Source organism: Nerophis lumbriciformis, linkage group LG04, assembly GCF_033978685.3.
Source record: "Nerophis lumbriciformis linkage group LG04, RoL_Nlum_v2.1, whole genome shotgun sequence".
Taxonomy (NCBI): domain Eukaryota; kingdom Metazoa; phylum Chordata; class Actinopteri; order Syngnathiformes; family Syngnathidae; genus Nerophis; species Nerophis lumbriciformis.
Window position 1 is genome coordinate 54,794,075 of NC_084551.2, and position 70,926 is coordinate 54,865,000.

At 39.4% G+C, this 70,926-nt stretch overlaps 3 protein-coding genes across 6 annotated transcripts in view; 2 read left to right on the top strand and 1 right to left on the bottom strand.

Moving 5' to 3' along the window:
* The window catches only part of aicda (activation-induced cytidine deaminase), an 11,577-nt gene extending 3,377 nt beyond the window's left edge, over nt 1-8,200 (top strand). Inside the window, exons 2-5 of one of the 2 annotated variants that reach the window (XM_061957390.2) lie at nt 862-1,027; nt 1,093-1,375; nt 2,921-3,036; nt 7,998-8,200. In XM_061957390.2, coding sequence (XP_061813374.1) covers nt 862-1,027; nt 1,093-1,375; nt 2,921-3,036; nt 7,998-8,048 — 616 coding nt within the window. In that variant the 3' untranslated portion in view covers nt 8,049-8,200. The remainder of the gene's footprint in view (nt 1-861; nt 1,028-1,092; nt 1,376-2,920; nt 3,037-7,997) is intronic. The other variant, XM_061957393.2, reaches the window with a different exon arrangement.
* Nucleotides 8,201-12,258: 4,058 nt separating this feature from the next.
* On the top strand, nt 12,259-37,241 carry necap1 (NECAP endocytosis associated 1). 3 transcript variants are annotated; one of them, XM_061957371.1, is made up of 8 exons: nt 12,259-12,382; nt 23,225-23,325; nt 26,694-26,798; nt 26,866-26,947; nt 27,039-27,147; nt 30,859-31,012; nt 34,125-34,243; nt 37,086-37,241. In XM_061957371.1, exons 1-7 carry the CDS (start codon nt 12,282-12,284, stop codon nt 34,235-34,237), a joined length of 765 nt encoding a protein of 254 aa, XP_061813355.1. In that variant the 5' UTR covers nt 12,259-12,281; the 3' UTR covers nt 34,238-34,243; nt 37,086-37,241. The 3 variants fall into 3 exon arrangements, with proteins under 3 accessions (XP_061813355.1, XP_072769163.1, XP_072769164.1); XM_072913062.1 differs by having other exon boundaries at nt 34,125-37,241; XM_072913063.1 differs by having other exon boundaries at nt 34,128-37,241.
* On the bottom strand, nt 37,240-51,566 carry mfap5 (microfibril associated protein 5). The gene is made up of 7 exons (XM_061957394.2): nt 51,431-51,566; nt 45,009-45,068; nt 44,915-44,938; nt 43,376-43,411; nt 43,158-43,245; nt 37,991-38,064; nt 37,240-37,916 (listed from the first exon to the last, which is right to left on the bottom strand). The coding sequence occupies exons 1-7, from the start codon at nt 51,549-51,551 to the stop codon at nt 37,804-37,806; spliced, it is 516 nt and encodes a 171-aa protein (XP_061813378.1). The 5' UTR covers nt 51,552-51,566; the 3' UTR covers nt 37,240-37,803.
* Between the last annotated feature and the right edge of the window lie 19,360 nt (nt 51,567-70,926).

A 70,926-nucleotide genomic window follows, 5' to 3' on the forward strand; every position in this document is an offset into this window, starting at 1 on the left:
TGATAGCTTTTTGAGCTAAATTTGCAATCATTTACTCAAGAGTCATATAACTTGGTACGTGACACTTGTTTATTGTTAGCATGCTAGCGAGCTAATATTAGCATTCTAACTTTTTTTTGCTTATTTTTCACTTTTTTCTCTACATACACCTGACAGACGTGTTACTTGATATGTGAGACATGCTCACTGTTAGCATGCCATCGTTAGCACACATGCTAAGTGTTAGCAGTTTAATGCGCGCATGCTAATGTTACCATGCTAGCATACTATCATGAACATGCTAACTTTTTAGCTAACTTTAAGTTTTTTTCCTCTAATTCCGCTGCCATACACCTTACAGTCATATAACTTGGTACGCTAACTGATAGCATGCTTACTTTACTTTGTTAGCTTACTGACATTAGCATGATAGCTTTTTGAGCTAAATTTGCAACCGTTTACTCCGGATTCATATAATTTTGTACGTGACACTTGTTTACTGTTAGCATGCTAGTGCGCTAATATTAGCATGCTAACTTTTTTCCCCCTTATTTTTCACTTTTTTCTCTACATACACCTGACAGACGTGTTACTTGATATGTGAGACATGCTAACTGTTAGCATGCCATCGTTAGCACACATGCTAAGTGTTAGCATTTTAATGTGCGCATGCTAATGTTTTAAGCTAGTTCTGTAGCTCTTTTTGTACAGTTGCACCTAAAACTCACGGATTCGGACACTTGGCACCAGCTTAAAAGTACGACGGCTTCCGGCAACCCCCGGCCAGAGGTCCGGGGCACAGATAGCAGGCCTATCAAAATGTTCTAGTTTGAAATGTTATCTTTGAAATGGACTTATATCTCCAACTTCCATTGCTTGAAGCGTGCTTTTGCCGGCCAACAAGTTCATCTACCACTACAAGAACATGCGCTGGGCAAAGGGCCGCAATGAAACCTACTTGTGCTTCGTGGTCAAGAGGCGAGTTGGGCCTGACTCGCTGTCCTTTGACTTCGGACACCTGCGCAACCGCAGCGGCTGCCATGTGGAGGTGAGGCGGGGGATCTGGCAACACGGGAGCACACCGTTTGATATTGGGTGGTCCTTGTTTTTCAGCTTCTGTTCATGCGCTACCTGGGGACCCTGTGCCCGGGCCTGTGGGGGAGCGGCGCCACAGGCGGAAGGAGGCGGAGCTACTCCATTACTTGGTTCTGCTCCTGGTCTCCGTGCGTGAACTGCGCCGTGGCTCTGTCGCGGTTCCTGGGCCGGATGCCCAACCTGCGCCTCAGGATCTTCGTGTCCCGCCTTTACTTCTGCGACCTGGAGGACAGCCGGGAGAGGGACGGCCTGCGGTTGCTGCGGAAAAACGGGGTCCAGATCACGGTCATGAGTTACAAAGGTAGTTCCACTTTCAACCGATACGGTACCATTTCCCCAATAACTAGGAATCGATAAATCGATAACATAAATACAGTCTATTATACAGCATTATTCACATGTGAATAATATAAATACAGTCTATTATACAACATTATTCACATGTTAATAATATAAATACAGTCTATTATACAGCATTATTCACATGTGAATAACATAAATACAGTCTATTATACAGCATTATTCACATGTGAATAACAAATACAGTATTATACAGCATTATTCACGTGTGAATAATATACATGCAGTTTATTATACAGCATTATTCACATGTGAATAATATAAATTTGATATTGTTGAACATTGTTGAACATTGTTGAACATTGTTGACATTTTTTAACATTGTTGAACATTGTTGAAAAGTGTTTAATATTGTTTAATATTTTTGAACATTGTTTAATATTGTTGAACATTGTTTAACATTGTTGAATATTATTGAACATTGTTTAATATTGTTGAACATTGTTGAACATTGTTGAATATTGTTGAACATTGTTGAACATTGTTGAATATTGTTTAATATTGTTGAACATTGTTGAACATTGTTGAACATTGTTTAATATTGTTGAACATTTTTTAACATTGTTGAACATTGTTGAACATTGTTTAATATTGTCGAACATTGTTGAACATTGTTGAACATTGTTTAATCTTGTTGAACGTTGTTGAACATTGTTTAAACATTTTTAAGATTGTCGAACATTGTTGAACATTGTTTAACATTGTTTAACATTGTTGAACGTTGTTGAACATTGTTTAACATTGTTGAAAATGGTTTAATATTGTTGAACATTGTTTAATATTGTTAAACATTGTTGAACATTGTTGAACATTGTTGAATATTGTTGAACATTGTTGAATATCGTTGAATATTGTTGAACATTGCTTACAATTGTTAAACGTTGTTTAATGTTTTTGAACATTGTTGAACATTGTTGAACATTGTTAAACATTGTTAAACGTTGTTAAACGTTGTTGAACGTTGTTGAATATTGTTAAACGTTGTTAAACGTTGATAAACGTTGTTGACTATTGTTGAACGTTGTTGAACGTTTTAGAACGTTGTTAAACGTTGTTAAACGTTGTTGAATGTTGTTGAACATTGTTAAACGTTGTTAAACGTTGTTGAACGTTGTTTAACGTTGTTAAACGTTGTTAAACGTTGTTGAACATTGTTGAACGTTGTTGAACGTTGTTAAACGTTGTTAAACGGTGTTGAACGTTGTTGAACATTGTTAAACGTTGTTAAACGTTGTTGGACGTTGTTGAATATTGTTGAACATTGTTTAACATTGTTAAACGTTGTTTAATGTTGTTGAACATTGTTAAACATTGTTAAACATTGTTAAACATTGTTAAACATTGTTAAACGTTGTTAAACGTTGAATGTTGTTAAACGTTATTAAACGTTGTTGAAAGTTGTTGAAAGTTGTTGAACGTGACAGAAGTGTAAAAAAAAAAAGTCACAGAAGAACATTCCCTCTCTACGCTGTGAATTTGTCCTCAGACTTCTTCTACTGCTGGCAGACCTTTGTGGATCACAAGCAGATCTCCTTCAAGGCCTGGGACAGTCTGCAGCAGAACTCTCTCCGACTGGCCAGGAAACTCAAACGCATCTTTCAGGTACTGCAGCTAACTGACCGCTACAGAACCCCCGAGTTAGTTTGTGCCTCATTCTTGTGAGAACCCTGCGTGCCACTGGAGCGTTAGGGCAGGGGTGTCCAATTGTTTTTTAATGAAGGTCGTACGCTGAAAGATCAAAACATGCGAGGCCATTTTGATGTTTTATTTTCCAGACTAATATATAGTTTTTACCTCGAGGGATCCCCTCAAGTTTACGAAGACCGGGAAGGGTCTCAGTCATAAAAATGATTTTTTTTTAAAGGTCATAGACTGTATATATATTTTTATTATTTTTTTTAAATTAATTAATGTATTTATTATTTTTATTCATTCAACGCTTAAATCTCTAGATCAACTTCAGATCTATCTGTTGATATACTTCTTTTGTTTTCTTTTTTATGTTTGTTTTTACAGCAAAAACACAAAATATGTAATATTTTCCCCAAAATATTTTCAAAATATTGGTAATTGGAGCCTTAAATCGATTAATTAATCATGACAACATTGATTATTTATTTATTGATTTTTACTTTTTTTTTAGATAAAAAAATAGATAATTATGAGATACAAAGTCATATTTGTGAGATTAAAATGTTAAAGAATGAGATTCAAAAAGTCATATTTGTGAGTTAAAAATGCATAATTCTGAGATTTAAAAAGTCATGTTTGTGAGGTAAAAATACATAATTATGAGATACAAAGTCGTATTTGTGAGATAAAAATGCACAAGTATGAGATAAAAAGTCATATTTGTGAGATAAAAATACATAACTATGAGATACAAAGTCATATTTGTGAGATAAAAAATACATGATTATGAGATACAAAGTCATGTTTGTGAGATAAAAATGCACAAGTATGAGATTAAAAAAGTCATATTTGTGAGATAAAAATACATAATTATGAGATTAAAAATAATATTTTCAAAGTGGAATATTGGTAAATGTAGCCTTAAATTGATCAATAAATCATGACAATATAGATGTTTTTGATTGATTTTTTTTAAGCGATACAATTGATAAACATTTTTTTATAAGAAGTCCTACTAAAATTCGTGGGGATCCAAAAAGGTCCCACTAATAAAAGTGCTAAAAATAAGTCATACTTTTTTTACCCCCCTTTTCATTTTAACACTTAAATCTTTAGATCAACTTATCAACTATATTGATATTATTTAATATTTTCATGCTTTTTTTGTTTGTTTTATGGCCTTTTTGTGGGGAAAAAAAAAAGTTGTTTTTTTATGGCAAAAACAAAAAAATATGCAATATTTTCACTTCAACATTTTCAAAGTGGAATATTTATGAGAAGTAATTTGAGGCTTAAATGGGTCAATAATTCATAACATCATTGATTTCAAATATTATTTTTTTAGCAATAAAATTAAAACAAAAAATGGGTAAAAATAGTGTATACATTTTTTATTTATTTTATTTTTAACGTTGAAGTCTTTAGATCAACTTCAGATCCATCTGTTGATTATAAGTTTTTGTTTTGTTTTTTTTAATTTACTTTTGTTTGTTTCATGGCCTTTTTGTAAAAAATAAATAAATGAATAAATACATTTTAAAAATTGTTTTTGGGGGGCAAAAACACAAAATGTGCAATATTTTCACTCCATTTGACTTTTAACATTTAAGTCTTTAGATCAACTTTAGATCCATCCATTGATGATACGTTTTTGTTTTCTTTTTCATTTACTTTTGTTTGTTTTATGCCCTTTTTGTAAAAAAAATAACAATAATAATACATTTAAAAAAAATGTTTTTATGGCAAAAACACAAAATATGCAATATTTTCAAAGTGGAATATTTATGAGTAGTAATTCGAGCCTTAAATGGGTCACTAATTCATAACATCATTGATTTCAAAATTTTTTTTTTGAGCAATAAAATTGAAAAACAATTACAGAAAATTCAAAAAAAAAAGTATCTGGACATAAATGTGTTAAAAAATAATGTGTACATTTTTTTTATTTTACTTTTAACATGTAAGACCTTTAGATTTATCAATTTTTTAGTTTTTTTTTTATGTCCTTTTTGTAAAAAAAATAAATACAATTGTTTTTTTGGGGCGAAAACACAAAATGTGCAATATTTTCACTCCAACATTTTCAAAGTGGAATATTTATGAGAAGTAATTAAATCCTTAAATGGGTCAATAATTCATAACATCATTGATTTTACATATTATTTTTTGAGCAATAAAGTTTAAAAACAATTACAGAAAATTCCTTTAAAATTAATAAATAAATGTGGATAAAAATAATGTATACCTTTTTTTTTTTTTTTTGACTTTAAACATTTAAGTCTTTAGACCAACTTTAGATCCATCCGTTGATTATACATTTTTGTTTTCTTTTTCATTTACTTTTGTTTGTTTCATGCCCTTTTTGTAAAAATAATAATAATAATACATTTAAAAAAAAAAGTTTTTTATGGCAAAAACCCAAAATTTGCAATATTTTCAATCCAACATTTTCAAAGTGGAATATTTATGAGAAGTAATTCCAGCCTTAAATGGGTCATTAATTCATAACATCATTGATATTACATTTCATTTTTTGAGCAATTCAAATTTAAAAACAATTACAGAAAATTCCTCAAAAAATTATCTAGACATAAATGTGTTAAAAAATAATGTGTTCTTTTTTCTTCTTTTTTTATACTTTTAACATGTAAGTCCTTTAGATCTATCCATTTTTTAGGGTTTTGTATGCCCTTTTTGTAAAAAAATAAAAATAAAAAAAATAAAAAAATACAATTATTTGTTTTTACATGGCAAACATACAAAATATGCAATGTTTTACCGAAAAAAAGATTAATATTTCATAACAACATTGATTTAGATTCATTATTATTTTTGAGTATTGACAGTTTAAAAGAAAAAAACAGCCTTCATGGCAGCTTTGTGTTATTACAGCCAACATTGCAACTATTCCCCGTCACATTTTACCCATTTGCTCTTTTATTACACTTTTTAATGTTTTGTTTTTTTTCAATAGTAATTTTAAAATGTGCCGCAGGCTGTTAAAAAATAAATGGCCCTCGGGCCGCACTTTGGACACACCTGTGTTAGGGACTTGGAATTGGTTAATTTATCCAGGACTAGCGGCAGTGTGCACGAACAACCACTAGATGGCATGTGTGAGCAGATAATACTGTCTCCTTGTCAGATCTCATTTGGTCAGTCGTGAGTTCGTCACGAACGAGGCAAAAACTAAGCCGGAGCGACTGTATCTGCATGCATATATATATATATATATATATATATATATATATATATATATATATATATATATATATATATATATACGATGACATCATCATAATCATGACTGTATCTGCTTGCATATATATATATATATATATATATATATATATATATATAAACGATGACGTCATCATAATCATGACTGTATCTGCATGCATATATGTATATATGATGACATCATCATAATCATGACTGTATCTGCATATATATATATATATATATATATATATATATACATATATATATATATATATATATATATATATATATATATATATATATATATATATATATATATACATATATATATATATATATATATATATATATATATATATATATATATATATACGATGACATCATCATAATCATAACTGTATCTGCTTGCATATATATATATATATATATATATATATATATATATATATATATATATACGATGACATCATCATAATCAGGACTGTATCTGCATATACAGGTAAAAGCCAGTAAATTAGAATATTTTGAAAAACTTGATTTATTTCAGTAATTGCATTCAAAAGGTGTAACTTGTACATTATATTTATTCATTGCACACAGACTGATGCATTCAAATGTTTATTTCATTTAATTTTGATGATTTGAAGTGGCAACAAATGAAAATCCAAAATTCTGTGTGTCACAAAATTAGAATATTACTTAAGGCTAATACAAAAAAGGGATTTTTAGAAATGTTGGCCAACTGAAAAGTATGAAAATGAAAAATATGAGCATGTACAATACTCAATACTTGGTTGGAGCTCCTTTTGCCTCAATTACTGCGTTAATGCGGCGTGGCATGGAGTCGATGAGTTTCTGGCACTGCTCAGGTGTTATGAGAGCCCAGGTTGCTCTGATAGTGGCCTTCAACTCTTCTGCGTTTTTGGGTCTGGCATTCTGCATCTTCCTTTTCACAATACCCCACAGATTTTCTATGGGCCTAAGGTCAGGGGAGTTGGCGGGCCAATTTAGAACAGAAATACCATGGTCCGTAAACCAGGCACGGGTAGATTTTGCGCTGTGTGCAGGCGCCAAGTCCTGTTGGAACTTGAAATCTCCATCTCCATAGAGCAGGTCAGCAGCAGGAAGCATGAAGTGCTCTAAAACTTGCTGGTAGACGGCTGCGTTGACCCTGGATCTCAGGAAACAGAGTGGACCGACACCAGCAGATGACATGGCACCCCAAACCATCACCCAACCATGCAAATTTTGCATTTCCTTTGGAAATCGAGGTCCCAGAGTCTGGAGGAAGACAGGAGAGGCACAGGATCCACGTTGCCTGAAGTCTAGTGTAAAGTTTCCACCATCAGTGATGGTTTGGGGTGCCATGTCATCTGCTGGTGTCGGTCTGAAAATAAATTACTGAATTAAATCAAGTTTTTCAAAATATTCTAATTTACTGGCTTTTACCTGTGTGTATATATATATATATATATATATATATATATATATATATATATATATATATATATATATATATATATATATACGATGACATCATCATAATCATGACTGTATCTGCATGCATATATATACAATGACATCATCATAATCCTGACTGTATCTGCATGCATATACAGTCCATACGATGACATCATCATAATCATGACTGTATCTGCATGCATTTGCAGTATATACGATGACATCATCATAATCCTGTCCTTTTTTAGGACGATGAGATGGAAGATTTAAGCGACGCCTTCAAGCTGCTTGGACTGTGAGACATTTTCATGGCTGGTACATGACGTCATCACTACAGCGGCTGACCTCAGAACAAAGAAACTGGTTTTAGTTTTTAAAAATGTGGTGCTACTAACACAAACAAGGGCCGAAAACGACCTTTTAAAAAAAAAATACTTTTAACTAGAGTCACGTCTTGTTATTATTATGAAATATCCAATAAATGCTTTCTTGTGCTATGGTTTTTCACTCTATTCAGACTTTTTAATAACACATCATTTTTTATTACACAGGCAAGTGATTTTTTTTTTTAACCAATTTAAAATAAAACTGGATGAGGAACATTTAAGTCGCCTATAAAATAGCACAAAAAATATTTTTGTAATATATGTAAAAATTGAATAAAATAAGTAATTATTTAATTTATCACTAATATTTAGGCCAATGAGTACCAAAAGAACAATAATTAGTGATTTGTACAACTTGGCTCTCCAAGTACCCCCATAATGACACACATTTAAATACAGTAGCATAGTAGGCCTAAGTAGTCATTAAGAACAACGCAGACCCAACAGGCACAAGACATTGATACAACGTTGATTATGCGCGGACCTCTTGCAGTTTTCTTACTGTGATTAAGAGCGCGGAGTCCGTCCTAGGCTGCCCACTAGTCAGCATTGAGGAGGTGGCTGACAGACGGATGTTGACTAACCCGACATCCGTTATGTTTTCTGTTTTCCAAGATGGCGGTGCTGTAGTGGCAGCTGATTGCAGAAACCTCTGTGCTCTTGTGTCATTTGTGTTCTTTTTGGTATTTTTATTTGTTTTAACTCAGTGTGCTAAAGCCCTTAAAAACCTTTTATTTAGAGGTATATAATAAAAATAACATAAACAAAAAAATAATAATAATAGGACATTTAATATATCAAGGGTAATTAAACGAAGCCACACTGTTGTAACACGTGGCTTGGCGTTGTCTTGCTGAAATAAGCAGGGGCGTCCATGATAACATTGCTTGGATGGCAACATATGTTGCTCCAAAACCTGTATGTACCTTTCAGCATTAATGGTGCCTTCACAGATGTGTAAGTTACCCATGTCTTGGGCAATAATACACCCCCATACCATCACACATGCTGGCTTTTCCACTTTGCGCCTAGAACAATCCGGATGGTTCTTTTCCTCTTTGGTCCGGAGGACACGACGTCCACAGTTTCCAAAAACAATTAGAAATGTGGACTCATCACACCACAGAACCCTTTTCCACTTTGCATCAGTCCATTTTAGATTAGCTCGGGCCTTTCTGGGTGTTGTTGATAAATGGCTTTGGCTTTGCATAGTACAGTTTTAACTTGCACTTACATATGTAGCGACCGACTGTAGTTACTGACAGTGGTTTTCTGAAGTGTTCCTGAGCCCATGTGGTGATATCCTTTACACACTGATGTGGCTTTTTGATACAGTACCGCCTGAGGGATCGAAGGTCACGGGCATTCAATGTTGGTTTTCAGCCTTGCTGCTTACGTGCAGTGATTTCTCCAGATTCTCTGAGCCTTTTGATGATATTACGGAGTGTAGATGGTGAAATCCCTAAATTCCTTGCAATAGCTGGTTAAGAAATGTTGTTCTTAAACAATTTGCACCCACCTGATCCCAATTAGCCTGTTCACCTGTGGGATGTTCCAAATAAGTGTTTGGTGAGCATTCCTCAACTTCCTCAGTCTTTTTTGCTACTTCTGCCAGCTTTTTTGAAACATGTTGCAGGCATCAAATTCCAAATGAGCTAATATTTGCAAAAAATAACAGAGTTTTTGCAGTGTGAACATGAAATATCTTGTCTTTGCAGTCTATTCAATTGAATATAAGTTGAAAAGGATTTGCAAATCATTGTATTCTCTTTTTATTTACCATTTACACAACGTGACAACTTCACTGCTTTTGGGGTTTTGTACAAAATGGACCCCTAGCTGGAAAATGTATCATTTTTAGTTTTTCATTACATTTTACTTTTGTTACCGTATGCAAAAATCGGCAATGCAACCACATAATTTCCTAATTGTGTGATAAATAAAAGGGTATCATGTTCTCTTAACTCTCTATGAATTCATTAAACCGTAATGACCAACTTAGAAAGGCACGTAAAATCTTTATGTTGAGGTATAGTACAAATGTCCCGGTAAAGATGTTGAATATGACCGTCAGACTGATGGTAAATTGTCATTACAGAAAATATTTCAACAAAATAAATACAAAAAAAATTTAATAAAAAAGTTGTTTTATGGCAAAAACAGAAAATATGCAATATTTTCACTCCAACATTTTCAAAGTGGAATATTTATGAGAAGTAATTAAATCCTTAAATGGGTCAATAATTCATAACATCATTGATTTTAAATATTATTTTTCGAGCAATAAAATTTAAAAACAATTACAGAAAATTCCTCAAATTATTCTGACATAAATGTGTTAAAAAATTATGTATACAATTTTTTTTATTGGACGTTTAACGTTTAAGTCTTTAGATCAACTTTAGATTATTCCGTTGATTATGTTTTTTTTTTCATTTACTTTTGTTTGTTTCATGCCGTTTTTGTAAAATAAATAAATAAATAAAATTGTTTTTTTATGATCATGTTCTCTTAAATCGCTATGAATTCATTAAACCGTAATGGCAAACGTAGAAAGGCACGTCAAATCTTTATGTTGAGGCATAGTACAAATGTCCCGGTAAAGATGTTGAATATGACCGTCAGACTGCTGGTAAATTATCATTACAGAAAATATTTCAACAAAATAAATAAAAAAATAAAAAAAATAAAAAAAAGTTGTTTTATGGCAAAAACAGAAAATATGCAATATTTTCACTCCAAAATTTTCAAAGTGGAATATTTATGAGAAGTAATTAAATCCTTAAATGGGTCAATAATTCATAACATAATTGATTTTAAATGTATTTTTTTAGCAATAAAATTTAAAAACAAATACAGAAAATTATTCTCAAATTATTTGGACACAAATGTGTTAAAAACAATGTATAATTTTTTTTTATTTTACTTTTAACATTTAAGTATTTTGGACCACTTTAGATCCATCCGTTGATTATATGTTTTTTTTTCATTTACTTTTGTTTTTTTATGCCCTTTTTGTAAAAAAAAAAAAAAAAGATAATAAAATAAAAAAATATATGTATTTATTTTTATGACAAAAACACAAAATATGCAATATTCTCACTCCAACATTTTCAAAGTGGAATATTTATGAGAAGTAATTGGAGCCTTTAATGGGTCAATAATTCATAACATCATTGATTTTAAATATTATTTTTTGAGCAATAACACTTAAAAACAATTACAGAAAATTCCTCTCAAATTATTTGGACATAAAAGTGTTCAAAATAATGTATACATTTTTTTAATTTTACTTTTAACTGTTAAGTCTTTAGATCATTTTTAGATCCATCCGTTGATTATAAGTTTAGTTGTTTTTTTTTTCATTTACTTTTGTTTGTTTCATGCCCTTTTTGTAAAAAAAAAATAATAATAATAATGAAAAAAAAAAAAAAAAAAAAAAGTATGGCAAAAACACTAAATATGCCATATTTTCACTCCAACATTTTCAAAGTGGAATATTTATGAGAAATAATTAAATCCTTAAATGGGTCAATAATTCATAACATCATTGATTTTAAATATTATTTTTTGAGCAATACAATTTAAAAACAATTACAGAAAATTCCTCAAATTATTCCGACATAAATGTATTAAAAAAAATTTATACTTTTTTTTAATTTATTTTACTTTCAACGTTTAAGTCTTTAGATCAACTTTAGATCCATCCGTTGATTATAAGTTTAGTTGGTTTTTTTCATTTACTTTTGTTTGTTTCATGCCCTTTTTGTCAAATAAATAGATAAATAAATAAAATTGTTTTTTTATGATCCATCCATCCATCAATTTCTACCGCTGGAGCCTATCTCAGCTGCATTCGGGCATGTCTCTTAGATCTCGACGCATTCATTAAACCGTAATGACAAACGTAGAAAGGCAGGCAAAATATTTATGTTGCTGTATAGTACAAATGTCGCGGTAAGGATGTTGACCATGACAGTCAGACTGAAGGTACATAATAATTACAGAACATATTTCAACAATTTATGCATTACTTTACCTTAAAGTAAGACAGTGAAATTGAAGTGCGCCATTACTTTGTACACTACGGCCCACCACATTTACCAATAACAGCGGCAAGCGACTGACCCGAATTTAAACGTCAAGATGGCGACGGAGGGTCAGTTCGAGTACGAGTCGGTCCTCTGTGTCAAACCTGAAGTCAACGTGTACCGGATCCCACCGAGAGCATCCAACCGGGCTATCAGGTGAGGACGCGGCGGCGGCGAGGGCGGGCGAGCGGTTCCGGCGGCGACCTGATTGATGTAGCATCATGCTAACCGCTAGCATGCTATTTGATGTAGCATCATGCTAACCGCTAGTATGATGTTTGTTGTCTGTGTGTGCACTACACTATTACACAAAACTACATTCACAATCATGGTTTATATTTAGGATTCGTCCAATATTTGTGTTTGTTGTGATTGGCAGTCCTGTATCCGCAGACATACACTATATTCATACTTGCCAACCCTCCCGAATTTTCCGGGAGACTCCCGAAATTCAGCGCCTCTCCCGAAAACCTCTCGGGACAAACATTCTCCCGAAAATCTCCCGATTTTCAGATGGAACTGGAGGCCACGCCCCCTCCAGCTCCATGCGGACCTGAGTGAGGACAGCCTTTTTTCAAGATGGGAAGACAACAGGGTGACAAGAACTAAATCATCCAGACTAGAGATAAATTGTATTATGTTTATCTTACCTAAAAATAAATATATTTATTAATTAAAAAAAAAAAAAACTAAATACGTTTTTACTATATTTTGCTAAAAACATCAACATTTATTGTATTTTTATTTGTATTTTTTCTGACTCCTTATTGCATCCAGCCATAGAATTATACATTAAAATAAACATATTTGAAATAATTAATTTTAAATTATCATAATTCATTTAAAATGACCATATTTAATTATTAAAATAATTGCTTGTTTATCAACAACTTTAGCATTTTATTCATTACATTTTGAAGCTCTCAGAAGCCAAGTTATGTTATATTCACTAAGATTTATTCATGCAAGTTTGAAGTATCAATTATCTAAACACAGTTTTGTTTGCATATTTTCAGGATGTAGATATATATATATGTATATATATATACATATATATATGAAATACTTGACTTGGTGAATTCTAGCTGTCAATATACTCCTCCCCTCTTAACCACGCCCCCAACCACGCCCCGCCCCACTCCGACCACGCCCCAGCCTCCCGAAATCGGAGGTCTCAAGGTTGGCAAGTATGACTATATTGCCAAAAGTATTTGGCCACCCATCCAAATGATGAGAATCAGGTGTCTTAACCACTTGGCCCAGTGTATCAAATCTAGCACTTAGGCATGGAGACTGTTTCTACAAACATTTGCAAAAGAATTGGCCGCTCTCAGTGATTTCAGAATCAGAATAGTTTTTATTGCCATTGAGAACGGGTTCACAAACTAGGAATTTTTCTTGGTGCAACATAAAACACATATAACACAGATTTGGTAATAACAAGAGCTGTAACTGAGCTATCAGATTTTGTTATAGACTTAGAAAGGAATTCAAAGGAGCTACTGTTAGGCGTTATTGTTCATGTGCCTGATGGCCGAGGGGAAAAAACTGTTCAGGTGGCGGGAGGTGTGGGTCTGGATTAGGGATGTCCCGATCCGATATTTGGATCGGATCGGCCGCCGATATTTGCCAAAAAATGCGTATCGGCAAGGCATGGGAAAATGCCGATCCAGATCCAGTTGAAAAAAAAACTCCGGTCCGTGTTTTCCAACGCACCGATTTAAATAATACATTCCACTTTTCTGCTGCTCCCTAATTTCCGTTCCGCATTTTCCAGCACACCTTCAACACATCCACAATTCTCACGCAGTTGCTTTTAGCTGCTGGCATTACAAGACAGGCTCTTCTCACTCTTTCCTGTGTCTCCCTCTCACAGACAGCGAGCGCACCTTCTTACACACGTCACATACTGTCACGTCATACGTCACATACGTATACGTCCTCCCCGAGCAGAGAGGTAGCAGCATGGCTAACGTTAGCTGTGATGCTAGCGCAGCCGCTAAGGTGCGCGCCTGCTCAGACGTCCTCTGTGCACGGCAAATCTATGCCACGCACAAAATCAAATAAAAAAATAAGCGCATAACAATTTTCGACACACGGACACGACAGAGAAAACCGTTTTCGTCATCATTGTTCAAATATTGTAATGTCTGTCGAGACGCTTATCTCCGTTCGGTGCCACACGTCCACACCATCAAAATGCTGAGGCAAAAATTTCCAGATCAACACAGTCTGAAAAAATTAGTGATCTATTTAGTTGTGATTTCCTTCTCTGCGTGAAAGTTTAAAAGTAGCATATATTAATGCAGTATGAAGAAGAATGTTTTAATGTAGACATGCAAGCCTTGAAAGAAAATTTTGAAAATCAAGACTACATTTCCTGCAAATGGGTGCATTTCTACCCTATATTTTAACTTTAGATTTATTCTTTTGGCTGTCTTTTTGACACTTACATCCGGCGCCCCCCTCCACACCCCGGATTATAAATAATGTAAATAATTCAATGTGATTATCTTGTGTGATGACTGTATTATGATGATAGTATATATCTGATAATATATATCTGTATCATGAATCAATTTAAGTGGACCCCGACTTAAACAAGTTGAAAAACTTATTGGGGTGTTACCATTTAGTGGTCAATTGTACGGAATATGTACTTCACTGTGCAACCTACTAATAAAAGTCTCAATCAATCAATCAAAACACATAGAATCATCATACTGCTGTGATTATATGCATCAAGTGTTCATTCAAGGCTGAGGCAAAATATCGAGATATATATCGTGTATCGGAATATGGCCTTAAAATATCGCAATATTAAAAAAAGGCGATATCGCCCAGCCCTAGTTTCAATGATGCCATTTCTGTTTGTCATGTATAATTTTGTCTATTTTGTGTTTATCCTTGAATAAACAGGTCAGTTTCTTGTTACCAACCATTGTGTATTATTCAAACTCCCCTAATTCAGCTGGCTAGTTGTTATCAAGAGTACTAAAACCCTTTTCAACATGATTCTGACAACTAAGTAGGCTAAATAACTTTAAACTTAAATACATGCTCGGATAGGCCAGTATCGATCAGTATCGGTATCGGTCAGTATCGGTATCGGATCGGAAATGCAAAAACAATATCGGTATCGGATCGGAAGTGCAAAAACCTGGATCGGGACATCCCTAGTCTAGATGGACCGTAGTCTCCTGCCTGAGGGGAGAGGGGAGAATAGTTTGTGTCCAGGGTGAGAAGAGTCAGCTGTGATCCCACCCACACGCCTCCTTGCTGGTATCAGACAAGGACAAGTAACAGGTGGAGAAAATCCTCAGTGCTGAACTCTGTAGAACTTACACCTGGCTCGCTGACAACAAGCTATCCATACACTTGGGTAAAACGGAATCCATCCTATTTGGGTCCCACATCAACCTTCAGAAAGTAAATGACTTCACTATAAAAGTGGGTGACATTGTTATCACCAGGAAAGATGAGGTCACCTACCTAGGTTCCATTCTAGTGGCTAATCTTTCCTGTGATAAAATGGCAACCAAGGTAATCAAAAAGGTCAACCAACGAACGAGATTTCTCTATAGAATCTCCTCTCTGGTCAACAAAAGCACCATGAGGATTCTGGCGGGAACTCTCGTTCAACCCTTTTTCGATTACGCATGCACCTCCTGGTACCCTAGCACCTCCAAAACCCTCAAATCTAAACTCCAAACATCCCAGAACAAGCTAGTCAGATTACTTCTAGACCTCCACCCCAGATCACACCTCACTCCTACCCACTTCTCCAAAGTGGGCTGGCTCAGGGTGGAGGACAGAGTAAAACAACTTGCACTGAGCCTAGTCTATAAAATCTGCTACACCTCCCTGATACCGAAGTACATGTCAAACTATTTCCTTAACGTAAATGACCGCCATAACCACAACACCAGGGGGAGCTCCACTAACCACGTTAAACCCAGATTCTGAACTAACAAAGGTCTTAACTCTTTCTCTTTCTATGCCACATCAATGTGGAATGCGCTCCCAACAGGAATAAAAGAAAGTGCATCTCTATCCTCCTTCAAAACCGCAATAAAAGTTCACCTCCAGGCAGCTACAACCCTAAACTAACACCCTCCCCAGATTGTTAATAATCAAATCTAAACAATCAAATGCAGATACTTTTTCTTATGTCTCTCTCTCTCTCTCTCTCTCTCTCTCTCTCTCTCTCTCTCTGCCCACTACTTGCTGTCCATATCGGATTGTAAATAATTCAATGTGATTATCTTGTGTGATGACTGTATTATGATGATAGTATATATCTGATAGTATATATCTGTATCATGAATCAATTTAGTGGACCCCGACTTAAACAAGTTGAAAAACTTATTCGGGTTTTACCATTTAGTGGTCAACTGTACGGAATATGTACTTCACTGTGCAACCTACTAATGAAAGTCTCAATCAACCAATCAATCCTGGTCCTGGAGGAGAACAAGTCCTGGAGGGATGGGAGCTTGCAACCAATCACCTTCTCAGCAGCACGTACCATGCGCTGCAGTCAATGCTTATCCTGGACTGTGGCGCCGGGGAACCACACGGTGATGGAGGAGGTCAGGATGGACTCGATGATGGCTGAGTAAAACTGTACCAGCATCTCGGTCGGCACCTTAAGTTTCCTCGGCTTCCGCAGGAACTACATCTTCTGCTGGGCCTTCTTGATGAGGGCTGATGGTTGGCTCCCACTTGAGGTCCTGGGTGATGGTGGTGCCCAAGAAACGGAAGGAGTCCACAATGGAGACGGGGGTGGGAGAGTCAATCAGGGTGAGGGGGGATGGTGGGGTTGTGACTTTCCTGAAGTCCATGATCATCTCCACTGTTTTCTGGGCGTTCAGCTCCAGGTTGTTGAGGCTGCACCAGGACGCCAGCCGGTCCACCTCTCTCTTGTAGGCAGTCTCATCGCCATCCGAGATGAGCCCGATGAGGGTAGTGTCGTCCGCAAACTTGAGCAGCTTTACGCACTGGTGCAGCAGTTTGTATACAGGGAGAAGAGCCAGGGGGAGAGTACACAGCCCTGAGGAGTACCAGTGTTCGTGGTTCGACTGTCCGAGACAATCTTCCCCAGCCGCACGTGCTGTCTTCGGTCTGTCAGGATGTCATTGATCCAACTGCAGAGGGAGTCGGGCACACTGAGCTGGTAAAGCTTGTCTCGTAGCAGTCGAGGGAGGATGGTGTTGAAGGCAGAGCTGAAGTCCACAAACAGGATGAAGTGGAGGGCCAGGTTCACTGCATCATCCACAGACCTGTTGGTTCTGTCGGCGAACTAAATCCAGTCGGGAAATTTCCTCGCTCCCAAATATTCCAAAGTCAACTTTATTATAAGAAAATGGAAGAGTTTGGGAACAACAGCAACCCAGCTGCCAAGCAGTAGGCCACGGGAACTGACAGAGAGGCGTCAGCAGATGCTGAATCGCATAGTGCAAAGACTTTCTGCACAGTCAGTTGCTACAGAGCTCCAAACTTCATGTGACCTTCCAATTAGCCCACGTACAGTACGCAGAGAGCTTCAGCTGCATCTAAGCCAAACATCACCAAGTCCAATGCAAAGCGTGGGATGCAGTGGTGTAAAGCACGTCTCTAGAGCAGTGGAGATGCCTTCTCTGGAGTGAAGACCCCCCCCCCGAGTGGTCCACCCTGGGTCCTGACTTTGGACAGCTAGTGCGTCATCTTATGTGGTCACCGAATAACATTTCTGGCCAGATTTTTACATATGGCTCCTTTTTAACTTGGATATTTAAAATGATACATTCCAAATGCAATCTTAAAATGTACAAGAAATTACAAGTTAGTTGCATTTGAAAGGGTATACCTGCATTATTATACGTATTGTCATTAGGCCTACACCAGTGGTTTAATTTGGTCTCCAAATACCATTGACAGTAATATCGTTTATCAGCTATTATTTGGAGGTCAATATATCGTTGAGCAAAATGAGTTGTCGGCCCAGGCCTAGATACGAGCAAAACATGTACCTATGCAATAGAATAGATCCCTATTCTTTATCAGAAAAATATTTGTCGAGTGATTTCAAGAATTATCTGTCGCCGGGGTTCCCAGATATCTTGAACTATCTGGCGCTCCAGACGTCATTCTACACGACAAAACGGACGCAGACTTGGAAAAGCGTGGAGGTCCACAACTTCTTTGTGTGTGGCGGGGTCAAGAAAATTGGTTTTAAGACTACGGGATAAATCGTACATTGGTTTTGCTCGTGTAAGGTTGCATTTCATGATTTTAACTTTGCATCTTGCGAGGCTGTGTTTTTGTAAACAAACTTTGAGTAGAACTCGATAGCCTTGATTCACTCTTGTACATTTTTCCATTAGGTTAACTACTCAGAGATCATCAGAGAAACCAAAAATTAAAATACAAATATCAAGATAATACTTTCATGGGACATACTAAACGTTAAAAGTATATATATATATATGAAGTGATCACTGCAAATTAATGTGTTCTTCGACGCTGCTCCTTTGGGACTGCAATGCTACCCTCTAAAGGCCTAGTGGCCACATGCGTGGACAGCACCTTTTTAGCTCTTATTTCCAAAATTGTGTACACTACTGAATTGGGGTCTTATGGCCACTTATGTGGACACTTACACTGCCATCTGGTGGTGTCAGAAGAGTATAACATACAATTGAATTTGGGGGGAAAAAAGTGTAAAAATAAGAATTAGGATGTCACTAAATATGAAGTACACGTTTTTGTACTTATGGACTAAGTACATCATATCAAAATATGATTCTGAGTTTTTATTCTAATTAGGGTCCAATAAGCCCAAATAGCAAAGTGAAATTAAAAAAGCATGTAAACAACGGGAAGAGCTGGACGAAGTGGCTGGGGAGAGGGAAGTCTGGGCTTCCCTGCTTAGGCTGCTGTTCCCGCGACCCGACCTCGAATAAGCGGAAGAAGATGGATGGATGTAAACAAACAGCTTGGGCCTTAAGAGGCTATTGTTTATATTCGACGGCCACTTTTTTTTTTGTCGTCGTTTCAAAGAATCTTGACAACTTTTCGCCCTGCTTGATTACCCCCGCAGAACCTTTAATCCTTTTGGCAATTCAGAATTTCTATGCGCAGTCAAGGCGTTGAGGGGATCTGGTTTGGTGGCTGCAGGATTAGGTCTCTGCTTTTTGCAGATGATGTGGTCCTGATGGCTTCATCTGGCCAGGATCTTCAGCTCTCGCTGGATCGGTTCGCAGCCGAGTGTGAAGCGACTGGGATGAGAATCAGCACCTCCAAGTCCGAGTCCATGGTTCTCGCCCGGAAAAGGGTGGAGTGCCATCTCCGGGTTGGGGAGGAGACCCTGCCCCAAGTGGAGGAGTTCAAGTACCTCGGAGTCTTGTTCACAAGTGAGAGAAGAGTGGATCGTGAGATCGACAGGCGGATCGGTGCGGCATCTTCAGTAATGCGGACGCTGTATCGATCCGTTGTGGTGAAGAAGGAGCTGAGCCGGAAGGCAAAGCTCTCAATTTACCGGTCGATCTACGTTCCCATCCTCACCTATGGTCATGAGCTTTGGGTTATGACCGAAAGGACAAAATCACGGGTACAAGCGGCCGAAATGAGTTTCCTCCGCCGGGTGGCAGGGCTCTCCCTTAGAGATAGGGTGAGAAGCTCTGTCATCCGCGGGGAGCTCAAAGTAAAGCCGCTGCTCCTCCACATCGAGAGGAGCCAGATGAGGTGGTTCGGGCATCTGGTCAGGATGCCACCCGATCGCCTCCCTCGGGAGGTGTTTAGGGCACGTCCGACCGGTAGGAGGCCACGGGGAAGACCCAGGACACGTTGGGAAGACTGTCTCCCGGCTGGCCTGGGAACGCCTCGGGATCCCCCGGGAAGAGCTGGACGAAGTGGCTGGGGAGAGGAAAGTCTGGGCTTCCCTGCTTAGGCTGCTGCCCCCGCGACCCGACCTCGGATAAGCGGAAGAAGATGGATGGATGGATGGATGGGCAATTCAACGGTTCCAACAGCCTAAAACAATGCGAGCATAGGACATTTTTCTTTGGGTAAGGGAAAATGACGCTCGGAACGCTTTGAAAACAGACGTTTGCTTGATGTCAGGTAAATAGAAATAATATTACATCTTTGATTCCTGTGTGTCAAGAAATTGTGAATTTTTGAGTGTGCTAAGGCAGCATTAAAATGTTTTATTTATTGGGCAGAATAATAATATTAGAAAAGAATAATAACTAAAATTCACTTATTCGCACAAGTTGAGCTGGACATTTTTATGTTTTTGTCAGAATAATTGTATATAAGTTATCACACAACTTGTTTGCTTGCAGTTCAGGTTGCCCTGCGGCCTGTAGTTACGATCCACTGGTGCTTACAAAGATGTCTGTGATCTTATCAAGCAAAGGGCGGACACCTTGTAAATATCCACTGTGTGCGATGGAATGCGCCGTAGAGGTGTCGGTTTCTCAGATCTGGACAGCCACGGGAAGGGCCTTATCAGGACCCCAAATCTACGAGCAGAGAGGGGGCAAACCTGACACCGCTCCAAGCACCTTCTGTATTAACTGTTTATGACCCAGTGCAGCTGCTGCATAATGAGACCCCTCCCCTTAGAAGCAGCTGCAGCTATGTAATCAGGGAATGCCCAAATAAATGGGGAGGCGTGGAACTTTTTCCTCAGACACTGTACGAGGGTGCAGGTCCACGCGCTCTCATGAGCTAAATTGAGTCCTGTCTCTGAATGATTCCTTGCTTCTTGTCCTGTTTAATAGATAGTTCGGTGTTGGAACCTGACAGTTTTTATCTGCTTGTTTTTTGACTTTTTTTAATGAATATTCCTTGTTTTATTGCTACTGCTTTTTCTTGTCAATTGTTTGGTTTGTTTAGCTGTGTATTGTCTGTACTTATTTTAGATTTTTTTATTTTTTTATTCATTTAAAAAAAGATGTGTACAGCACTTTGGGTCAGTAGTCGCTGTTTTTATGATGCTATATAAATAATTAAACCTTTACTTTGAAGAAATAAACTATTGAGGAGGTTAGAGCAGATATTACACTCATTTGTTTGGTTACTTATAACACAAAGCGAAATGTTCCCTATGTATTTTAGCATATATGATTGACCTATTAGTTTTAGTATATTCATCATAGGAAAAAAAGCCCCAACATCCTTCAATTTTTTTGTTCGCGGTAAAAAAAAGCTTGTTTTCTTTTTTTTCCTTCATTGGACAAAACATCAGCATAACAGAGTCCCACGAGGATCTCGATTAGTCCATCAGTTGCCGTATGCAAAGTGAGTAGGGCAGATGACGTAATCATTCGGCCTTAGGTTGCAGCGAGACGCACACTCTCCACGTGAGTCACGTTTTTACACCGAGCAAAATGACACCCAAGCAATAGTAGCACAAATATCCTCTGCTGCAGTGTTTTTCAACCTCTTCTGAGGCAAGGCACATTTTTTTCATTAAAAAGCGTTAAAAAATTAAACTCCACCAGGTCGTCGTGCCTTATTTTGAGTTTGTTGGTGTTTTCCTGTGTGTAGTGCTTTAGTTCTTGTCTTGCGCTGTTATTTTGGTGCCCTTTCCTGTTTTGTTGTTGTTTTCCTGTCGCGGTATCATGTCTTCCTTTGGAGCGCTATTCCGCGCACCTGGTTTGTCTTAGCAAGCAAGGCTATTCACGTTGTTGCTGTTCTTCTTTGTGTGGACATTGTTGATTGTCATGTGATGTACGGATGCACTTTGTGGACGCCGTAAGTTTTTGCTGTCGTCCAGCATTCTGTTTCTGTTTCCTTTTGTAGCCAGTTCAGTTTTGCTTTCGTTTTGCATAGCCACTGCCTTTTTCTTTCCCTTTTTGTTCATTTTTGGTTTAAGCATTACATAACTTTTTACCTGCCCGCTGCCTCCCGCTGTGGTCTGCATATTGGGATTAGGGCTGCAACAACTAATCGATTAAAATCGATTATAAAAATAGTTGGCGATTAATTTAGTCATCGATTCGTTGGATCTATGCTATGCGCATGCGCAGAGGCTTCTTAATTTTTTTTATAAACCTTTATTTATAAACTGCAACATTTACAAACAGCTGAGAAACAATAGTCAAAATAAGTATGGTGCCAGTATGCTGTTTTTTCCCCAATAAAATACTGGAAAAGATAGAAATGTAGTTTGTCTCTTTTATCCGATTATTATTCAATTAATCGAAGTAATAATCGACAGATTAATCCATTATCAAATTAGGTGTTAGTTGCAGCCCTAATTGGGATCACAACAAACCATCCTCGTCTCACCCGACACATTCCGACTTTTTTACAATTAACTACCTGCTGCCACCTACTGACATGGAGTATTGCGTGGTTACCCTGCTGAATTTTACACAGCACAGACACTAAGCAATGGTACATTATTTGCAGATTATAATTATTGATACTCCTCCACATCGAGAGGAGCCAGATGAGGTAGTTCTGGCATCTGGTCAGGATGCCACCCGAACGCCTCCCTAGGGAGGTGTTTAGGGCACGGCCGACCGGTAAGAGGCCACGGGGAAGACCCAGGACACGTTGCGAAGACTATGTCTCCCGGCTGGCCTGGGAACGCCTCGGGATCCCCCGGGAGGAGCTGGACAAAGTGGCTGGGGAGAGGGAAGTCTGGGATTCCCTGCTTAGGCTGCTGCCCCCGCGACCCGACCTCGGATAAGCGGATGAAGATGGATGGATGGATTTTCCATCCATCTTCTTCCCCTTATCCGAGATTATTGATTTGCCAAAAATATTTTTTTGGACTAATTAGGTGAAGTTGCATAATTTCCCACGGCACAGTGGTTGAAAAACACTGCTCTGCTGTCATCATCGGCGGTCACTCGAATGAGTATGACGATCCTTCTGGTAGGGGTGTATCCCTTTATGGAGGATGCCTGTGCGTGACTTTGTTTAACGTGGGGAGACTGGTGCACAGACAGTCACCACACGAAGAATTATGCAATTAATGTCTGTATGGTTGTGTCCCAGGGCTGCTGATTGGAAGCTGGACACTCCTGACTGGTCGGGACGCATGCGAGTTGTGGCGAAGGGAAAAGTGGCCTACGTGAAACTTGAGGACAAAATGTCAGGTGAGAGAGAACTAGGCATGGCCTAAAATCTTTGTTGTGCTATATAGCAAAATAGAACCCCCTAGAATTGGCCTTGGTTCTGCTACATGATGAGCTCACCCTGATTCATTATCTATGCACTCTCACACACATTTATTATTTCCTCTCGTTTAATGGGCTTGGCACACACATCGAGTAAACTTTCAGTTGCCATACCCGTCAAGGCGGAACAACCCAGGTGGACAAAAGCATGAGAGACGGGCGACCGTTTTAGAGATTGCGTCGACCTTTATATACCCCGGTTCTCTCCGGAGCTAGTGTCAGAATTGTTTGCATTTACTATTTGTACAATAAATGGTTAAACTTCAATTCTAGTCACCTCTCATGTTTTTAGAAAACCTTAGAACTGGATCTAGGTGGACTCTCCCCTCCTAAAGGGGAGGGAAGTGGTTCCTAATGTCATTGTAAAAATATTTGGTATGTGAATGATAATATACCGTAACTAGAGATGTCCGATAATGGCTTTTTTTCCGATATTCCGATATTGTCCAACTCTTAATTACCGATTCAGATATCAACCGATACCAATATATACAGTCGTGGAATTAACACATTATTATACCTAATTTTGTTGTGATGCCCCGCTGGATGCATTAAACAATGTAACAAGGTTTTCCAAAATAAATCAACTCAAGTTATGGAAAAAAGTGCCAACGTGGCACTGCCATATTTATTATTGAAGTCACAAAGTGCATTATTTTTTTTTAACATGCCTCAAAACAGCTTGGAATTTGGGACATGCTCTCCTTGAGATAATCCTGATACCCACTACAACTATGGAAAATACTACACTTTGACTTTCACAAAGTGCATTATTTTTTTTATTTTTTTTAAACATGCCTCAAAACAACAGCTACAAAAACAATTAGGCACACAGCTTCAGTCCAGAGTATACTAGAGTAATAAAGTAAACAATAACATAGTCCTCATTTAGTGCAAGACTGCCTGGCATACTGTATAACAGGGAATTATAAACTGGGCTCACATCCATCTTCCGCTTGTATTCATAGTGTATCTCCTTATGATTCTTGAAGAGGTGGGAAATCTAATTGCTGGTATTAAAGGAAGACATCTTGGTTCCTCCTCGCATAACCAACTTTTTGCAGTCATTGCAAATTGACATTTTTTTATCCGTCAGAGACACTTTAAAATAATCCCAAACCATAGACATGGTGTCGTTAGTCAGTCACCGAGCGAGCTGGCTTGTTGGCCACGGCTACAGCACCGGCAACAACACACTCTTGTTGTCGTTATGCTGCGCTCGCGGCGGTTTGATGAGGTCATCAAGCGTCGCCAGTAAACCTCTCATGCTGCAGTCGTGCTGCAACTCCTGTGTTGTGTGTGGCAGAGGGGAGACGCAACTGCTTTGTACTGCTCCCTACGTCCGTGTTTTACCGGATATGTACCGCTCCGTACAGCGGCGTTTTAAAAAGTCATTATTTTTACCTTTTGAAACCGATACTGATAATTCAAGCTTGCAAGCTATGGAGTTTGCCGTCAATTATTTATTGTAAAGTGTATAAAAACAATAATGGAAGCTAGACCAATAAGATGGCAAAAAGCAACCACTTTCATGTGGTATTAGACAGAAAGGAGGACTTTTTTTCTCCTCCATTTGAAAATGTGAACGTTATAAAAGATTGTCACACACACACTAGGTGTGGTGAAATTATTCTCTGCATTTTGACCCATCACCCTTAATCACCCCCTGGGAGGTGAGGGGAGCAGTGAGCAGCAGCGGTGGTCGCACCCGGGAATCATTTTTGGTGTTATAACCCCCAATTCCAACCCTTCATGCTGAGTGCCAAGCAGGGAGGTAATGGGTCCCATTTTTATAGTCTTTGGTATGACTCGGCCGGGGTTTGAACTCACGACCTACCGATCTCAGGGCGGACAATCTAACCACTAGGCCACTGATCAGAACTACTGATTGCAATCAATGCAAGTCATCAGAATCAGGTAATACGCCAACTTATATTCTTGTCTTCATGAAAGAAAGGAATCTATATGTGTTAAACGTTTAACATGTTAACACAAACGTATCTTTCACAAATAAATCTATATCAATTATACATATGAATGAGGTAGATCCCCTCCACTTGGTCAATTGACAAGTAGCTCGCCTGCAGAAAAAGTGGGGGCACCAATTTAGTGTTGCCAATCAACCTATACCCAGGTGCATGTTTGAGTACCCGGAGGGAACCCACGCAGTCACGGGGAGAACATGCGAACTCCACACAGAAAGATCCCGAGCTAAGAATCGAACACAGGATGTGAGGCACACGCACTAACCCCTGTACCACCGTGCTGCCATACCAATGCTCATACTGTAAATGTTCATTATTATTTTTTGATCACAATTATAATAAGATTAAAACACTGGATAGAATGCTAACTACATCAGCTAAATATTACATGTATTTCTTTATTGCCTTTTATCACCAAAATGAATAAAATTGTGTGAAATAATAACATAAGCAAAAACGACTTGTGGAGGTTGCCCTCTTGTGGGTTCTTCTGACACAAAGATCCTCTCTCGTGAGCCCAGTAGTCTGAGGTAACAAGTCTTTTTATTTTCATACAGCCATCTGGTTTTGCTTTCCAGCAAAATGTCTCTCGGTCTCATGCGTCTGCTCACCAGCCACTCCAACCCCGTGTCTCGTGCAGGCTGCTGCTAATAAGGGCGACAGGTGATTAGATAACAAGCCCCAGCTGGGCAATCTACTCACCTGCCGCTGGCTTCGAGGCCGGTACTGCACACTTCACTCCGCGGCAGGCCCGCAGACCACGCCCCCCTCCACACTACTATTGGTTCTGATTTAAATCCTTTTGGGTTTTTTTGTATCCAGGGACTTATTTCCCGACTTTGTAAACAATTACAAAATCTATATCGGGATAATAAGTATTGATCTAATCGCTGTAGTCTTGACTATATACTGACAATATACTTGGTATAGTTATTGCCAATATTTGTATGGATCCGCCCACTCCATTTGCATACAAAAGCTTTACCTTAGCGGTTAGCATGGCTTACTGTATTGTACCCCCACTACGCCACACACTACACAGCACATACAATATTAAGCATATTTAGCTAATCCTGTAAGAAACTTGCATTATTTGCCGCCATGGAGGTGAGGATTAATTCGCTGCTATCTTGCTCGCGTGGACGCTACATTGCTTTACAGCGTGGAGGGACGTTAGCCGCTAGCTCCTTGTCAGATTTGCAGTACACAGCTAGAATATGTCATTGATGTGCATTATCGCGATTGGACAGAAGTATTAAAAGCTATATACATTGTCTATATTCATGTGGTGGCACCCTGCAGGAGAGCTGTTTGCCCAGGCGCCCGTGGATGAGTATCCTGGCATCACCGTGGAAACGGTGAGCGACTCGAGCCGCTACTTTGTGCTCCGCATCCAGGATGATAACGGTGGGTGTGTAGTGTTCTGTTGTTGTTGTTGTTGCTTGAGCATCTTTAACACCCTTTCTCTTCGCAGGCCGCAGTGCCTTCATTGGCATCGGGTTTGGGGACCGAGGGGATGCCTTTGACTTCAATGTTGCACTGCAGGACCACTTCAAGTATGTCAACTATTGTAGTTCTAAACACATACTTGGGCTTTACTCAGCTCCTTTGGATGTGTTTGTGTTTTGATGACTTTGGTGTCTTCAGGTGGGTCAAACAGGAAGATGAGTTCAGCAAACAGGCCCAGGCTCCAGACTCTACTCCTAAACTAGACCTGGGCTTCAAAGAAGGACAAACCATCACACTCAATATCGGGGTAACAACAATGGCGGCACCTTGGAAATGAAAACTACTTTTGTCCCATTTCACAACTATTCCCACATATCATGGCTAGGGCGTTTATTTATTCAATCTGCAGATTAGGGCAATTTTTTTCTAAAATTATGTCATTAAAATAATATAGAGTATGCTATTGCTGAAAACTATATAAATGTTTTGTATCGGGCGATATCGATAATTATTGGTATTTTATGACCTATCGTAAATAGGGAGAAAAATATTTTTAAAGGGGAACTGCAGTTTTTTGGGAATTATTTTGCCTATCGCTCACAATCATTATGAGAGATAAGAACACACGTCTTTTTTTTTAGGACCTTAAAGATGATAAATGCTTGAAAGGCTAATTAATGAGCCTTCAAAACCCTCCATCAACGTTTTATATACACACTGAAAGTATATATATAATGTAGTAACAGACACCTTCATAACAATATGTAATATGTTCAATATTTACCCTATTTTGGTCATTTTAATCATTTCCGGAATTTCTTTCCACCCCACAATTATCTCCGTTTCCATAGCAGTGCACTTCCAGCAGCAAATTTGTGTTCCTACTCCTGGAAACAAACATGAGTGTCTTCTAATTATGACAGACTTGGTAGCAGACAACAAAGACGACTATTTTTGGACAAATAAGGATTCACAACCTTATCTTTTGGAAGCTAAATATACTGAGGATGAATTGCTGCCTCGAAAAGCCAGCACGAAGGAAGGGTGAGAGACGTTGGAGCAGACAGAAGGAGGTCGGCGTGACATAAATGTGGAGTCGAGCTATGCCTACATAAATGGAGCGCTTACCCAAATAAACGGGAAAAAAATTCTTATATACAGATTCTGTAATATGATTGGTCATGTTTTTCAGTCAGTACAGATTGGTGCCGTATCACATTGTATTGTGCAGTACAAACTCAAAAGCTAGCTTATCTCTTCCGTAGCTAGCTTACGGCTAATGCATTAGCATGCCGTTCCAGGGCGACGGGTTAGTACGCTAGAAAAAGAGTTAATCAGTGTTTGGTCTTACAATAACAATGTCACTACAGCTTGGTTATTATACAGGTTATGGAACGTAAAGGATGTATTTATTGACGATTTTTACATTTACATATTAGAATGCCGAAAAAAATGGTTTTCTTGTCTCATAATGACTGTGAGTAATAGGCAAAATTCCCCCAAAAAGTGCAGTTCCCCTTTAAATGTATACATTTATATTTCAAATGTAACCTTGCTCTGATTTATAATCCATCTAGCTATTGTTGCATCTGACCAGTCTTCCTCTCAGGGAATACAAGTCACTGGTCAATCCCAAGTTCTTTCAGATGACATATATGTTGAGCAAGGACCATCAAGACAGAATAGGAATATTATCAAGTTTTACTAAAGCTTTAGGAGACCAGTCCTTACAAATGTGCTAATACCAGCATCTCGAAGTGGTCTGAAAATCAAACGGGAAGAGACAACTTATTGAATACGAAAACAGCCCCCACCCTGCCCAGAAAAGAATACAGCCTCTTTGTTCTAATACTGATAAGGTAAAAAGGGACTATACTATAGTCCCACATTCCAACCCTTCAAGGTAAAGCACAGAGTTTACTTGCAGAAATCAGATACAAGCAAAAAGAGTACACATGGGAAAATATTAGCTGCTTTAAACATGACTATGAATAAAGAAAGAACTCTTAAAAATGTATGCATTCTCCACACTATGAAGGCAGAAAGGAAATGTCAACACAAGCATGGAAAATACTCAATGTAGGGGACGGCGTGGCGCAGTGGAAGAATGGCCGTGCGCGACCCGAGGGTCCCTGGTTCAATCCCCATATAGTACCAACCTCGTCATGTCCGTTGTGTCCTGAGCAAGACACTTCACCCTTGCTCCTGATGGGTGCTGGTTAGCGCCTTGCATGGCAGCTCCCTCCATCAGTGTGTGAATGTGTGTGTGAATGGGTAAATGTGGAAGTAGTGTCAAAGCGCTTTGAGTACCTTGAAGGTAGAAAAGCGCTATATAAGTACAACCCATTTATTTATTTAAACAAAATATTAAAGTCACATTGAAGACTTAACAATAAACTCTTAAAATGAAGAAGCAAAAATAAGGAATGTGTCAGAAATGCGTAACAAAATGTAAGAAAATAGTGCAAAGTGTGAGAATGTAAACAGAGAAACCTGAGAAGAACTATTTTCAGCAGGTTTAGTGGCAGGTAGTTACAGCTGTGCTCTGAAGTGTGAGCACAGCTAGGGTGGTGTGGTATTAGTGGTCTTGGTGTGGACGAGTGCCATTTACAGACCACATTGGTCTGACTACTGCCCCTTTTTTTAAAAATCCAAAAAAGTGGTGACTTTTTCTCTTTTTGCCACGATATTTTTATTTTTGACTTTCTCTTCTCAATTTTAACTGCTTGCGGCCCAATTTAGAATTACTATTACTAAAAAGCATAAAAAGGTGGAATAAAAGAGCAAACCGGTGAAATGTAACGAGAAAAAGTTGCAATGTTGACTAATAACACCAAGCTGCTGCAAAGGCACATTTTTTTTTCTTTAAAACTCATTGCTCAAAAAATTATAATGAATCAAAATCTATTTTATTCAAGGCTTCAATTATTTCATATCAAAATTCCACTTTGAATTTAGTTTTTTTGGGGGGGAATATTGCATATCTTGTGTTTTTGTTATAAAAAACAAAACAAAGGGTGTAACACAAAAAACAACCAAAAAAAAAAACATTTTAACCAACGGATAGATCTGAAGTTAATAGAGATTAAAGTGTTGAAAGTAAAAAATAAAAAATAAATAAAATATATATATACACACACGTGTGTGTTTATATACATATATACGTGTGTGTGTGTGTGTGTGTGTGTGTGTGTGTGTGTGTGTGTGTGTGTGTGTATATATATATATGTGTATATGTATGTATGTCTATATATACGTGTGTGTGTGTATGTGTATATATATATATATATATTATATATTTATGACTTATTTTTAACACTTTTGAATCCCTGAGAATTTTAATGGGATATTTTTCAAAACTGTTGTTGCTCCAAAAATTATGTTTTTGTGAATTACTGACTTATTTAAGGTCTCAATGACTTAATGCACATCAGATATCCATTTAGGACATTTTGAAGGAATAATTGCATATAGTCTGTTATTTCCATTAAAAATAGTTTTCTTTAAAAAAAAAAAAAAAGGTGCATTAAACATTAAAGCAACTTCATATTGACAGATCACAGATCTAAAGTTGATCTAAAGATTTAAGCATTGGGAAAAAACAACAATAATATATCAATAATTTATTCGGGTTCCCAGGACCAAACTAGAGGATCCCTAAAAGTTAAAAAATCTATATATTGTATTTGTTCTGAAAATGAAAAATATCAAAATGGCCACAGCATGCTGTAGTTTTCCAGTGTGTGGCCGTCAGTGTAAGTCACATTAGAGGAGATTACAGACATCTAGCACCACCTGTTGTTTTTCTGTGCACCATTTCTTTGTTCAAGTCAAATTTGAAGGAGCTCCTGCTGATCTTTGCTTTCCTTTTTATCTTTTTTATGGGCCCAAGCCAGCCTTTTGTCCCATCTCTCTGTCATATTTCATACAAATAGACACATGTAGCTGCCAGATTGTACATGTTTACATATTGTGTTCTGCAAAGTTACACAATATAATCCGATGTCATTTCTTCCAGCAATCCAAAAAAAAGGACCGGCCTCGTCCACAGAGTTCTGGTGGTTTTGGAATCCTTCCACCTCCACCTGGAGGCAAGCTAGCCCCGCCTCCTTCTTCATCCAGATCTAATAACCACAACGTGGAGCAGACACCTGCAGGAGGAAATGACACAGGTGAGTAATTGGAAGCCTGTATTTGTCTCCTTTCCTGTCAGGAGTGTATTTAGTGGACTGTTGACTCACCACACGTCAGCTTTTTCTTTGATTAATAGCATACAGTAGCCAGATCTCTACTGTTGAAGGAGAAGCTTCTAGAAGCAACACCTAATACACACGTGTTTGCAAAGGAACATTTTAGCCCAGCTGTTGGCCACATTTACTGTTGTACACAGTTTATATTATGTACACAGTGCACATAATGTAGACAGTGTACATAAAGTACACAGTGTCGCTCGCTACTTGTCCCACGTTTCCTCAAAAAAATTTGGAAAAAAGCTTCAAGCCTTGTCCAGCTGTTAACTGACGTGTACTATTTATGTTTACAGCACTTTTACTGCAAATGTTACTTATCGGCCTTCTTGACAACTAATAATCGTATCGGTGTCTGAGAAGCAGCCAATGAGATGTCAAGTTTGCAGTCATGTGACCAAGCAGCAAAATGACATAATATGGACATAGTATAGACATACTATGGATATAATATGGACATAATATTTATATAATACGGACATAATATAGACATACTATGGACATAACATTGATATATTATGAACATAATAAGGACATAATATGAACCTAATATTGATATAATTTGGATATAATATGGATATACTGAGGACATAATAATGATATAATATGCACCTAATATTGATATAATATGGATATAACATGGACATAATATGGATATAATAAGGACATATTGATATAATATGGACCTAATATTGATATAACATGGATATAACATGGACATGATATGGACATAAGGATATAATATGGATGTAATATGGACAGAAGGATATAATATGGACATGATATGGACATAAGGATATAATATGGACATAATAAGGTATGTAATATGGACATAAGGATATAATATGGACATGATATGGACATAAGGATATAATATGGACATAATAAGGATATAATATGGACATAATATGGATATAATATGGACATAAGGATATAATATGGACATAATAAGGATATGATATGGACATAATATGGATATAATATGGACATAAGGATATAATATGGACATGATATGGACATAATATGGACGTAATATGGACATGATATGGACATAAGGATATAATATGGACATAATAAGGATAAAATATGGACATAATAAGGATATGATATGGATATAATATGGACATAAGGATATAGTATGGACATAAGGATATAATATGGACATAATAAGGATATGATATCAACATAATAAGGATATAATATGGACATAATAAGGATATCTAATATGGACCTGATATGGATATAAGCATATAATATGGACATAATAAGGATATAATATCGACATAAGGATATAATATGGACATAATAAGGATATAATATCGACATAAGGATATAATATGGACATAATAAGGATATAATATCGACCTGATATGGACATAAGGATATAATATGGACATAATATGGACATGATATGGACATAAGGATATAATATGGACATAAGGATATAATATGGACATAAGGATATAATATGGACATAATAAGGATATAATATGGACATAATAAGGATATAATATGGACATGATATGGACATAAGGATATAATATGGACATAAGGATATAATATGGACATGATATGGACATTAGGATATGATATGGACATAATAAGGACATAATATGGATATGATATGGACTTAAGGATATAATAAGGACATATTATGGACATAATATGGATATAATAAAGAAATATGGACATAATATGGATATAATAAAGAAATAAGGACATAATTGATTGATTGATATATTTTTATTTCAAATATGCATTAAAAACAAGAGCAAGCCTGATCCAATACAGTGCTACAGCCTGAACAGCCATTTTAACAAAATGAAAACAATGGAGAATAAAAAACGAAAACAAATGAGCATTGGACTTTATTTTTATTTTTATTTATTTTTTTGCATATTTGAAAAGGAGTGAGAAGAAGTTTTCACTTATTTAATCCCACCCCTTTTCTTTAAATCATAAATTACTCTAAGCTAGAACTACCTGTTCACTCTATGTACAAACTTAATGAACTTGTATATACATAAATTATATATATATATATATATATATATATATATATATATATATATATATATATATATATATATATATATATATATATATATATATACATATATATATGCACACTACACACATACATACAGTAGCCACACCATTACCACTAGTGATCATGGAAATGGTATCATGCCACCACAGCAACACCACTGCCTCAATGGGCAGCCCCACACTCTTCTGTAACACAAACAAGCCAATATCAAAGCCCTTCTTCATCTCTGTACCTCTGGAATATCATGTACCTATACTTCTTTTTAAACTGCTTTATGTTTGGACATTGCTTTAACTCCACATTCAAACCATTCCATAATTTCATTCCACAAATTGAAATACAAAAACTTTTAATTGTCGTTCTATAACGAAGCATTTTGAAATTTAAATTCCCCCTTAAATTATAACCCCCCCTCTCGTGTGCTGAACAATTTTTGAATGCTTCCTGGGAGTTTATTTATTTGGGCTTTATACATTATTTGTGCAGTTTGATACAAAATAATATCATTAAATTTCAACATTTTTGACTGTAAGAATAGTGAGTGAGTATGGTCCAGATATCCAACCTTGTTGTTGATGCGTACAGCTCTTTTCTGAAGTATAGTTATTGACTTGAATGAGCTTTTATAATTATACTTCCACACAGTAGGTTAAGTATGGTAAGACTAATGAACAGTAAAGAATGTGGAGTGATTTGTTATCCAGAACCTGCTTTATTTATTACTGAGATGCTTCTTGACAGCTTAGATTGTACATGTTTTATATGCGATTTCCAGTTAATTTGACATAATAAGGACGTAATATGGACCTAATAATGATATGATATGGACATAATAAGGACATCATATGGATATAGTACAACATAACAAACACTATAGAAATGATTCCAGAGATTAGAAAGTGTAGGTTTGAGTGACATCTGGGTTACTATGGTAACCATATTAGTTTGTAGCTTCACGATAATAAATATGAATGTCATCTTCACCAGCAGGTTGTCTGCTGGATCTGGACTCCAGTAACTCCAACTCTGTGACATCATCAAACCCTCTTGCAGTCACCACCAGCTCAGACCTGTGGGGACACTTTGACCCCCCCAACTGAACCAAGGTTCTCTCTCTCTCTCTCTCTCTCTCTCTCTCTCTCTCTCTCTCTCTCTTTCTTTCTTGCGCTTCCTGCACTCTCTCTTTCTCTATCTCTCTCTCTTTTTGTTCTTCCTGCACTCTCTCTTTCTCTTTCTCTCCCGCTCTTCCTGCTCTCGCTCTCTCTTTTTCGCTCTTCCTGCTCTCGCCCTCTCAAGCTTCCTGCTCTCTCTTTTTTCTCATTTATCTCTTGCGTTTCCTGCTCTCTCTCTCTCTCTCTCTCTCTCTCTCTCTCTCTCTCTTTTCTTGTACTCTTGCTCTTCCTGCTCTCTTTTCTTATGCGCTCTAGCTTTCTTTCTTGCTCTCTAAGGTACTCTTTTTTTTTTTTTTTTCCCCTCATGCTCTATTTTCATGCTCTTTCCTTTGTTGCTCTATTTTTTTCTTACTCTCTTTTCACTCTTTCTCTCTCTCTTCCCTTTTGTTCTTTTTTGACTTTTTTCTTTGGCTCTCTCTTGCACTCTTCTCGTGCCCTCTTTTTTCACTCTCTTTTCTTGTGCTCTCTTACACGCTCTCTTCTCTCTTTTCTTTCTCCCTCCTGAGTAACATTATGCAGCACTTTGGCGAGGTTGCTTTCTCCCCATCGAGGGGTCCCTACCGCTCCCTGCCGCGCAGGGTACAGAAAGCCCCTCCCCCCAGTTGTAGTTGTAACGATCAACAATAACAACAATAATGATAATAATAATAATAATATTAATTCCACCTGCTGAGTCACATTTAGAATTTAGTCTTGCGTCCCTCCATCTAACTGTGAACACGATGTAGAAACGTTATGAAGGGCAATGCAGTGAACAATGAATGCATTTTCTGTACAGAGAATATTTATTTGAAATATGTACATATATATACATATATATATACATACATATATTTATGTGTCGTAGCCTCATTTTCTTTGTCCGTTTGGCAGTAAGTTTCATTTCATGACCCGTCTCTAGCACCCTCTAGTGGTGTGTCGGTGCACAGCAGTAATAGTGCCACACGTAACCGTTGTACAAACCCCGTTTCCATATGAGTTGGGAAATTGTGTTATATGTAAATATAAACGGAATACAATGATTTGCAAATCCTTTTCAACCCATATTCAATTGAATGCACTACAAAGACAACATATTTGATGTTCAAACTCATAAACTTTATTTTTTTTTTGCAAATAATAATTAACTTAGAATTTCATGGCTGCAACATGTGCCACAGTAGTTGGGAAAGGGCATGTTCACCACTGTGTTACATGGCCTTTCCTTTTAACAATACTCAGTAAAGGTTTGGGAACTGAGGAGACACATTTTTTAAGCTTCTCAGCTTAAGTTGTTCAACAGTCCGGGGGTCTCCGTTGTGCTATTTTAGGCTTCATAATGCGCCACACATTTTCATTTGGAGACAGGTCTGGACTACAGGCAGGCCAGTCTAGTACCCGCACTCTTTTACTACGAAGCCACGTTGATGTAACACATGGCTTGGCATTGTCTTGCTGAAATAAGCAGGGGCGTCCATGGTAACGTTGCTTGGATGGCAACATATGTTGCTCCAAAACCTGTATGTACCTTTCAGCATTAAGGGCGCCTTCACAGATGTGTAAGTTACCCATGTCTTGGGCACTAATACACCCCCATACCATCACACATGCTGGCTTTTCAACTTTGCGCCTATAACAATCCGGATGGTTCTTTTCCTCTTTGGTCCGGAGGACACGACGTCCACAGTTTCCAAAAACAATTTGAAATGTGGACTCGTCAGACCACAGAACACTTTTCCACTTTGTATCAGTCCATCTTAGATGAGCTCAGGCCCAGCGAAGCCGACGGCGTTTCTGGGTGTTGTTGATAAACTGTTTTCGCCTTGCATAGGAGAGTTTTAACTTGCACTTACAGATGTAGCGACCAACTGTAGTTACTGACAGTGGGTTTCTGTAGTGTTCCTGAGCCCATGTGGTGATATCCTTTACACACTGATGTCGCTTGTTGATGCAGTACAGCCTGAGGGATCGAAGGTCACGGGCTTAGCTGCTTACGTGCAGTGATTTCTCCAGATTCTCTGAACCCTTTGATGATATTACGGAGCGTAGATGGTGAAATCCCTAAATTCCTTGCAATAACTGGTTGAGAGAGGTTTTTCTTAAACTGTTCAACAACTTGCTCACGCATTTGTTGACAAAGTGGTGACCCTCGCCCCATCCTTGTTTGTGAATGACTGAGCATTTCATGGAATCTACTTTTATACCCAATCATGGCACCCACCTGTTCCCAATTAGCCTGTACACCTGTGGGATGTTCCAAATAAGTGTTTGATGAGCATTCCTCAACTTTATCGGTATTTATTGCCACCTTTCCCAACTTCTTTGTCACGTGTTGCTGGCATCAAATTCTAAAGTTAATGATTATTTGCACAAAAAAAATGTATCAGTTTCACATTCACATTCAACTGAATATGGGTTGAAAAGGATTTGCAAATCATTGTATTCCGTTTATATTTACATCTAACACAATTTCCCAACTCATATGGAAACGGGGTTAGTAAGTGAGGAAGCAGATGATTGGAGGTTTATCTTAACGAGGACAAATTTAGAGGCAGGCCGCTAAGCCCGGCTTAGTAACTTGACCTCTGTCCCACTTAGTGACGATGTCATCGTCTTTCATCCCGAAGGATGTGTTTTATTAGTTCGCCATTAGTAGAACCAATGTCAATGTTGTAACTGACCACTTCTGAAGTCCGGGTTGGAACGTGAGTTTTGTCGGGACCAAGCTTGTATTTTTAAGACGCTTGCTTTTTTTTTTTTTTGTGTTGTTGTCGTGATTATTGTCGTTTACATGCAGATGGATTATGCTGAGTCGCTTGTTTTTGTGAGGGGAAGTGCAATGAAGAAGATCATTCTAACCCTGACCAAGTCTTTTACCCCCCCTAACGTGATCTCTTGTCCACAATGTGCGTATGGAAATATGCAAACATATAAATATGTCACCACAAACAAACCGCCATTGTCTTTTATTTCTCCACAGATACGTAAAAGTCTGTTTCGGAGTGAATATCATGAGAATACATCGTGACGTTACGACAGGAATTATGACGTCATCTACGATATGGTTATGACATCATCTACGGTGTGATTATGACATGGTATAGATCCGGGGTGTCCTAACTTTTTCCACTGACAAGCGCACAGTCAAAAATCAAAGCATGCAGGGACCAATACAAAATATAATTTGTTTTAACCTGTAGGGCTAAGCTTTTATTCTAGATGTATGACCTGATCCACAGTAGGTTTTGCCTCACTCCTGTGAGAATCCTGCGAGTGGTTGAAGCGTGAAGGAGTGGGGGTTGCTTACATTATGCGGGACTAGCTGCAGTGTGCTCAAACCACCACCAGGTGGCATCGCTGAGCAGATTGTTGGGGCTTATCGTGGATGAAAGTCAATATCGGTGCGTTCTTAAAGCGAGGGACGTAATCCAGACGCGGCGTGGATGATTTATGACACTTCTAAAGTTAGCCCACAGGTGTCCAATGTTGGACTTTTGGGCCCCGGGACACAACGTTCAGGCCTGACTGGCCCAGGTCTTAAGGTTGCCGCGGCGATGGCGACAGCGCTTCCCGCCGGGTGACCTCTGGACGCGTCTAGGCCAGCCGGATAACTCCCTGCAGATCTCCGCTGTGGGGCGGGGGGAGAAGAGAAGGGTTATTGCAAATGGCCGCCGGCGAGGGAAAAGGTGCCGGGGGGCTCGCCTCGGACGTCCTCGTCGTGCCGACACACGGTCCTGGAGCAGATCTCCTTGTTGATCACGTAGACCCGGGGCAGGCTGCGGCACAAACAACCAAGAAAAAACTCCTGAAGTGAAAACGGTTCACTGTGGGGCTGGTCCGCAACTTTACAGAAAAAAGTCAAACAAAACAACCTTTAAAAAAATAAATAATAAAATAAAATAAATATTTATATATTTTGTGACGCTACTACACAAGTGTGAAGATTGATGTAATAAGTCTGATAAAAACAGAAAATAATAATGAATTAATAATACATAAATAATTAATATGTAATGATATAAACAATATCTATATGTAATAATACCTCATAATGAATTAATACATAAATAATTAATATGTAATGTATAAATATCTATATGTAATAATACCTCATAATTAATTAATAGTACATAAATAATTAATATGTAATGGTATAAAGTGTAATAATACCTCATAATGAATTTGAACATACATAAACAGTAATATGTGATAATATAAATAATACCTAGGTAATAATACCTCATAATAATGAATTAATAATACGTAACAATATAAACAATACTTATGTAATAATACATCATAATAATAAATTAATAAAACACAAATATGTGGTGATATAAACAATACCTATGTAATATCTCATAATAAATTAATAATACGTAACGATATAAACAATACTTATGTAATAATACATCATAATAATGAATTAATAATACACAAATATGTGATATAAGCAATACCTGTGCAATATCTCATAATGAATTAATAATACGTAACGATATAAACAATACTTATGTAAAAATACCTGATAATGAATTAATAATACATAAATTACAAATGTGATATTATAAACAATACCTATGTAATATAATACCTCATAATAATGAATTAAAAATGTAACGATATAAATAAACAATACGTATGTAATAATACATCATAATAATGAATTAATGATACACAAATATGTGATATAAACAATACCTATGTAATATCACATAATAATGAATTAATTACACATAAATATGTGACAATATACACAATACCTATGTCATAATACCTGATAATGAATTAATAATACATCCATCGATCCTTCCATTTTCTACCGCTTATTCCCTTCGCGGTTGCGGGGGGCGCTGGAGCCTATCTCAGCTACAATACATAAATAACTAATGTGATATAAACAATACCTATGTAATACCTCATAATAATGAATACAAAATGTCTCAATATAAACAATATGTATGTAATAATACATCATAATAATGAATTAATAATACACAAATATGTGATATATACAATACCTATGTAATATATCATAATGAATTAATTACACATAAATAATTAATATGTAATGACATAAACAATACCTATGTAATAATATCTAATAATGAATTAATAATACATGAATGATTAATATGTGATATAAAAAATACCTAAAAATGAATTAATACACAAATAAATAGTATTATGTAGTGTTATAAACAATACCTATGTAATAATACCTCATAATTAATTAATTACACAATTAATATGTATTGATATAAACAATACCTATGTAATAATATCTCATAATGAATTAATAACACTATATAATTAAGATGTGATGATATAAGAAATACCTACAAATTAATTAATAATACATAAATAGTATTATGTAGAGTTATAAACAATACCTATCTAATAATACCTCATAATAATGAATTAAAAATGTCACGATATAAACAATACGTATGTAATAATACATCATAATTAATTAATAATACACAAATATGTGATGATATAAACAATACCTATGTAATATCTCATAATAATGAATTAATTACACATAAATAATTAATATGTAATGATATAAACAATACCTATGTAATATCTAATAATGGATTAATGATACATAAATAATTAAGACGTGATGATATAAGAAATGCCTAAAAATGAATGAATACATAAATAGTATTATGTAGTGTTCTAAAATATATACCTATGTAATACCTCATAATAATGAATTAAAAATGTCATGATATAAACAATATGTATGTAACAATACATCATAAAAATGAATTAATAATACACAAATATGTGATGATATAAACAATAACTATGTAATAATACCTCATAATGAGGAATAATAATACATAAATAGTATTATGTAGTGTTATAAACAATACCTATGTAATAATACCTCATAATGAGGAATAATACATAAATAATTATATGTAGTGTTATAAACAATACCTATGTAATAAATAGTCATATGTAGTGTTATAAACAATACCTATGTAATAATACATTACAATAATGAATGAATAGTACATAAATAGTAAAACGTAGTGTTATAAACAGTACCTATGTAATAATACCTCACAATAATGAATGAATAGTACATAAATAGTCATATGGAGTGTTATAAACAGTACCTATGTAATAATACCTCACAATAATGAATGAATAGTACATAAATAGTCATATGGAGTGTTATAAACAATACTTGTGAAACACCACATGATGGCAGTATTGTCTCCAGATCCTTTCAAGTGTCCTCATTGGGGGAGTTTTCAGACTTGTTCCGTTTATTTACAATTCTTAACTTCTTTTTACACTTGTATGAACATGCATGTGATATTGTTACAATTTGTAAAGGTCAGTCATCTTGAAAATTATATATTTTATTTGTATTTGACCTTGTTTTTATACTTCAAGCGTTACTCAGAGCTACTTGATATATGTCTGCCTCCTTAGAGGGGAAGCAGCTGTGCTTAACTTCTTGTTGCACTTGTAAGGATGTGGAAAAAGTAGTGAGTGCAATGAAAATAAAGATCTATTCCAATAAATAAATAAATGAAATTCAAAACAATAGTGCAATAAAAATAAAGTTATATTCCATTCCAAAGAAATAAAATAAATATAATGAGAATAAAGTTCTATTGACAACAAAGGTATGGAAATATGGCACAGGTGGATTTTATGTGACTTGGTACCCGCTAGTTCTGAATGAACTGCCTATAAAATACTGCATTTGGTCCCATCTCTGATCACAACATACCATAGCAGTCCCCAAGTAGAGGGATCATATGCCCCCCAGTGGCTGTGAACAGTACAGACGTAATGACTCATGATTTATAATCTACTTCACCATGTCAAACACAAGACTCAGGGGTCAGATTTAAAGTGGCCCAACACATCATTTAATGTGGTCAGCGAGGTCATGTACACTGGTCCTCCACATCATTTAATGGGGTTGGCCACGTCATTTAAATTTGCTTACATCGTCATTCAATGTGGTCCGCCACATCAATAAGGTGACCTGCCACATCATTAAAGTGGCCTTTTACACATCATTAAATTGACATTTAACATCAAATTGGCCTGCCACATTATTTAATGTGTTCAGCCAAATCTTTAAAGTGGCCTGCCATATCATTATAATCTGCCAAATCATTTATTTGTGGTCTGGCACATCATGAAAGGGGCCTGCCATATCATTAAAACCTAGGCAAATCATTTATTGTGGTCAGCCACATCATTAAATTGGCCCTTCACATCATTAATTTGGCCCTTCACATCATTAAAATGGCCTGCCAATATATTTAATGTGGTCCGCCATATCATTAAAGCCTGCCACTTTATTTAACGTGGTCACCCACATCATTAATGTGGCCTGCCACATTATTTAATGTGTTCCGCCAATCTTTAAAGTGGCCTGCCATATCATTAGAACCTGCCACGTCATTAAGGTGGACTGCCATACCATTAAAACCTGCCACATCATTAAAGTGGCCTGCCATACCATTAAAACCTGCCACATCATTAAAGTGGCCTGCCACATCATTAAAGTGTGCTGCCACATCATTAAAGTGTGCTGCCACATCATTAAAGTGTGCTGCCACATCATTAAATTGGCCTACCACATCATTAAAATGTCCTGCCATACCATTAAAACCTGCCACTTCATTAAAGTGTGCTGCCACATCATTAAAGTGTGCTGCCACATCATTAAAGTGGCCTGCCACATCATTAATGTGGCCTGCCACGTCATTAAAGTGGCCTGCCATACCATTAAAACCTGCCACATCATTAAACTGGACTGCCATACCATTGAAGTGTTCTGCCACATCATTAAAGTGTGCTGCCACATCATTAAAGTGTGCTGCCACATCATTAAAGTGTGCTGCCATGTCATTAAAGTGGACTGCCATACCATTAAAACCTGCCACATCATTAAAGTGGCCTGCCATATGATTAAAACCTGCCACATCAATAAAGTGTGCTGCCACATCATTAAAGTGTGCTGCCACATCATTAAAGTGTGCTGCCACATCATTAAAGTGGCCTGCCATACCATTAAAGTGTGCTGCCACGTCATTAAAGTGTGCTGCCACGTCATTAAAGTGTGCTGCCACATCATTAAAGTGTGCTGCCACATCATTAAAGTGTGCTGCCACATCATTAAAGTGGCCTGCCATACCATTAAAGTGTGCTGCCACGTCATTAAAGTGTGCTGCCACGTCATTAAAGTGTGCTGCCACGTCATTAAAGTGTGCTGCCACATCATTAAAGTGTGCTGCCAAGTCATTAAAGTGTGCTGCCACGTCATTAAAGTATGCTGCCACATCATTAAAGTGTGCTGCCACATCATTAAAGTATGCTGCCAAGTCATTAAAGTGTGCTGCCACGTCATTAAAGTGTGCTGCCACATCATTAAAGTGTGCTGCCAAGTCATTAAAGTGTGCTGCCACGTCATTAAAGTATGCTGCCACGTCATTAAAGTATGCTGCCACATCATTAAAGTGTGCTGCCACATCATTAAAGTGTGCTGCCAAGTCATTAAAGTGTGCTGCCACATCATTAAAGTATGCTGCCACATCATTAAAGTGTGCTGCCACATCATTTCACTTCCTCCGACACATCATTCAAGCGGCCCTCTCAGGGCGGCCATAATTGCGAAGTGGCCCTCAATAAAAAGGAGTGACACCCAAAATCTAAAAAGAAATAAAAAGGTTTCATTCACAAATGTGCATGGACTGATGGATTCATTGGAACTATGACGCCCTCCAGTGGCAAACTTAGGAATTGCGTGATTATGTTGTCATTTTCCTTAGCTGGGTGGTGTGAACATGAAGGAGTGAATTGTCATGAATATTCATGACCTCACCTGTAGAGGCACAGCCCCCCCATGCACCTCTTGATGGGCCGATGCACCGAGTACATCCTGGTGCAAGGATACATCTCCTCCCTGCAGTCTGCACACACACACACACACGCACACACACACATTCATGCCACATGAGAAGGACCACACACACACACACACACACACACACATTCGTGCCACATGAGAAGGACCACGGCACGCAGTGTTGGTCTACCTACCGGCTGGCAGGTTTCCAGCAGGAGGCGGAGTGATCTCTGCAGACACACAAGGTAAACATAGAACATGAAGACTAGAAGTTTAGAAGCAACATAGAACATAGCTAGATATTTAGAAGCAACATAGAAGATGAAGACTAGAAGTTTAGAAGCAACATAGTACATGATGACTAGAAGTTTAGAAGCAACATAGACAATGATTACTTGAAGTTTAGAAGCAACATAGAACATGAAGACTAGTTTAGAAGCAACATAGAACATGAAGACTAGAAGTTTAGAAGCAACATTGACCATGAAGACTAGAAGTTTAGAATCAACATAGTACATGATGACTAGAAGTTTAGAAGCAACATAGTCCATGAAGACTAGAAGTTTAGAAGCAACATAGTACATGATGACTAGATGTTTAGAAGCAACATAGAACATGAAAACTAGAAGTTTAGAGGCAACATTGAACATGATGACTAGAAGTTTAGAAGCAACATAGACCATGAAAACTAGAAGTTTAGAGGCAACATTGAACATGATGACTAGAAGTTTAGAAGCAACCTAGTAAATGATGACTAGAAGTTTAGAGGCAACAGAAAACATCATGACTAGAAGTTTAGAAGCAACATAGTACATAAGAAGTTTAAAGCAACATAGGACATAAAGACTAGGACTTTAGAAGCAACATAGACCATGATGACTAGATATTTAGAAGCAACAAAGAACATGAAGTCCAGAAATTTAGAAGCAACATAGAACATGATGACTAGAAGTTTACAAGCAACATAGAACGTAGGACATTAGAGGTTTAAAGCAACATAGGAAATGATGACTAGAAGTTTAGAAGCAACATAGAACATAATGAATAGAAGTTTAGAAACAACATAGACTATTAGAAGTTTAGATAGAACATAAACAATAGAATTTTATAGCAACATAGAAAATTGGAAGTTTAGATTGAACGTAGACAAATTAGAATTTTAAAGCAACGTAGTACATTAGAAGTTTAAACTAAAGCAACATAGTCCATTAGAAGTTTAGATAGACATAGTACATTAGAATTTTAAAGCAACGTAGAACATTAGAGGTTTAGATAGAACATAGGACATCATAATTTTAAAGGAACATAGGTCATTAGAAGTTTAAAGCAACATAGACCATTAGAAGTTTAGAAGAAACTTAGAACATAGAACATTAGAAGTTTAATAGAACATAGAGCAGTAGAAGTTTAAAGCCACATAGGACATTAGAAGTTTAGAAGAAACTTAGAACATAGGGCAATAGAAGTTTAAAGCCACTTAGTACATTAGAAGTTTTGAAGAAACATAGAACATAGACAGGAGTTTAATAGAACACAGTGCAATAGAAGTTTAAAGCCACATAGAACATTAGAAGTTTAGAAGAAACATAGAACATTAGAAGTTTTAATACAACATAGAACATTAGAAGTTTAGAAGAAACATAGAACATTAGAAGTTTAATAGAACATTAGAAGTTTAATAGAACATAGACAATTAGAAGTTATGCGTGGGGGCAGAAGAAGGAACTTGTTACCGCTGTCCTGAGTCTGGACTCCAGCTGTGGAAGCAGAAGAAAACAAAGTGGGTGAGTGGAACATAATTGATTGTGTGCTGTTTGGCAGCGTTACCATGGAGACCACAGAGCAGGAGGACGACTGGAAAGATTCCCATGACTTCTTCTTCACTGACTGCAAGACATGTTGCAACACTCCATTTTATATGTTATATATGTATATATATGTTATATATTAATAAAATGTATATAGAAGGTAAAATAAGTTTTTTTTAAAAAGGTTAAAAAAAATAGTAAAGAAAGGATAACAGAAGATGAATAAAAGGTTAAAAAAAAGTATATAAAAGTTAAAATACAGTAAATAAAAGGTAAAAAAAAAAAAAAAAAGAAGGTACAAGAAAGTAAATGAAGCTTAATAAAAGGTTAAAAAAGGTAAAGAGATGGTAAATAAAGGGTCAAATACAGCCAATACAAGGGGAAATGGAAGGTAAATAAATGGTGAAGGTTAAACATTTAAAAAAGAAAAGTCAAGAGAAGGTAAAAGGTTAATTTAATAAAAGGCAACATACGGTAAATACGAAGTAAAATAGAAGGTAATTGAAAGTTAATAGAAGTCAAAATAAGGTAGATATCAAGTAAATAAAAGGTAAACTATGGTAAATACTTCACTTCCTGTCTTGGTGCTCTTGTTTTGTCGGTATTTCCTGTGCCCCCAACATGACAGAATGATCCAGCCAACAAGTGAACCTGTGGAGACTTCTACTGACTAACTTTTTGCCTTGATCGGCACATACAGGTAAAAGCCAGTAAATTAGAATATTTTGAAAAACTTGATTTATTTCAGTAATTGCATTCAAAAGGTGTAACTTGTACATTATATTTATTCATTGCACACAGACTGATGCATTCAAATGTTTATTTCATTTAATTTTGATGATTTGAAGTGGCAACAAATGAAAATCCAAAATTCCGTGTGTCACAAAATTAGAATATTACCTAAGGCTAATACAAAAAAGGGATTTTTAGAAATGTTGGCCAACTGAAAAGTATGAAAATGAAAAATATGAGCATGTACAATACTCAATACTTGGTTGGAGCTCCTTTTGCCTCAATTACTGCGTTAATGCGGCGTGGCATGGAGTCGATGAGTTTCTGGCACTGCTCAGGTGTTATGAGAGCCCAGGTTGCTCTGATAGTGGCCTTCAACTCTTCTGCGTTTTTGGGTCTGGCATTCTGCATCTTCCTTTTCACAATACCCCACAGATTTTCTATGGGACTAAGGTCAGGGGAGTTGGCGGGCCAATTTAGAACAGAAATACCATGGTCCGTAAACCAGGCACGGGTAGATTTTGCGCTGTGTGCAGGCGCCAAGTCCTGTTGGAACTTGAAATCTCCATCTCCATAGAGCAGGTCAGCAGCAGGAAGCATGAAGTGCTCTAAAACTTGCTGGTAGACGGCTGCGTTGACCCTGGATCTCAGGAAACAGAGTGGACCGACACCAGCAGATGACATGGCACCCCAAACCATCACTGATGGTGGAAACTTTACACTAGACTTCAGGCAACGTGGATCCTGTGCCTCTCCTGTCTTCCTCCAGACTCTGGGACCTCGATTTCCAAAGGAAATGCAAAATTTGCATGGTTGGGTGATGGTTTGGGGTGCCATGTCATCTGCTGGTGTCGGTCCACTCTGTTTCCTGAGATCCAGGGTCAACGCAGCCGTCTACCAGCAAGTTTTAGAGCACTTCATGCTTCCTGCTGCTGACCTGCTCTATGGAGATGGAGATTTCAAGTTCCAACAGGACTTGGCGCCTGCACACAGCGCAAAATCTACCCGTGCCTGGTTTACGGACCATGGTATTTCTGTTCTAAATTGGCCCGCCAACTCCCCTGACCTTAGCCCCATAGAAAATCTGTGGGGTATTGTGAAAAGGAAGATGCAGAATGCCAGACCCAAAAACGCAGAAGAGTTGAAGGCCACTATCAGAGCAACCTGGGCTCTCATAACACCTGAGCAGTGCCAGAAACTCATCGACTCCATGCCACGCCGCATTAACGCAGTAATTGAGGCAAAAGGAGCTCCAACCAAGTATTGAGTATTGTACATGCTCATATTTTTCATTTTCATACTTTTCAGTTGGCCAACATTTCTAAAAATCCCTTTTTTGTATTAGCCTTAAGTAATATTCTAATTTTGTGACACACGGAATTTTGGATTTTCATTTGTTGCCACTTCAAATAATCAAAATTAAATGAAATAAACATTTGAATGCATCAGTCTGTGTGCAATGAATAAATATAATGTACAAGTTACACCTTTTGAATGCAATTACTGAAATAAATCAAGTTTTTCAAAATATTCTAATTTACTGGCTTTTACCTGTATGTTCTCCAACTTCTCCTCAGGTTCCTCGCCAAGCTTTTTCCCACCCATCCCTGCCATCTGATGACCTCTTTGGGGACGTCTGGGATCCGTACCTTGAGGGGGAGCTATGAGCAACTGTGGAGGCAGAGCTACTTCCTGCTCCAGTGATGTAGTCCACAAAACTGCTACCATGCCTCCCAGCTAGTATGACCTTATGTGGGACCTCTCTACTATTACTCACTCCTGCTTCGGTGAGGTCGTCCATGATGCCGCCCCCGTTCCGTCCTGTCCTGGCGAACTGCCACCTGTCTATCGTCACCTGATTTTCCTCCTGTGTTGTTGCCACCTCTCTCTCTCCCGGCGGGGTCGTCGCCGGCTCTTCCTCCCCTTATGTCATTGGAGCTTCTTCCAACGAGAGTGGCCAGCACTCAACCACCACGCTGCTGGCCACCTAAGCACCCGTGCAGCGGTCGACCTCTAAGCCGTCCCTCCAAAGAGTGGCCCCTGCGCCCAACCTCCACACAGGCAGCAAAGATGCCAACCCAACGCTCGCCTTTCCTCGTCAGCAGCAGAGACACGCACACTAATTGCAGGAGTCCACTGCGCCAAGAGCAGAAAGACCCAAGACCTTGGCGTGGACCTCTGCTGATGCTGGGGCATTCATCCTGCTCTGCTCATTCTCCTCTCCACTAACTGCCGGTGGTCCAGCTGGCTCTTCCCCGCTGGCTGCAAGGACACATGGCCTGTACTGGCCATTTGTGGCAGTTGGACGAACCTCCGCCAGTCTTCCCTCCACCCGGCCTTGAAGTTGGAGCTTTTCTGTTTCACCTGGAACTGCCTTATAGCGTCTGGAATCCGTGATGTGAGAGGAACGTTCTGTCATGATGCCACATGACAGTTTGGACTATGTTTGTTATTTTCCTGTGTGTAGAATTACTTCCAGTCCTGGTGCTCTTGTTTTGTCTATTTCCTGTGCCCCCAACATGACAGAATGATCCAGCCAACAAGTGACCCTGTGGGAACTTCTACCGACAAACTTTTTGCCTTGATCGGCACATGGATACGTTCTCCAACTTCTCCTCAAGTTCCTCTCCAAGCTTTTTCACACCCATCCCTGCCATCTGTTGACCTCTTTGGGGACGTCTGGGATCCGTACCTTGAGGGGGAGCTATGAGCAACTGTGGAGACAGAGCTACTTCCTGCTCCAGTGATGTGGTACCATGCCTCCCTGCTTGGATGACCTCATGTCGGACCTCTCTATTATTACTCACTAGTGCTTCGGTGAGGTCGTCCACGATGCCGCCCCCGTTCCGTTCTGTCCTGGCGAACGACCACCTGTCTATCCCCCAGCGGGGTCGTCGTCTGATTTTCCTCCTGCGTTGTTGCCACCTCTCTCTCTCTCTCTCTCTCCCGGTGGGGTCGTCGCCAATACTTCATCCCCTTATGTCATCCCAGCTTCTTCCGACGAGAGCCGCCTGCACTCAACCACTACACTGGCCACCTAAGCACCCGTACAGCGGTCGACCTCTAAGCCGTTCCTCCAAAGAGTGGCCCCTGCGCCCAACCTCCACACAGGCAGCAAAGATGCACACCCAACGCTCGCCTTTCCTCGTCAGCAGCAGAGACACACTAATTGCAGGAGTCCACTGCGCCAAGAGCAGAAAGACCCGAGAACTTGGTGTGGACGTCTGCTGACTGCCGGTGGTCCAGCTAGCTTTTCCCCGCTGGCTGCAAGGACACATGGCCTGTACTGGCCATTTGTGGCAGTTGGACGACCCTCTGCCAGTCCTCCCTCCCCCCGGCCTTAAAATTGGACCTTCTCTGTTTCATCTGGAACTGCCTTATAGAGTCTGGAGTCCGTTATGTGAGAGGAACGTTCTGTCATGATGCCACATGACAATTTGGACTATTTGTTATTTTCCTGTGTTCAGAACCACTGCCTGCCCTGGTGCTCTTGTTTTGTCAGAATTTCCTGTTTGGTCTCTGTGTTTTGAAGTCTCTGTTCCTTGTCCTTCCAGCCCACCTGTTCCTCATGGTTAATTAGTTCCTTTTAGTACCACCTGGTTCCTTCTTTCAGTTCTGGGTCATCGTACTTTGTAGTCTGTTTAGTGTGCTTGTGTTCTGTTTAACTTTGGTCCTGCATATCTTCCGGTGCACTTCCCAGCTGCACTATAGCTCGTGTTTAGTCATTAGACATACTTTTGCTGTCATCTGCATCTTGGGGTCACAACGCTCACCAGAACGGGACAGGAACAACTGAATGGACATCCTCCAAGTCGGCTGACTCCATCATTTCAACAAAAGGACATGTTCGCCAACTCCTTCTTCACTCACTTCCTTGCCGGTCTTAAAAACAAGGTTGAGTTTTACGCTTAACAAAGCTCCTTTGACACACTCGGATTCCACAATCACCCATGCTTTGGTTTTGACGATTCCAAGGAGCTACTGTATGTGCCACTCAATCAGTGGTTTGTCTGTTTCTGTCAGCTCTGACTCACCGTCTTGTGGTATGTCTGCTGAAATAGTAGTGTGTACTTACTTCTTGTTGGTACACTTCAATAAGCACATTTTATACACAGCAGTGTGTACTTACTTCCTGTTGGTACACTTCAATAAGTAAATTTTGTACACTGTAGTGTGTACTTACTTTCTGTTGGTACACTTAAGGAAGTATATTTTGTACACTGTAGTGTGTACTTACTTCCTGTTGGTACACTTCAGTAAGGATACTTTATACACTGTAGTGTGTACTTACTTTCTGTTGGTACACTTAAGGAAGTATATTTTGTACACTGTAGTGTGTACTTACTTCCTGTTGGTACACTTAAGTAAGTATACTTTGTACACTGTAGTGTGTACTTACTTCCTGTTGGTACACTTCAGTAAGTACACTTTGTACACTGTAGTGTGTACTTACTTTATGTTGGTACACTTTGGTAAGTATACTTTATACACTGTAGTATGTACTTACTTCCTGTTGGTACACTTCAATAGTATATTTTGTACACTGTAGTGTGTACTTATTTCCTGTTGGTACACTAAAATAGTATATTTTGTACTCTGTAGTGTGTACTTACTTCCTGTTGGTACACTTAAGTAAGTATACTTTGTACACTGTAGTGTGTACTTACTTCCTGTTGGTACACTTTAGTAAGTATATTTATTTCCTGTTGGTACACTACAATAGTATATTTTGTACTCTGTAGTGTGTACTTACTTCCTGTTGGTACACTTAAGTAAGTATACTTTGTACACTGTAGTGTGTACTTACTTCCTGTTGGTACACTTCAATAGTATATTTTGTACACTGTAGTGTGTACTTACTTCCTGTTGGTACACTTCAATAGTATATTTTGTACACTAGTGTGTACTTACTTCCTGTTGGTACACATAGGGAAGTATATTTTGTCCACTGTAGTGTGTACTTACTTCCTGTTGGTACCCTTAAGTAAGTATACTTTGTAAACTGTAGTATGTACTTACTTCCTGTTGTTACACATCAATAAGCATACTTTGTACACTGTAGCGTGTACTTACTTCCTGTTGGTACACTTCAGTAAGTATACTTTTTACACTGTAATGTGTACTTACTTCCTGTTGGTACACTTTAGTAAGTATACTTTGTACACTGTAGTGTGTACTTACTTCCTGATGGTACACTTCAGTAAGTATATTTTTTACACTGTAGTGTGTACTTACTTCCTGTTGGTACACTTAAGTAAGTATACTTATTTCCTGTTGGTACACTACATTAGTATATTTTTTACACTTTAGTGTGTACTTACTTCCTGTTGGTACATTTCAATAGTATATTTTGTACACTGTAGTGTGTAATTGCTTCCTGTTGGTACACTTCAGTAAGTATACTTTGTACACTGTAGTGTGTACTTACATCCTGTTGGTACACTTCAATTAGTATACTTTAGTCCAACTTGTGAGTTCTCTCGGAAGAATGTGTTGTTGTTGTTGTTGTTGTTGTTTGCTAATGTGACCAATCCCCACCCTTCTTTCCTTTCTCACATTCTTCTGCACGTTTCTTCTTCTACCACACCTTGTGTCTGACATGATGGTACGTCAACATGCTACATGAATGTTTGCCAAACGTCGAGTCACTAAGCAAGAATCCTAAACAAAGTTTGGTCAAAATCATGCAGAAAAGAAAAGGATACTCACAAGTCTGCTGTTTGTCCAACCTGACAATCTTTTGTCTTCTTGTTTTTTTCTCTTTCTCTTTCTCTCCTCCTCCCTCCTCCCTTTTTATTACAGCCATTCTTTCATTTGGATCCTGCCCCATTCTGCAACGATTACTCGATATCACCATACCTTCCATGCTGATTCTAGCAGTTTACTTCTTCTAAACATCGCCACATTCAAACACACTAGTAGATACCATGAGTCATGGAAAGTAAGTGATGATACTGTAAGTGCTTGCATGTAAAGTCTGTGATATCATGTGCGATACACGCAGTCCTGCAGCGTGTTTACTTGTGTGTGATATCATGTGCGACACAAGCAGTCCTGCAGCGTGTTTACATGTGTGTGTGATAACATGTGCGATGCAAGCAGTCATGCAGCGTGTTTGCTTGTGTGATAACATGTGCGATACAAGCAGTCCTGCAGTGTTTACTTGTTGTAATATCATGTGCGATACAAGCAGTCCTGTGGCGTGTTTACTTGTGTGTGATATCATGTGCGATACAAGCAGTCATGTGGCGTGTTTACTTGTGTGTGATATCATGTGCGATACAAGCAGTCTCGCAGTGTGTTTACATGTGTGTGTGATAACATGTGCGATACAAGCAGTCATGCAGCGTGTTTGCTTGTGTGATAACATGTGCGATACAAGCAGTCCTGCAGTGTGTTTACATGTGTGTGTGATATCATGTGTGATACAAGCAGTCCTGCAGTGTTTACTTGTCGTGATATCATGTGCGATACAAGCAGTCCTGCAGTGCTCACTTGTGTGTGATATCATGTGCGATACAAGCAGTCATGTGGCGTGTTTACTTGTGTGTGATATCATGTGCGATACAAGCAGGCTCGCAGTGTGTTTACATGTGTGTTTGATAACATGTGCGATACACGCAGTCCTGCAGCGTGTTTACTTGTGTGATACATGCACTCCTGCAGTGTGTTTACATGTGTGTGTGATAACATGTGCGATACAAGCAGTCCTGCAGCGTGTTTACTTGTGTGATACATGGACTCCTGCAGTGTGTTTACATACAGTATGTCTGTGATATCATGTGCGATACAAGCAGTCCTGTAGTGTGTTTACTTGTGTGTGATATTATGTGCAATACAAGCAATCCTGTGGCGTGTTTACTTGTGTGTGATATCATGTGCGATACAAGTAGTCATGTGGCGTGTTTACTTGTGTGATATCATGTGCAATACAAGCATTTCTGCAACACATGTACTTGTGTGTGATATCATGGGCGATACAAGCATTCCTGTCACGTCTTTATTTTTGTGTGGTATCATGTCTGATACAATCTGTCCTGCAGCGTGTTTACTTCTGTGTGATATCATGTGCGATACAAGCAGTCCTGCATAGTGTTTACTTGTGTCTGATATCATGTGTGATACAAGCAGTCCTGTGACGTTTTTACTTGTGTGTGTGATATCATGTGCAATATAAGCAATCCTGCAGTGTGTTTACTTGTGTGTGATATCATGTGCGATACAAGCAGTCCTGCAGTGTGTTTACATGTATGTGTGTGATATCATGTGTGATACACGCAGTCCTGCAGTGTATTTACTTGTGTGTAATATCATGTGCAATAGAAGCAGTCCTGCGGCGTGTTCACTTGTGTGTGATATCATGTGTGATACAATCTGTCCTGCCACGTGTTTACTTCTGTGTGATATCATGTGCGATACAAGCAGTCCTGTGGCGTGTGTACTTGTGTGTGATATCATGTGTGATACAAGCAGTCCTGCAGTGTGTTTACTTGTGTGTGTGATATCATGTGCGATACAAGCAGTCCTGTGGCGTGTTTACTTGTGTGTGTGATATCATGTGCGATACAAGCAGTCCTGCAGTGTGTACTTGTATGTGATATTTTGTGTGATACAAGCAGTCCTGCGGCATGTTTACTTGTGTGTGATATCATGTGTGATTCAAGCAGTCCTGCAGTGTGTTTACATGTGTGTGATATCATGTGTGATACAATCTGTCCTGCCACGTGTTTACTTCTGTGTGATATAATGTTTGACACAAGCAATCCTGCAGTGTGTTTACTTCTGTGTGATATGATGTGCGATACAAGCAGTCCTACAGTGTGTTTACATGTGTGTGTGATATCATGTGCGATACAAGCAGTCCTGCAGTGTTTTCACTTGTGTGTGATATGTGCGATACAAGCAGTCCTGCAGTGTGTTTACTTGTGTGTGATATCATGTGCGACACAAGCAGGTCTGCAGTGTATTTACATGTGTGTGTGATATCATGTGTGATACAATCTGTCCTACCACGTGTTTACTTCTGTGTGATATAATGTTCGATACAAGCAGTCCTGCAGTGTGTTTACTTCAGTGTGATATCATGTGCGATACAAGCAGTCCTGCAGTGTGTTTACATGCGTGTGTGATATCATGCGCGATACAAGCAGCCATCGTAGTTGGTGCAGGGTGATCATGGCCTCAATACTCCTGCAGTTGGTTTTTGAGAGTATTTCAGAATGAGGTACACGATCACGCCATGTGATCCCCAGGATGCGCTGAAGGCAGCGTATGTGGAACTGCTCAGGGCCTTGATGTGACGGCTGTAGGTTACCCAGGCTTTACAGCTGTAGAGGAGGGTAGTGAGGCAGATAGCTTGATAGACAGAGACCTTTGTGAGGAGATAGAGGTTCTTGTTTTTGAAGACCCGACGCCTGCTTGATCCTGTTCTGGACCTCACTATCAACAGTGTTGTCATTAGAAAGAATGCTCCCCAGGTAGGATGGGACGATTGCTATTTGTTCTCCAGAAACAGTGAAGACAGGTGATGTAGACGGCTTGTTGGAGCCCCACTGGCAGACTACTTCCGTCTGGCTGGTGTTGACGGTCAGTCCCATCCTGCTGTACGCTCTCACCGCAGCAGCAAGAACAGACTGGAGGTCTTGTGGGCTGTGAGATACAAGAACACAGTCATCTGCGTACTGCATCTCAACAGTTCTCTCCCTCTGCAGTTTGGTGGTAGCCTGAAGCCTCCTGATATTAAAGAGGTTGCCATCTCGACGAAAGTCCACTGTCACACCGCTGCTGTCCTCAATCTCCTTGTGGAGAAGCTTGGTAACATAGCAATAAGATGTTGAAAAGCACTGGTGCTAGTACACACCCCTGCCTTAGTCCGTATGTACAGGGAAGGGGGCTCACTCTTGACCTCCTATGGTCACTCGAGCAGTCATTCCATCATAAAACTGACGGAGGATGTTAACGAACTTAATGGGACAGCCAAACTTGAGGAGGACTTCCCATAGAAGTTCTCTCTGAACAGTGTCGAAGGCTTTGGAGAGGTCGACAAAGGCCATGAATAGGTCCTGATGTTGTTCCCTGCATTTTTCCTGCAGCTGTCTAGCCGTGAAAATCATGTCCACTGTGCTCCTACTCTTTCTAAACCCGCACTGTGATTCAGGCAGTATCAACTCGGTGATGTTATTAATCAGCCTCTGGAGCATCACTATTGCCAGAGCTTTACCGGCAACAGCAAGAAGTGAAATGCCCCTACTGTTGCTAAAGACAGCCATGTCATCCATGTTCTTGTAGATAGTGACAACATTGGCGTCTCTCCATTGTTGTGGGACGTTCTCTTCAGCCCAGACCTTTGCGATGTACCGGTGCAATGCTCTTGTGCAGAAGTATCCTCCTTGCTTCAGTAGTTCAGCCGGGATGTTGTCATTCCCGGGGGATTTGTTGTTTTTGAGGGAGCGGGTAGCTGATCGGACCCCCAGGAAGGTTGGGGGCTCGTCCAGATTGTGCATGACAGGAAGTGTAGGCAGTTCATCCAGAACAGTGGGGTCTGCATCAGATTCCTGATTCAACAGGGTGCTAAAGTGTTCCGCCCATCTCAGCAGCATGCTAGGTTGGTCCTTCAAGGTTGACAGGCCGTCTGCTGTTTTCAGGGGAGTGATGCAGCGGTTTGTTGGGCCGTAGGTCTTCTTGACAGCATAGTAAAAGTTGTGCATGTCATTTTTATTGGCAAAGGTTTGGATTTCATCTGCCTTTTTTCTCCACCCTCATTCTGCATCCTCCTAACAGCCCTTTGCACTTCTCCTCGAGCTCTCTGCCATTTCAGCCTGGCGCTACTGGATGAAGGGTTCTCTAGGGTTGCCCTGTGTGCTTTGTGCATATCCTTCAACAGGACATGGATGGTGTCCGAGTTTTCATCAAACCAGTCTTGGTGGTTCTTGCTCTTGAAGCCGATTGTTTGGGCTGCTGCCTCATAGAGAACCGAGCTGATAGAGTTCCAGTTCTGGTCAATAGAGTTCTCAGAAGAGTTCAAGGAAGACTCCACCTCCCCAAGTTTCTAGCCAGGAAGCGGCGAAAGTAATTTCTTAGATCAGGGTTTTCCAGGCGGGCGCAGTCTAGCTTCTTCCTTTTGGGTCCTCGCCGTCTCGAGGGGGGCACACTTGCATGTGGACATTGGCCATAATCAAATGATGATCTGTCCAGCACTCTGCACCTCTCATGGCACGGGTGATGAGGACGTCTTTGATGTCACTACGCCTCACTATGATATACAAACGTAATCTATCAGGTGCCAATGTTTAGAACGGGGGTGCATCCATGAAGTCTTATATTTAGCCTTCTGCTGGAAGATGGTTTTGGTTATGGTCAGGTTATGCTCTGAGCAGAGGGTAACCTGACCAACTCCATGTCTGCCAAGTACTCCACTCCATATCTTGCTGTTCTGTCCCACTCGGGCATTAAAATCTCTAAGCAAGAAAATCTTGTCATTCTTGGGGATCCGGCAGAGAGCCTCATCAAGTGACTGGTAGAAGGAATCCTTGACCTCACTCTCAGATGGCAGGGTCGGTGCATAAGCACTGAGAAATGTGGCGTAGCGATTCCTGGCCAGGGGGATACGGAGGGTTATTAGTCTCTTACTAATGCCGACAGGTGTTTCAGTGAGTCTTGGCAGCAGTGTGTTTTTGATGGCCAGTCCTACACCATGCAGATGTTGTCCTCCTGAGGGGTAGCCTTTCCAGAAGAATGTGTAGCCCATACCTTCCTCAGTTAGAGAGCCTTCATCCAGGATCCTGGTCTCACTCAGGGCTGCATTGTCAATGTTGTAGCGATTCAGCTCTGCAGCAACCATGGCAGTTCTCTTGTGAGGTCTGTCAGATCTGCCGTACGAGTCCAGGAGAGTCCTTACATTCCATGTTGCCAGTTTCAAGTTGCATGATTTTCTATTCTTATTTTTATTTCGACCGCAGGTATATGGAATGGCCCGATAGGTGCGGTATCCTATCCAGGCGAGATTGATCTTTTCTCGGCCCGTCCTCAATTGAGGTGCGCAGTGCCGTCCCTAAATAAGGCTGCTCAAACGCACAGGGGTCTGCCGAAAACAGCTTCCACTCAACCGAGCTGTTAGCGACCTACACCCTGTGCTGCTGCCGTGCAGGGTTCTATCTAAGAGCTTCCAGTCCATTCAAACCTGCTCCCGTCACCAGAAACCCCATCGCCGTCAGACTTCAACCAGAAGTAAGTTTGTAAGTCCAGGTACTGTTCACAATGGTCAGAAGTGGGTACTTGCGCAAGGAGATATTTAAGTGCCAAAGGAGGTGCGCTTTCTCCAGTAGCACTATCTTCACCACAATGAGGTAAACCCGGTGGCGTGGGTGAGCCCATGACAACCAGCACCCCATCATGACTGCAGGAGGTTGCTTTCAAGGCTCGCCTATTGCGCACCGCCAGCACATTACTTTTCTCTCAAGGTGTGCTCCCTTAGCCTTTGCCTAAATAAGCTGACAAACTAGGCAATGGGGCTATTTACCCATAGTTGGGGCAGGGTCGACGGGCGTCAGGGCGTGTTCCACACAATGGTGGGCCTGTACGCCACGTCTCTGGGGCCCACTGCTGCTCCGAGATCCCCTTCAGTTTAGCTCGGGGTCTGCAAAGACCCTTATCCGTGTGTGGCCACGAGGAGCCACTGAAGGAGTCTTGGTGGTGGAGAGGCTTTGTACCAGCAGGAGGAGACTTACGCACTCGGCTCCTCTTTTCACCCCCCGAGGGGGGCTAGCTGGCGGCGGTAGCTGTAAGCAGAGAGTAGCAAGCTGAAGGCAACATGCAACATGCACTATCTACAGACATCTCTCTACTTCTACTGCACTAGACGCATCACACACACCCTGTGCAAACATGCACACACATGGTGTGGAAATACACACCATTCCCTTGACAAATCGGGGCTACACGAGGGGTCAAGGGTGTGTGTGTGGGGGGGGGGGGGCCTAACAAGGTCAGCAGTCAGACGTTGATTACAGTTTGACGGATGAGACGAAAGGAAAGAAGGACGATACATCCGGGCCTCACGTCAAGCCGTCACCCAAAAACCAAAGATGACCAGAGACTGGGGTGGGCGGGGCTTAAGTCTGCAAACATGCCTGACAGTAAACGCAGGATAAACTCCTGGCTGCCTCATTACAAGGATGCCTTTTGATTTGCGGCATGCAGGACGCCTCCGAACCCTTAGGGGACTTTTTCAGGCGCTGCGTTTCTGCGCCCTGCAGGGAAATGTTGCCGCCTTCCTGCCAGGGAAATGATCCAGCTGGACGTGGTCTAGGAGAAAGTGATCCTGCTGGTCATGGTCTAGTAGTAAGTGATCCTGCTGGATGTGGCAGCCAAACATGACAGAGAAAGTTTGGACTCTGAAGCGTAAATTTGACCTTTCGCACTGCAGAAAAACATTTCAGACATTTTGAAGACTTTTTATTTCCTTGAATCCGACTCTTATGTGACTTCTACTTCTGCACACACACTCTATGTACTGCCTCGCATGTTTTACTTTTTACGATGATGACGTTACTCACACGTTACACACGCGTTATACAGAGTCAATGCCTGTCACGACATGTTCTTTCCGTCGGTGAGTAACGCGTAACACACGCGTTTCTCACACGTTACACATACGTTATAGACTTGTTACACACTTGTTGCTCACGCGTTACTCAGGCGTTGTACACTTGTTACACACTTGTTGCTCATGCGCTACTTACGGGTTACGCCATTACTCAGGCGTTACACACTTGTTAGTGACGTGTTACTCACGCGTTACTCACATGTTACACCCACATCACTCACGCTTTACTAATGCATCACTCACATGTTACACCTACTCACATGTTACACACTTGTTGCTCACGCGCAACTCAGGCATTACTCGGGCGTTGCGCTGTTAATCAGGCGTTACACACTTGTTAGTCACGTGTTACTCACGCGTTACTCGGGCATTACTCGCACGTTTACTAATGCATCATGTTACTTACACCTTACTCACATGTTACACACTTGTTGCTCACGCGTTACTCAGGCGCTACACACTTGTTAGTCAGGTGTTACTCACGCACTACTCAGGCATTACTCACACATTACTCACGCGTTATCCCCACATCACTCACGCTTTACTTGTGTAACACTCACATGTTACCTCCACCTTACCCACATGTTACACACTTGTTACTCACGCGTTACTCATGCATTACTCACATGTTACTCACGCATTAAACACTTGTTACTCAGACATGACTAACGTGTTGCTCACGTGTTACTCAAGCATTACTCACACGTTACATACACGTTACTCATGATTTACTCAAGAATCACTCACATGTTACATACACTTTAGTCACATGTTACACACTTGTTACTCAGACATTACTCATGTGTTACTCACGCATTACACACTTGTTACTCACATGCTACTCACACGTTACACCCTTGTTCCTCAGGTGCTACTCACACGTTGCTCGTGTTCGTCACGTGTTACTCACTTGTTGCTCAGACATTACTAACATGTTGCTCATGCGTTACTCAGGCGTTACATGTTACATACACCTTACTCATGTTTTACCCCAGAATCACTCACATGTTACTTACGCCTTTCTCGCATGTTACACACTTGCTACTCACGCGTTACTCACGCATTACACACTTATCACTCACGTGCTGCACACGCGTTACCCAATTGTTACTCATGTGCTACTCACGTGTTACTCACGCGTTTTTCAGGCATTACTCACGCGTTACATACACGTTACTCATGCTTTACTCCAGAATCACTCACATGTCACTTACGCCTTACTCACATGTTACACACTTGTTACTCACGCGTTACTCAGGCATTGTTCACGTGTTGCTCACGCATTACACACTTGTCACTCACGCGCTACACACGCGTTACACAATTGCTACTCACGTGTTAGTTGCGCGTTAGTCACGTGTTACTCGGACCATACTCACGTGTTACTCACGCGTTTCCCAGGTATTACTCACACGTTACATACACGTTACTCATGCTTTACTCCAGAATCCCTCACATGTTACTTACGCCTTACTCACATGTTACACACTTGATACCAACGCATCACTCACGCTTTACTTAAGAATCACTCACATGTTACTCAAACGTCACTCATGCGTTACTCACGTGTTACTCCTATGTTACTCATGCGTTACTCACACGTTACGCACATGTTATTTACATGTTACTCACACTTTATTCAGACGTTACTTGTATGATACTCACATGTTACTCACACTCTATTTACATGTTACTCACACTTTATTCAGACGTTACTTGTATGATACTCCCATGTTAATCAGATGTTACTCATGTGTCACACACTTGTTACTCACACGTTACTCAGACATTGCTCAGGTGTTACTCACGCATTACACACTTGTTACTTACATGCTACTCACACGTTACACCCTTGTTCCTCAGGTGCTACTCACACGTTGCTCGTGTTAGTCACCTGTTACTCACACGTTGCTCAGACATTACTAACATGTTGCTCATGCGTTACTCAGGCATTACGTGTTGCATACACCTTACTCATGCTTTACTCCGGAATCACTCACATGTTACTTACGCCTTTCTCGCATGTTACACACTTGTTACTCACGCGTTACTCACGCATCACGCACTTATCACTCACGTGCTGCACACGCGTTACCCAATTGTTACTCACGTGCTACTCATGTGTTACTCAGACCATACTAACGTGTTACTCACGCGTTTTTCAGGCATTACTCACGCGTTACATACACGTTACTCATACTTTACTCCAGAATCACTCACATGTCACTTACGCCTTACTCACGTTACACACTTGTTACTCACGCGTTACTCAGGCGTTGTACACTTGTTACACACTTGTTGCTCATGCGCTACTTACGGGTTACGCCATTACTCAGGCGTTACACACTTGTTAGTGACGTGTTACTCACGCGTTACTCACACGTTACACCCACATCACTCACGCTTTACTAATGCATCACTCACATGTTACTTACACCTAATCACATGTTACACACTTGTTGCTCACGCGCTACTCAGGCATTACTCGGGCGTTGCGCTGTTAATCAGGCGTTACACACTTGTTAGTCACGCGTTACGCACGCGTTACTCAGGCATTACTCGCACGTTTACTAATGCATCATGTTACTTACATGTTACTCACATGTTACACACTTTTTGCTCACGCGTTACTCAGGCGCTACACACTTGTTAGTCAGGTGTTACTCACGCACTACTCATGTTACTCATGTGTCACACACTTGTTACTCACACGTTACTCAGACATTGCTCAGGTGTTACTCACGCATTACACACTTGTTACTCACATGCTACTCACACGTTACACCCTTGTTCCTCAGGTGCTACTCACACGTTGCTCGTGTTAGTCACCTATTACTCACACGTTGCCCAGACATTACTAACATGTTGCTCATGCGTTACTCAGGCATTACGTGTTGCATACACCTTACTCATGCTTTACTCCGGAATCACTCACATGTTACTTACGCCTTTATCGCATGTTACACACTTGTTACTCACGCGTTACTCACGCATCACGCACTTATCACTCACGTGCTGCACACGCGTTACCCAATTGTTACTCACATGCTACTCATGTGTTGCTCAGACCATACTAACGTGTTACTCACGCGTTTTTCAGGCATTACTCACGCGTTACATACACGTTACTCATACTTTACTCCAGAATCACTCACATGTCACTTACACCTTACTCACATGTTACACACTTGTTACTCACGCGTTACTCAGGTATTGTTCACGTGTTACTCACGCATTAAACACGTGTCACTCACGTGTTACACACGCGTTACACAATTGCTACTCGCGTGTTTGTTACGCGTTAGTCACGTGTTACTCGGACCATACTCACGTGTTACTCAGGCGTTTCCCAGGCATTACTCACACATTACATACACGTTACTCATGCTTTACTCCAGAATCCCTCACATGTTACTTACGCCTTACTCACATGTTACACACTTGATACCCACGCGTCACTCACGCTTTACTTAAGAATCACTCACATGTTACTCAAACGTCACTCATGCGTTACTCACGTGTTACTCCTATGTTATTCATGCGTTACTCACACGTTACGCACATGTTATTTACATGTTACTCACACTTTATTCAGACGTTACTTGTATGATACTCACATGTTACTCACACGTTACTCACACTCTATTTACATGTTACTCACACTTTATTCAGACGTTACTTGTATGATACTCACATGTTACTCACACATTACGCACACTCTATTTACATGTTACTCACACTTTATTCAGACGTTACTTGTGTGATACTCCCATGTTAATCAGATGTTACTCATGTGTTACACACTTGTTACTCACACGTTACTCAGACATTACTCAGGTGTTACTCACGCATTACACACTTGTTACTCACATGCTACTCACACGTTACACCCTTGTTGCTCAGGTGCTACTCACACGTTGCTCGTGTTAGTCACGTGTTACTCACACGTTGCTCAGACATTACTAACATGTTGCTCATGCGTTACTCAGGCATTACGTCTTGCATACACCTTACTCATGCTTTACCCCGGAATCACTCACATGTTACTTACGCCTTTCTCACATGTTACACACTTGTTACTCACGCATTACTCACGCATCACGCACTTATCACTCACGTGCTGCACACGCGTTACCCAATTGTTACTCACGTGCTACTCAGACCATACTAACGTGTTACTCACGTGTTTTTCAGGCATTACTCACGCGTTACATACACATTACTCATGCTTTACTCAAGAATCACTCACATGTCACTTACGCCTTACTCATATGTTACACACTTATTACTCACGCGTTACTCAGGCATTGTTCACGTGTTGCTCACGCATTACACACTTGTCACTCACGTGCTACACACGCGTTACACAATTGCTATTCACGTGTTAGTTGCGCGTTAGTCACGTGTTACTCGGACCATACTCACGTGTTACTCACGCGTTTCCCAGGCACTACTCACACGTTACATACACGTTACTCATGATTTACTCCAGAATCCCTCACATGTTACTTACGCCTTACTCACATGTTACACACTTGATACCCACGCGACACTCACGCTTTACTTAAGAATCACTCACATGTTACTCAAACGTCACTCATGCGTTACTCACGTGTTACTCCTATGTTATTCATGCGTTACTCACACGTTACGCACATGTTATTTACATGTTACTCACACTTTATTCAGACGTTACTTGTATGATACTCACATGTTACTCACACGTTACGCATACTCTATTTACATGTTACTCACACTTTATTCAGACGTTACTTGTGTGATACTCCCATGTTAATCAGATGTTACTCATGTGTTACACACTTGTTACTCACACGTTACTCAGACATTACTCATGTGTTACTCACGCATTACACACTTGTTACTCACATGCTACTCACACGTTACACCCTTGTTGCTCAGGTGCTACTCGCACGTTGCTCGTGTTAGTCACGTGTTACTCACACGTTGCTCAGACATTACTAACGTGTTGCTCATGCGTTACTCAGGCATTACGTGTTGCATACACCTTACTCATGCTTTACCCCGGAATCACTCACATGTTACTTACGCCTTTCTCGCATGTTACACACTTGTTACTCACGCGTTACTCACGCATCACGCACTTATCACTCACGTGCTGCACACGCGTTACCCAATTGTTACTCACGTGCTACTCAGACCATACTAACGTGTTACTCACGCGTTTTTCAGGCATTACTCACGCGTTACATACACATTACTCATGCTTTACTCAAGAATCACTCACATGTCACTTACGCCTTACTCACATGTTACACACTTGTTACTCACGCGTTACTCAGGCATTGTTCGCGTGTTACTCACGCATTACACACTTGTCACTCACGTGCTACACACGCGTTACACAATTGCTACTCACTTGTTAGTTGCGCGTTAGTCACGTGTTACTCAGACCATACGCACGTGTTACTCACGCGTTTCTCTGGCATTACTCACACGTTACATACACGTTACTCATGCTTTACTCCAGAATCCCTCACATGTTACTTACGCCTTACTCACATTTTACACATTTGATACCCACGCGACACTCACGCTTTACTTAAGAATCACTCACATGTTACTCAAACGTCACTCGTGCGTTACTCACGTGTTACTCCTATGTTATTCATACATTACTCACATGTTACGCACATGTTATTTACATGTTACTCACACTTTATTCAGACGTTACTTGTATGATACTCACATGTTACTCACACGTTACTCACACGTTATTTACATGTTACTCACACTTTATTCAGACGTTACTTGTATGATACTCACATGTTACTCACACGTTACTCACACTCCATTTACATGTTACCCACACTTTATTCAGACGTTACTTGTATGATACTCACATGTTACTCACACGTTACTCACACTCTATTTACATGTTACTCACACTTTATTCAGACGTTACTTGTATGATACTCACATGTTACTCACACGTTATTCACACTCTATTTACATGTTACTCACACTTTATTCAGACGTTACTTGTATGATACTTGCATGTTAATCAGATGTTACTCATGTGTTACACACTTGTTACTCACACGCTACTCACACATTACTCCCGTGTTACTCAGGTGTTACACGTTACTCATGCTTTACTCAAGAATCACTCACATGTCACTTACGCCTTACTCACATGTTACACACTTGTTACTCACGCGTTACTCAGGCATTGTTCACGTGTTACTCACGCATTACACACTTGTCACTCACGTGCTACACACGCGTTACACAATTGCTACTCACGTGTTAGTTGCGCGTTAGTCACGTGTTACTCGGACCATACGCACGTGTTACTCACGCGTTTCTCTGGCATTACTCACACGTTACATACACGTTACTCATGCTTTACTCCAGAATCCCTCACATGTTACTTACGCCTTACTCACATTTTACACATTTGATACCCACGCGACACTCACGCTTTACTTAAGAATCACTCACATGTTACTCAAACGTCACTCGTGCGTTACTCACGTGTTACTCCTATGTTATTCATACATTACTCACACGTTACGCACATGTTATTTACATGTTACTCACACTTTATTCAGACGTTACTTGTATGATACTCACATGTTACTCACACGTTACTCACACGTTATTTACATGTTACTCACACTTTATTCAGACGTTACTTGTATGATACTCACATGTTACTCACACGTTACTCACACTCCATTTACATGTTACTCACACTTTATTCAGACGTTACTTGTATGATACTCACATGTTACTCACACGTTACTCACACTCTATTTACATGTTACTCACACTTTATTCAGACGTTACTTGTATGATACTCACATGTTACTCACACGTTATTCACACTCTATTTACATGTTACTCACACTTTATTCAGACGTTACTTGTATGATACTCACAAGTTACTCACACGTTACTTACACGTTATTTACATGTTACTCACACTTTATTCAGACGTTACTTGTATGATACTCACAAGTTACTCACACGTTACTTACACGTTATTTACATGTTACTCACACTTTATTCAGACGTTACTTGTATGATACTTGCATGTTAATCAGATGTTACTCATGTGTTACACACTTGTTACTCACACGCTACTCACACATTACTCCCGTGTTACTCACGTGTTACACGTTACTCTCACTTTGCAGTGTTATTATTTTTTTATTAGTATAATCATTATTATTGTTATTATTATTATTATTATTATTAGAAAAGAGCACCACTGCTAGTTTGTTGTCCCCAGTGAGAAAACGGTAAGGTAATATTAAAAAAACCATTGCAGAGCAACAGCTGAGCGTCATGCGAGGATAAGAACATGACTATTTCATATTTACCAAGAGTTTGTCAACAAGACAGAAAAGTGTCAGCAGGTCTGTGAGTGTAAGCGCTGCACAGATAGTGGCAGCGAGGTGATGATGTGCACGCTGCGTAAATAGATGGAGCGGGGCTCTATTTATAAAGCATGCAGAGTGGCCCTTAGCTGGGCTTCACGTGGACATTGCTGACCTCCATGTTGCACCTTACCTACACTCTCCTAACTCTGCCAACGCGCTGCACTCAAAATGTCGAGTCCTGTTTCATGACTTCCTGTCTGTTGCATTGTTTTTATTTACTGCCGCTAAACGACGAGGATCGCGACGTTAAAATCAGCAGCACGTGATTCACCGCCAGCGTGGCCTTGAGGGAGAACCCAACATTCTTGTGGGGTCGCAGTAACCGGAGAGGCGGCCATTTTTCAACCATTGATTGTCCGCCTTTTGACAGATGGAGGACAAGCACTAAGTATGGACGTCAGTCTGCAGTGTGTGTGTGTGTGTGTGTGTGTGTGTGTGTGTGTGTGTGTGTGTGTGCGTGCGTGCGTGCGTGCGTGCGTGCGTGCGTGCGTGCGTGCGTGCGTGCGTGCGTGCGTGCGTGCGTGCGTGCGTGCGTGTGTGTGTGTGTTTGTATTTCTACCCTTCTTGAGACATCAACAAGGAAAAGTGACTTTCATATGTGAACAAGTTAGGTTCCAATACAGAAAACCATTGCATCTAATAGAGAGCCAAACACTAGAGTCCGTGAACATTGCTCCAAAGTCAGGATTCTTTTGGTTGATTTAATGTACATACAAAAGTAAACATTGACAGGTGCAAAGGCAGCAATATATGATAAAACAAGACGGCAGCTAAAGAAGGACTTCCCTATTCATCCCCGAAAGAACCCGGCAGGTGAACAGCTGATTTTACCACTTTTGGTGCTGACGTAAGAAAAGCCGTATGTGACCATAGGATGAACAAATACACTACAGTAAGGTCTTGAGACATCAACAAGGAAAAGTTGCTTTCATATGAGGACTGGTGAACAAGATAGGTCCCAATACGGAAAACCATTGCATCTAATAGAAAGTCAAATACTAGAGTCCGTGAACATTGCAACAAAGTTAGGTTTTTTTTGTTGATTTAATGTGCATACAAAAGTAAACATTGACAGGTGCAAAGGCAGCAATATATGATAAAACAAGACGGCAGCTAAAGAAGGACTTCACTATTCATCTACGGAAAAACCCGCCAGGTGAACGGCTGATTTTACGACTTCCGGCGCTGACGTAAGACAACCCATATGTGACCATAGGATGAACGAATACACTACGCTACGGTCTTGAGACATCAACAAGGAAAAGTAGCTTCCATATGAGGACTGGTGAACAAGTTAGGTCCCAATACGGAAAACCATTGCATCTAATAGAGAGCCAAATACTAGAGTCTGTGAACATTGCAACAAAGTCAGTTTTTTTTTGTTGATGTAATGTGCATACAAAAGTAAACATTGACAGGTGCAAAGGCAACAATATATGATCAAACAAGACGGCAGCTAAAGAAGGACTTCCCTATTCATCTCCGGAAAAACCCGGCAGGTAAACAGCTGATTTTACGACTTCCAATGCTGACGTAAGACAACCCGCGTCCCATATGTGACCATAGGATGAACAAATACACTACGGTACGGTCTTGAGACATCAACAAGGAAAAGTAGCTTCCATATGAGGAAGTGTGAACAAGTTAGGACATAAATCATGTTCTCCATATGGAAAACCATTGCATCTAATAGAGAGCCAAATACTAGAGTCCGTGAACATTGCAACAAAGTCAGTTTTTTTTTTGTTGATTTAATGTGCGTACAAAAGTAAACATTGACAGGTGCAAAGGCAGCAATATATGATAAAACAAGACGGCAGCTAAAGAAGGACTTCACTATTCATCTACGGAAAAACCCGCCAGGTGAACGGCTGATTTTACGACTTCCGGCGCTGACGTAAGACAACCCATATGTGACCATAGGATGAACGAATACACTACGCTACGGTCTTGAGACATCAACAAGGAAAAGTAGCTTCCATATGAGGACTGGTGAACAAGTTAGGTCCCAATACGGAAAACCATTGCATCTAATAGAGAGCCAAATACTAGAGTCTGTGAACATTGCAACAAAGTCAGTTTTTTTTTGTTGATGTAATGTGCATACAAAAGTAAACATTGACAGGTGCAAAGGCAACAATATATGATCAAACAAGACGGCAGCTAAAGAAGGACTTCCCTATTCATCTCCGGAAAAACCCGGCAGGTAAACAGCTGATTTTACGACTTCCAATGCTGACGTAAGACAACCCGCGTCCCATATGTGACCATAGGATGAACAAATACACTACGGTACGGTCTTGAGACATCAACAAGGAAAAGTAGCTTCCATATGAGGAAGTGTGAACAAGTTAGGACATAAATCATGTTCTCCATATGGAAAACCATTGCATCTAATAGAGAGCCAAATACTAGAGTCCGTGAACATTGCAACAAAGTCAGTTTTTTTTTTGTTGATTTAATGTGCGTACAAAAGTAAACATTGACAGGTGCAAAGGCAGCAATATATGATAAAACAAGACGGCAGCTAAAGAAGGACTTCCCTATTCATCCCCGAAAAAACCCGCCAGGTGAACGGCTGATTTTACGACTTCCGGTGCTGACGTAACACAACCCATATGTGACCATAGGATGAACAAATACACTACGCTACGGTCTTGAGACATCAACAAGGAAACGTAGCTTCCATCTGAGGACCGGTGAACAAGTTAGGACATAAATCATGTTCCCAATACTGAAAACCATTGCATCTAATTGAGAGCCAAATACTAGAGTCCGTGAACATTGCTCCAAAGTCAGGATTTTTTTTGTTGATTTAATATGCGTACAAAAGTAAACATTGACAGGTGCAAAGGCAGCAATATATGATAAAACAAGACGGCAGCTAAAGAAGGACTTCCCTATTCATCTCCGAAAAAACCCCGCCAGGTGAACGGCTGATTTTACCACTTCCGGCGTTGACGTAAGACAACCCATATTTGACCATCGAATGAACAAATACACTACGCTACGGTCTTGAGACATCAACAAGGAAAAGTAGCTTCCATAAGAGGAGGTGTGAACAAGTTAGGACATAAATAATGGTCCCAATATGGAAAACCATTGCATCTAATAGAGAGCCAAACACTAGAGTCCGTGAACATTGCTCCAAAGTCAGGATTCTTTTGTTGATTTAATGTGCGTACAAAAGTAAACATTGACAGGTGCAAAGGCAACAATATATGATAAAACAAGACGGCAGCTAAAGAAGGACTTCCCTATTCATCCCCCAAAAAAAACGCCAGGTGAACGGCTGATTTTACGACTTCCAGTGCTGACGTAAAACAACCCATATGTGACCATAGGATGAACAAATACACTACGCTACGGTCTTGAGACATCAACAAGGAAAAGTAGCTTCCATCTGAGGACCGGTGAACAAGTTAGGACATAAATCATGTTCCCAATACTGAAAACCATTGCATCGAATAGAGAGCCAAATACTAGAGTCCGTGAACATTGCTCCAAAGTCAGGATTCTTTTGTTGATTTAATGTGCGTACAAAAGTAAACATTGACAGGTGCAAAGGCAACAATATATGATAAAACAAGACGGCAGCTAAAGAAGGACTTCCCTATTCATCCCCAAAAAAAACCGCCAGGTGAACGGCTGATTTTACGACTTCCAGTGCTGACGTAAGACAACCCATATGTGACCATAGGATGAACAAATACACTACGCTACGGTCTTGAGACATCAACAAGGAAAAGTAGCTTTCATATGAGGACTGGTGAACAAGTTAGGTCCCAATACGGAAAACCATTGCATCTAATAGAGAGCCAAATACTAGAGTCCGTGAACATTGCTCCAAAGTCAGGATTTTTTTTGTTGATTTAATGTGCATACAAAAGTAAACATTGACAGGTGCAAAGGCAGCAATATATGATCAAACAAGATGGCAGCTAAAGAAGGACTTCCCTATTCATCCCCGAAAAAACCCGCCAGGTGAACGGCTGATTTTACCACTTCCGGTGCTGACGTAAGACAACCCATATGTGACCATAGGATGAACAAATACACTACGCTACTAAGACTATAGTGGACATTAACAGTTAGCTTCTACAGCTGGGTTGCCCAAAGTGCGGCACAGGGACCGTCTGTGGTCCCTGACTCCTTTGTCATCGGTCTTAAGCACGTTACAAAAAAACTAAAATTAGACCCCTGGTGGTGACATCTATCAAAATGAGGGTGGTCCCAAAAAGGAAAGAATTTTCAAATTGACTGTGTCGCTTTTAAAAGTGCTCCCCCTCTGGTCAACATATGAAATAACAAGTGAGTGTGACGAATTGAAATGCGCCCCCTTTGACCAAAATGTATTAAAATAAATAAATAAATATGTATATAGAGACATACTGTAATAACTTGAAGTAAATAATGAAGATTAAAAACCAATTACAAACAAAACATTAAAAAAACTTAAAGAAGTCTTTTTCTCACAATGTGTCGACTTTTTTCTTATACAATTGGGACCAATTTCTCATATTCTTTCTGCTTCTGTAATATTGCAATATTTTCTCGTAAAATTATTACTTTTTTTTATGTAAAATTATTACTTTTTAATGCAAAATGTTGACATTTGTCATGTAAAATTCTGATTTTTATCACAACATTGCCTATTTTTTTGTTCTTTCTTGTAAAACAGTGTAATTTTTTTAGTACAATTACGACTTTTGTCATAATTTTGCAGAGTAAAATTCAGATTATTATTATAACATTGCCAAAATTGTAAAGTTTTCTTATAAAATTGCGCCTCTTTTCATAAAATTTACCAAATTTAAACTTTTCTTGTAAAACTGCGACTGTTATCGAATAAAATTCCAACTTTTATCATGATATTGGACAAATTTTCAGTTTTCTTGTAAAATTTTGACTTGCGTTCAGTAAAATGACGACTTTTATTATAATACTGCCAAAATTATAAGTTTTTCTTGTGAAATTGCGACCTTTTTCTTGTGAAATTCCAACTCATTTTTCACAACAAGCTTTTTTATATTTGCATAGTATGTATATATTATTAATGTTGTAAATACACTTCTTTATATATCTAGAAAGGCTGGTCCTAAAGAGGGAGGCTTTTTTCTCATGTCTCAAGAAGGTAACAAATACAAGAGGGTGTGTGTGTGTGTGCGTGTGTG

Bases quoted from the DNA above. Each gene is read 5' to 3' on its own strand.
- necap1 (XM_072913062.1), top strand. From the start codon at position 12,282: ATGGCGACGGAGGGTCAGTTCGAGTACGAGTCGGTCCTCTGTGTCAAA. The intron at 26,799-26,865 runs GTGGGTGTGTAG...TTCTCTTCGCAG, and splicing joins CCGCATCCAGGATGATAACG to GCCGCAGTGCCTTCATTGGC. The intron at 26,948-27,038 runs GTATGTCAACTA...TGGTGTCTTCAG, and splicing joins GCACTGCAGGACCACTTCAA to GTGGGTCAAACAGGAAGATG.
- mfap5 (XM_061957394.2), bottom strand. From the start codon at position 51,551: ATGGGGCAGGATCCAAATGAAAGAATGGCTGTAATAAAAAGGGAGGAG. The intron at 44,939-45,008 runs GTAACGCTGCCA...CTGCTTCCACAG, and splicing joins CCTGCTCTGTGGTCTCCATG to CTGGAGTCCAGACTCAGGAC. The intron at 38,065-43,157 runs GTGAGGTCATGA...TTTGTGCCGCAG, and splicing joins GGGGGGCTGTGCCTCTACAG to CCTGCCCCGGGTCTACGTGA.